This window comes from Nipponia nippon, unplaced genomic scaffold (genome assembly GCF_047370975.1).
Source record: "Nipponia nippon isolate SJK-2023a ecotype South Korea unplaced genomic scaffold, ASM4737097v1 scaffold_15, whole genome shotgun sequence".
NCBI lineage: Eukaryota > Metazoa > Chordata > Aves > Pelecaniformes > Threskiornithidae > Nipponia > Nipponia nippon.
This window is the reverse complement of record NW_028262331.1, coordinates 11,487,614-11,558,346: the sequence shown is the minus strand read 5'-3', so window position 1 is coordinate 11,558,346 and position 70,733 is coordinate 11,487,614. Positions and strand designations below refer to the sequence as shown.

General features: G+C 46.4%; 1 protein-coding gene and 1 long non-coding RNA gene across 5 annotated transcripts; one reads left to right on the top strand and one right to left on the bottom strand.

The window, feature by feature from the left end:
* Positions 1–22,972: 22,972 nt before the first annotated feature.
* On the bottom strand, positions 22,973–57,124 carry WSCD1 (WSC domain sialate O sulfotransferase 1). Of its 4 annotated transcripts, XM_087752100.1 has the most exons (10): positions 56,743–57,124; positions 56,453–56,497; positions 46,508–47,204; positions 41,436–41,550; positions 39,463–39,647; positions 36,162–36,283; positions 29,401–29,566; positions 27,739–27,903; positions 26,703–26,903; positions 22,973–24,753 (listed from the first exon to the last, which is right to left on the bottom strand). In XM_087752100.1, exons 3-10 carry the CDS (start codon positions 46,932–46,934, stop codon positions 24,401–24,403), a joined length of 1,734 nt encoding a protein of 577 aa, XP_087608226.1. In that variant the 5' UTR covers positions 46,935–47,204; positions 56,453–56,497; positions 56,743–57,124; the 3' UTR covers positions 22,973–24,400. The 4 variants fall into 4 exon arrangements, with proteins under 4 accessions (XP_087608226.1, XP_087608227.1, XP_009467300.1 ...); XM_087752101.1 differs by lacking the exon at positions 56,453–56,497; XM_009469025.2 differs by lacking the exon at positions 56,743–57,124 and having other exon boundaries at positions 56,453–56,642.
* Positions 57,125–63,702: 6,578 nt separating this feature from the next.
* LOC148056335 (uncharacterized) lies at positions 63,703–66,449 on the top strand. Its single transcript, XR_015703374.1, has 3 exons — positions 63,703–63,852; positions 65,024–65,119; positions 66,123–66,449. It is a non-coding gene; the product is annotated as an uncharacterized LOC148056335 (long non-coding RNA).
* Positions 66,450–70,733: the final 4,284 nt, after the last annotated feature.

The window sequence follows — 70,733 nt, the reverse complement described above, 5'->3', positions numbered from 1 at the left end:
TCAAGTGTTTTTTACAGTATCTCAGTGCTTTAGATTTTAATTTTTTATTTTTCCCTGGGAAAACAGGGTGCTCTTTTTACTTAAAACTCTAATAGAGTTTTAACAATATATTTGTATCTGTTTTTCCTGTGCATTTGTCATCAGTAAAACAACTAATACCAACATTTAAATTGTCATAATTGCATTGCGAAGTAAACATGCCCTTCTGATTAATAGAAGTGGTTTGTTTCTCTGGGAATTATTATTTTAGGCTTTGTCAGTCTGCAGACTGGATATAGCTGGCTTTCATTTGGAAGGTTTCTGAGAGCAATTTAAGAAAAAAAGGTTTGTTTTCATTTTAAAAGATAGATCTTATTTCTGGGAAGACCTCATGTGGCTGGAAGAATGGGCTACAAACTAAAATGCAAAGCCTCTGAATTTAAGTAATTGCACAACAATTTTCTGTACCTTTCAATTTATACAGCTTATTTAATGCTAGCTTTCTGCTTCACAGCCAGCACAACTTGAGATAAAAATCTCTGTTCAGTGGCACCAGAGGACAAATCTGCCTTCATTTGGGGTGAAGAGCCTGTAACCATCCATCATGGCACACCAGTCGCAGGACTCATCCCACAAGGTTTTGCTTATGCCAATGATGTCGTAGCTCTGGGACTGGGCCAAAGCTTTTCGCTCCTCTTGTTTATGACTCATAGAATGGTTTGAGTTGGAAGGGACCTTTCAGGGCCATCTAGTCCAACCCCCCTGCAATGAGCACCTAGATCAGGTTGCTCAGGGCCCTGTCCAACCTGATCCTGAATGGCTCCAGGGATAGGGCATCTACCACCTCTCCGGGCAACCTGTGCCAGTGTTTCACCATGCTGCACACATTAGTATAAAGATATTTCAAATGTGCTCCAGTGTACTCGGCACATCATGGAGCAGACCAAAGGACCTCTCTAGCACGTTGTCCCTCAAACATTGGTGTGTCACCCCCAAGCTCTAGTTTAAAGCTCTTTTGATGAGCCCTGCTAAGATCCTTTTCCCCCTTTGAGACAGGTGCGCTGTCTGTTGCCAGCAGGCCTGGTGTTGTGTAGACCAACCGGTGATCAAAAACCTCAAAGTTCTGTGGGTGGCACCAGCCCTGGAGCCTGGTATTGATCTGCTGGCTCTTCTTGTTTCTTCCCTCATCATTCCCTGCAACTGGAAAGGTAGAGAACACTATTTGTGCTCCTGATCCCTTAACCAGTCGCCCCAAGGCCCTGAAGTCTCTCTTGATCACCCTTGGACTTCTTAGTGCAACTTCATTGCTGCCTACGTGAAAAAGCAATACTGGACAATGATGTGAGGGCTGCGGACTGGCCACTGCCACTCCCCAGGGGTTTCTTTTACAGGTGGGGGGGCTCACTGCTGGTCTCCTGGCTGTGCCCCGGTCTCCTCAGCCACTGTCGCACCAGCTGTGGGCTCCTGGCGGGTCTCTCTGCTCCCCTGAGGTTCCCCCAGTTCAGGTACTGGAGCTGCTCGCCTCGGTGACTGAGGGCTAGTGTCGGTTACACCACGTCCAAATCTCCTGTCATCACTCCTGGTCCTGCCCAGGTCTCCTTGGCTGCTGACATCAACTGCGGAATTGCTTGCACTATAGTTTATTTAGATTGTTCTTTATCTGCCTGGTTTTATCTGAAATAGCGCACCCTTGTTGCCAGCAGAACAGCACTGAAGCAGTTGCTAACAAAGGAACCGGTGGCCCCATGCTATGCAGTGGCTGGTACAGGGTCATTTGGAAGCAGTGGCCCCTCAGCCCAGCCATGGGAGCCGGTGGCTTGAGCTGAGCTGGCTCTGCGTGGCCAAGACCCGGAGTGCGGGATGTGCAGTGCGGGACGGGGTCTGCTGGGCCCAGCAAGGGTGGATGTTTTCTGTCCACTGTCACAATGTCAAAAGCAAGGTGCAGGATTAGCAATAAGGCTCAGGAGAGCTGCTGTGATGGTAACACGGTATGCTTGGATTGAAAACATGAACGACAGGACAGAAAGGGCAGAGCCCTGACTGGAGGGTGCATGGGACGCGCATCTGTGCCGCTCAAACTGGCCTTGTCTGGCCAAAACAGGTTTGTGGCTTAGTAACAATGTTCTTGGCTTCTCTGGTGTCATCTGTACAAGGAGGTTCCCATAAACGGTGCTTCTGCCAAATCCATGGCTGATCTAGGTTAACTGGGAATTGGCCTTGAATTTGGCCCAGTCCAGCGGAACATATTGTTTGCCTCAGGACTGTGAGATCTCTTGACAGCCTTTGAACTTGCATGGCCTGGGATCAGCCATGGCCAGCCCGAGCCGTCTGGAGGTGCTGATGCCCATGGCTCCATGGAGCTTTTCAGTAGATGCTCCCTCTCCAGCCTCTGTTGCTCAGAGATCCTCTGGGCCCACACTCAGCCCAAAGCGTTGCAATATTTGCTTACTTCCTTTGGTGGGTTTTTTGTTTCTTGTGAAAGCCCAGCTTGTCGCTGTTAAGCTGACGATGCTGAGCTGTTTCATTGCTTCAGGTGCCAAGACCTTCTCACTCCTGTCACTCTGGCCAAAATACAAATATCAGGGTGACTTTGTGCTGAATATTAAAACAGCAGAATTATTGATACTTCCTTCTTCAAGGTGGTTACCGATTCTTCTTCCTGATGTCTGGTAGTTGTTTTGGCAGTTGTTATATTATTACTCCCAACAGAGACAGAAGCCTGTGGATATTAATAGACCTTAGTTTTATCATTTGAGGCTTTTCCATGTAAAGCTGCATCCCTGTTTTTGTCAACCTTTTGACAGCCCTGCTCAAACGTGAGGCTAACAGTACAGCATTTATTGATGGGGCTGGTGCCAAACAAGCTGGTGTCTGTACCGCAGAGCTGCGTTACGTGGTGCAGATGTGCACTCTGTCTTGGGGAGAACTGCCATTTATGAGACCAAATGCCAAGCACTTGTGAGGACCTTACTGTATGACAACATATTCATAAAAGCAGAAAGCCAGCTGTTTTCAGTGGTGTTCTCCTGTCACTGCTGCCGGTTTCTGACTCGGTGACTACTGACTGCAGGCCAGAAGGGGCGAGTGGTTCAGGCAGTTTGTTGGTATAAACTTATAAACTGAATGGGAACAGCAAATATTTACTCTGAAAAATGGTCACTTCAAAACACAAAGTCTGGAAAAGTGTAAGTGCTATCTTAAAGTAGATGTATAAGGTGCATCAAAGGCATTGTGCAGCAATGGTGCCCATTGCTCTTGACTGATGCAAAGGGTGCGTAGCTGTGAGGTTGAAAGGTGGGTGCCTGCGCTATAGATGTCTTGGTCCAGACAGACGAACCCAGCCCAGTTCTGCTAGCAGAAAACCAGGACTGTGTTCATCCAGAGCAGAGGAAGAAGGTGGGCTGATCCTGTACAATCCCTCAACATACCCGCGGAGAACCTTAACAGAAGCATGGGGAGCTTTTGAATTAATGCAAAACGCGGCTCACAGGACACCGACTATTTGTTTTGCAGTAACTTGGGTATTGCATGGTGCAAAGCTGTAAGCAGAAAAAATAGTCTAACATGTTGCTGCTTCTGGATATTCTTCTAAAGCTCAAGGAAAACAGCATCTTTGAACCTTGCCCGTTGCCAATACGCTAATCCTTGCAAAATGAAAGTCACCATCTGTGCCTCTGATCAGCGACTGGCTTTTGGGTCTAACTTCTCTGGTGGGTTTGGATGGGATATTGGACAAAGCACATGAATGCATGTTATTTCCATGAATATTTGGTTCATATTCCTCCATAACATCATTATGTATGACAGCTGGCATATATAATAATTTAACACAGCCTTTTTAATTCTCATTTGTTTCACATAAAGCCAACATGTAGGTCCTCCACTTCCTTCTGCTTGACCCTCCTGGAAGAGGCATTGACTATAATGACTGTGATACTGCGTTTCTCTTGCTAATCTCATTATCATGAAAATCTTCAGAAATCTATGCTACTTCAGTGCAGTGCTTTCCCCTCTATTTGCCCTTTTGTCTATCCAAAACCAAGTCACTTCATGACTCCCTTGTCTGTTTTATTGCACAAATAGCAATATAAAAATATCATTGAGGCATCTCTTCAGACTTACAACTTGCACTTAGAAATCTTTTTTAATGTTTCCTTGCATGGACTGTTTATCAGCTGTAATGGGTTTTTTAAACAACCTTTTTATTACCCTGAAATGGCTGAAGGAGATGATCCTCAGCAGTTGATAAACCAAAAGAAATCTCTTTGAAGTTGACAGAATGGTGCTAACTTTTACCAGCTCAAGAAATGGTCCTTGACAGCACTAGAACAGCAGGATGACTGACTCCTGAGCCATGTAACTTTATGGCAAAACGCAGGTGAATTCAGTGGGGGTGAGAGCAGAGGATGAGATGCTTTTTACCTGGTCTTTAAAGCAACAAAAGCTCTCCAAACTTATTGGCATGCTTCTTTAAAATCTGGTTTCTTTGAGCACCATTTGCTGATAACTTAAATACCCATTTTTTTGGTCTTGGCCTAAATGGAAAGGTTGCTCTGCTGTCCCTTTTGGGGTTTGGGTTCCATAGCCTGGTTGACAGGAGGAGTTTCTGGGAAGAGGGGTCTTTGAGGGCTCTGTGGTGCAGACGTACTCATCTTCCCAACAGAAATGGAGCAGAAGTTTTATCTTTTAACAGACCTGATCTTTGCCATAACAAATGTAGATTTGTCTTTCATAGCACCTTTAGTGGGGGGTATGAATGTGTGTGGATACCAGCCCTCCCAGTGCTCCGAGGGGGACCACTGCTTTCGAAGGAGATGTTCCCAGCAGCAGCATGGCTGCTTCCTCCCCCCTTCCCTTTCGCTACAAAGCCCATAAAGTAAAAGTACAATAAAAGGATGGAAATCCAAAACAAATGGTCCCATTTCAAAGGTTAAGAAAGTTGCTGTGTAATTTGCTTCCCTAGCATGTGATACTGTACTGTGGCTTGTGAGAGTCGCTCCTAGAGGCAGATTTAAAAAAAAAAAAAAAAAAGCAAAACACCTTTTTGGCCTGCAGAGGCTTTTGATTAAGACCTAATGCTGTCTGTTCCTTCAGGGATCCCCTGTATGTCACAGAGATGACAGCTCTCCTTGCAGTGAAAGCAAAGTGCTGCCAAAGCAATGACAGGTTGCGCAGGATAGGATTCCCCTCCACCGTTCTCCTCTCTCTTGCTGCTTGACTGGGGCTGGGAATAAAATGCTTGCTGAGCACTTCTGCCTCAAAGGTTGCTTGTCTCTGACAATTATGGTGACCTTCCTGCTTGTCACCGGCAATTGGACACTCGTTTCCCGAAGGAGAGCTGCAGGCAGAGCCGCTGCAGGCAGAGCCGCAGCAGGCGAGGGTGGCTGTGGGCAGTGCGGGGTTGCACCCCGTGCCCTGGCCCCCCGCTTTGGCAGCAGCAGTCAAGTCCCTGTGCCAGGACCAGAGCCCCTGGGGGCTGGCGTCCTTGAAGGCAGCCCGGGGAAGCGGCCTCTCTCTGCTACCTGTCGTCACCGATTTGGTGTGGTGCCCTTCGTGGGTGCTCGCCTGGCGGGGACTGAGCTCCTGGGGGCACGGCTGGAAAGAGGGCAGAAATGGGCAAGAAGGGAGCAGTGATGGCCCCTGCAGTCCCAGGGGCTGCGTGGGGAGCATCCAGTGTCCACGCAGTGGTCAGGGCTGTTTGTAAAACCTTATTTTTGTAGGTGAAAAGATTGCCCTTATTTCACTGACTGCGAAGTTAAGGGGCCGGCTTTCTAAACCCCTGCCAGCTTGGCGAATCCCAGCAGTGCTGTGCTGCTCTGTCTGCTACATTTTTGCTGCTTTGCAGAATCCCGGCACCTCTGGTTGCTCCTGGTCTCGTCCTGCAGCATCTTGCTGATGGGCAAATGCTCACAAGCTGGGGCAGGGGGGCTGGAGCCAGTGATCCCAGCCTGTGTGGCATCCTTTAGAAGTGTGGCATCCTGAGGGAAGTTCTGTCCCTCTTGCCCATAGACTTGCGGGATGAGACTGCAGCCCAGGTTCTGCAGTCTTTCAGCTTCTGTATCAAACTGTTCCTTTGCAGAAGTTGCTGTTAGGATTCATTGTGAAAACTGCGCTAGCATGTAAGGTGAAAGCCAAGTTTAAAATTGCCAGATGCAGAATCTGGGGGACAAAAAGCTTATAGAAGCTGAAGGGAAGCTAACAATGGGCTTTTAGTTTAAAATCGAATTCAGAGGAAACCAAAGAGACCATTTTTGGTCCCAAAAAAGTCATGTTGTGTTGTTGCTTCTTTGGTGTCGCCTCTTAATGGCTGTTAGGTTAGTTTAGTTCCATTAATGTCTCAGTGCAGCTCTTGAGCTGGAGACATTTTTCTCAGGACTATTCTTCAAATGTTTTTCAAAATGCCCCGTTTAGCCTTTAGCAATCATTGGCTGCACCCTTTCACATACCTGGGTGAATATGGAGTATATGGCACCTCCGTTTTACCTTTGGACTAACGGAGTCATCCTTTTGTAAGCTTTCTGGCTTCTTCCCAAGGGCGATTTGCAGATGCAGGATGCTCACAGTGCACGTGCCTGACTCGTAGGGAATCCAGCCTGATCATCTCCTGCGTTTGGAGTCTTCCCATGGTTACAACAAGATGGTTTTATTGATTGCTGGAGACATGCTCATGACTTTTAAGAACCATTTATGGCTTTTGTTAAAAATTATTTAATTCAGGTGTTGACAGGATGGCTCCTGGAAGTATTACCCCAAGCCTAAGCACTGTGCAGAGAGGGAATAATGGGCGCTTTGGTAATGAAAAGCATCCTGCGAAGGCTTGTGTGTGTGTATAACTCGCACGCTGTGAACAGTCCCTGCGCTTCTGTGTTGGTATTTAGCAGGAAAGTGAAGGAGATATAAATCTCCTGATTTTTATCAGGAGGGAGGCTCCCCCCCCTCCCCTGCCAGCACTACCGGGGACAGGGCGCGCGGGCAGCCGCCCCTGGCAGCAGCTTGCGGTGGTGACAGCCCTTCCTGCAGCCACCGCCTGCACGGGTTTTGGTCCCAGTTCTTGCCAAAAGAAAATACCAAATTGTCCTAAAACTGCTAACTGATGCGGAGAATAATTCGTAGCCCTTTTCACGTTGACAGAAAAATTAAGAGGTATAAAAATCAAGATTTCACAAAGGAAAAATATGATTTCTTTAAAGTGGCTTTCTCAACTATGTGGTTAATTATGGTTTCGAGATAAAAAGAAACATGATTATTTTTGAAGCTGAAGAAGACAAGCATGGCCTTTTTGGTACAGTCGTGTTTTCTTTATTTTAGTCAATAAACAGACACTTGGAAGATACAAAGCACTACTTTATGAAGAAAACAGCAGGGAGGGAATCTGAATGGGGCCTAGATATAGGGGATGAATGAATTACTAGCACAACAGAGAAATGCAAAGCATGTACCGATGCTGGCAAGAGACTGAACAGTCCCTTATCTTTAAGCTTGTCAGATAGCAGTGCGGTTATTTCTAGACTGACTTCTTAGAAAACATTGTGCAGTGACAAAAAAATTTAAAAGGCTGTTTCTAATTTGGAGAAAATGAGGTGGTATGAGAAAGCTCTGCTTGGCCTAATTAACTAAATTGATATGTTTTCTTTCCTGAGTCTGGGGCTCTATTTTGTTTACATTGCTGTTAAAACCAGGCTGAAACGGAAAGTTGTATTTTGGGTTCAGTCCCCAGGTCACCCGGGTCGTGGTGATTTTCACTGCGTGTGAGTTCCTGCACCAGCATGGAGCCGTTCCTCGCTCTCTTTCCCCGGCAGACCCCTGCGGCTCTGGCTCCCCCCGCGGCTAGCACCCTTCCCACCGGCACCCTGGATGTGCCCCATCCCTTGGGTGTCAACACGTGTCCCAGAATGTGTCTCCTTGCCCCTTGGCAGGACACATCATGGCTGTGGAGGTGGATAGAGAAAACAAAATGGAGCAATAAAAGTGCTTGAGCTACGACCTCCACAAGAGACCGTGGAATTGCCCCCACGCCGATGTTACCGGGGTTTGGTTTTCTGCTGAAATGCTAGCAGACTGGGTGGCTGTGCTTTGTTCGGGGGAAGCTTGCTGTAGCCATGGGTTTTCTTTCAGCCTTGGGGCTCACAGACCTCAGGACCAGGACTAAGCTTGGTGTTAGATCCTTCCGAAAAGGGCCACGCAGCCTTAACAAAGCACAGTATCAGCAAGAGTTATCCTTAGTAACACCATGCCGAAAAGTTCCCACTCCTGCCTTTAATCAGTCATCACAGGGAGGAAGTATTTCCCTTTCTCTTCCCCATCAGGATTAACCGATTTACTTTAGAAATGCTTCACCTGTCTTCTGGTACACCAGCTGTTTTTCAGAGGTGAGAATAAGACCAGTGGTCTTCACAGCTTGGGCAGGTCCCCTTCTCCTAGACGAGGTGCTGACTCCTTGGTCCTGCTGCCAAGGGGCCGGGCTGACCCTCAGGTGCTGTGAGGGCGGTGCTGATGGGGTGGAAGGAGATGATGGGGGACCAGGTGTGGGTCGCATGTGGCCGAGTGGGTCGTTTCACTGTTGATGGGGGACTTATGCTGCCGTGGCAGCTGCTGGTTTCTGCCCCTCTCTGGGCAGGGGCTCCTACTGGTGTTTTTGCTGTGCCCTGAGGCTCTTCTTGCCTGGACTGAGACAGAGAGTGGGCACTTTGATGAAGGAGCCTCCTGATGAAGTGGGAAATGCTGAAGAACCACAGGACTGCCGGCTGTTGTGGGTTTGTCGGGTCTCTGCTTGGCTCTGTAAGTAAAATGTTCTCGTTTCTTTGGTGCTCAGCTCCGGGAAAGCTTTCAGCCAGAGCAAAGGCTCAGATTCACTAGAACAGTGTAACAAACATTTCAATGACTTAGTTAAAAAATAATTAGTGTTTAGAAATTCAGCTCTCTGGGGGAACACTGTTACTGCACGTGCCGTGTTGGACAATTTCTTGGCTGTTGACTGTAGCTGCTGGGTTGGAGGGACACTGGTCCTTGCTAACGGTGTTGATGAGCTCAGTGTTGCTGGCTTTGGGGAAGCAGAGGGGTCCCTCGAGCTGGGTCCCGGCGGCCCCTCCTGCACGCCCCTCCCCAGGAGCTGCTCTGGCGTTACCGCCTTGTCCTGGCTTTACGTAAGAACGCACGCAAAGGCTCTGCTTAAACATGTTACAGATGGCCCTTCCAGAGAAAAATCTCTGCTTTTCACGTGTGTGTTGGTGTTAGTCCTGTTAATGGTGTTGTGTTGAAAGAACATGAAACGTATTTGTTTGGTTAATATTGCATGTTCTCTTTTGAAATGATGAACCAAACATGAGCAAGGCACTGTGCAGCTGGGGCATGCTAATGTTTAAATTGCTTCTCATGTTAATTGAAATATTTACTTCTGGGAAGGTGGAAGATAGAGGTGTTGCTTGCAAACCTTCATGGCGTTGACACAGCCATAGTGGGTGATAAATACCAACTTGCAGAAAAAATAAATATGTAGAAGCATTTTCTCTAGAGGTTCAGCAATGAGAAAATAGCGAGTTAAAATGTTTTTCTTATGTGTTGGAAAAATTAGCAGGAGCCTGCATTAATTGAAATTCAGTTCTTTATGTATATCAGTTCCTTATCCTTCTGGGATTCTTAGCAATAAGAAAGAGACAGAGCAACAGATTAAGCTAAATGTTGGCAACGACAGAGATAAATTGAGGGTTTAAAGCCTGCGTTGAGACAAATTACTACTAAAAACCTGCTTGCTCTTTTTTCTGGACTTCTTATAAGACCAAATACTTAGTAATACAACAGACCTGCTGTTTGTAAGTCTGGCTATGGCAGGTACAAAGGGGAATTTAAGCTTTGTGGATGTGATCGCGTTAAAGTTTTCTTCCATGACTTGAAAGTGGATACTGCGGCACCCTTCCACTGTCACTTCTCAACGGCTGCCCTCAAATTTCTGCTTTGCCACATTATCTTCTACAAACCGAGACCTGATGGCGTGGTGGGAGCCAGCAGGCAGAGACGGCTGCCCCTGCCTGTCCTGGGCTGCCCCTGCCTGTCCCGGCCAGCTCTTCCAGCCTGGGTGGCCGCTGCCGGCACAGACACCGTCCTCTCATTGCCCGTGCAGTGCAATGGGGCTGTGACTCGGAGTGTGGCTCCGGTGCTGCTGTGGTGTTCAGATTTAACAGCTAGGTTGAAATTGGGAGAAAGTTTTTTGTCCTCTTTGGGTCAAAAAGAAGCCAGTCTTAAGGTCTTTGTGGTGTGTTTGAAACAAAATGTGTGTTTTATGTGCAGCTCATGTAGAATAAGCCAATTTGGTATTTTGTGGTATTGTTCTATTAATTTCTACCTTGCAAGTACTTGTTTAATTTAAAAGTCTGCAGTCAGGCTTGGTAATGTTAGTAAATTTTAAATCATCATAAATAATACAGAAATTAAAACCTAAGAAAGTAGGACTGATTTGAACATGCGTGCTATCAGAGAGGCTTTAGCTGCCTCCCGAGCTTTCTGTGTGTTGCTGACACATTGGAAATTATTTATAGAGCATGTGCGTGCTATTGTTTCTAATTTCAATATGTGCAGTGACTGTTTTAAGGCCTGGAGGCAGCCCCGCTGGAAGCAGGAAGGCTGCTCTGTGCTCTTGGTAATACTGATCAAAGCGGACATGTAGACCAAATCGTGCTGTTGTGGCAAAGGACAGTTCTCCAGGGTCAGGACTGAAGTGTTTCATGTCGCACACTGAGAAGCAAGTGGAATTTTTTCTCTTGCTGTGTGTGATATTTTTTTTTTTCCCAGCAAGCTGGTTGAAAATTGTTTTATTGAATTAGGATAATCAAAATCTTACAGCCCTGAGACTTTGGCACCGGTTAAGTTGTAGCTGTGGAATCCAGAAACTGAAGTCCAAGGTGCAGTGGATTCAACAGCCACAAATGGAGGGTAACGAATCTCTGGATATTGTCATTATTTCTGTATGTTTCTTTGATATCAGCTTGGTATCGTCTCAGTTCTCGGTGGATCAGCATCTGTACGTAGCGAGCTGTTTGTGAATCTCTTATTAAATCCATGACAAAGCAAACACAAGGTCTGGGTCCGCTCCCGTCTCTGTGCTTGGCCGCCTGGGCACTGCGGAGGGGAAGGAGCTGCGGGGCAAGACCCCGAGGGGGATGAGGGCAAGGAGCGCGGCGGGGGCCGGGTACCCTGGGAAGGGATGCTGTGCCCTGGATGCCAGCCCTGCTTCTCAGCATACTTGCCTCTGTGGGGCTGAATAATTGACTAAAACACCACCTGGTAGAACAAGGGTTCAGATGATGTGTTTTAGGAAAGGTTGGGCCAAGTCATGCATTTGCACAGTGAAAAACTGCCTGGGATTAACTAATCACAGGTCTAACCGCTTAGACCTGTGGTTGCACTGGGCCCTCTTTGCCAGTATCTAGAACTTGCCTGTAGACTCATTTCAAATTAAGCAATAAACATCTGCGTTTGTAAGTAAACAGTTGTTAAATTTGCTCAAATATTCAATTTGTTCCATCCCAAGGATTTCCAATCAATATTGCATTCTAGCAGAAAAATAATGTAATAAGCCATTATTAGAATAATGTGTTCCTTTGTTGATGCTTGCAACTGACAGCAAATCTTTATTTTAATTAATTCTTAGATTAGTTAAATAAAAGCCATTCTCATTTTTCATTCTGCTTTTTTTAAGTTTTATTGTGCTCCTTGTACAGATAAAATTGGCAGGATTGACCAGAATTTTATGTTCTGATACCATGTAACTTTTATTTGTCAACACACTTGATGCAGGCCTGTTTTTACTTTTGGAAATTAGTTGAGTACAAATAGCAATATCAGTTTTCATAAAATGGTGTGGAAACAAGTTGTTTTGGAACTTCCACTCTGCATGGTTCTGATTAAAGGTATTTTGCATATATGCTAATGCTTTAGCAATTTCCAACTTGGCTATGTTTACACTTAGCATATATCTTGCACGGTGTGATAAAATGAAGCATTTTCGCTTTTCTAACTTGAAAGAAGTGCGCTGATAGCGGGTTGTGGTTATCCTATAAACCTAGACTCTTCCGCACGCAACTCCCGAGAATATCAGCATGTGGTTCGCATCTTCTGTTCTAGTTATGCCTGGCCATGTATTTACAGCCATAGCAAATAAAACATTATTAACAATCCTCAGTCAAATAATGCAGAAGGTACATTGAAGATAATTTTGTTGTGCCGACTGTACCTGGAGAGCAGATAGAGGTTGTATAAGCATTTGTAATAAACCTCTGTTTAAAAAAGCTCAGAACTTAATTTTAATGCTGCTGTAGATATGAGCAGAAGATTTTGTTTCCCATCCCAGAAGAAATTTGAGATTTCAATTTATTTACCCTCTTTACTCTCTCATATTGCTACCACTTTAAAAGAGAGACGGAAGGACAACTTGTGTGTGCATAAATGTCATTAGTCTGAGGAAGAAAACAGGCCCAGAAAGGATGTTGCTTCACCTTCAATCGCTTAAAAAACAACCAACCATAAACTGAAATTGTAAAGCTAATGTACTTTGAACTAAAACAAATCTTTTTCAATGAATACTGCTTTGGCAGTTGTAATTTTTTTTTTTTTTTTCCAAGTCTGTTTTCTTAATTTGGGATGCTTTGAACATGGCCTTTTTCTGTAAGCAGTTTGAGAGAGCAGGAAGAGGATGCAGGACGTTCTCGTCAGCATCGACGATTTGGTACCTTACCCCACCCCTCGTGCGCCTAAGTGACCTGGAGACCTGAAGAGTCCATGAAATTCATTGATCTTTCTTAGCAATGTAATTAACTTGTGTACTAGTTACGGACATCAACACAAAACTCAAAGGCAGACTAAACAAAGCACTAGATAATAACCTAGAAGCCCAGGGGATATCCTGAGCTATCAAATTGCTGGGCTGGATGGCCTAACAGGATTTCTGTCCCTGGCAATTAGGATTAATCCTGTTCACAGCTGGTAAAGAGTTGTCAAAGGCAGAAGTTCTTGTCTCTCTCCTTTCTGAACAAACTTTAGAAGAAATTAATGCATGCTTAAAGCTCAGGCTTGTTTCATCCTTCAATAAGGAAGTCTAATCATGAGAGTGGTGGGTGAAATGATATCTTTGACATTGCCCAAAGAGCACAGAATTTGCGAGGTATTTTGGGTTTAGAATAGTTTTTAGTTGGTATCTCGAGGTATGAAGAGGACTGATTTACCCTGATGAGTTTCTTTTTTTTTGGTTTGTTTGCTACAATCACATTGGAGAATGCCATTTATTTTAGTTTCCATGAACTTTTGGTGACTCTTTCCCCACTGCATAGCTATTTAGCATTGGGGATTGCTCCATCCGCCTCCACGCCAGAGTCTTCGGGGACTCAGTGAGTTGTGCGGCCTGTCATCATTACCTTGTTCTTCTCTCTGTCTCCTGGTTTGCTTGTGTATGGCAGAAAACACGGACTCTCGCATTCAGCACTTTCATATGTATTCTCCCTTGCAGACCGTGAAGGTTTTAATAGCAAGCTGCTGCTGTCTCTTTTGCATGCTTCGCATGCTTTTCTTGTGCGCATTTGGAGACAGCCAGGTGAGAACCAAGCTGCTATAGACAAAATGGGTTAGAAAATGCCCATTAAATTTCATACTGGAACTTGAAAATTAGTTGTGCTTAATTTTCATGTAATCTCACAGTAAGCTCTTCTAGCTGATGCGATTACAAGCGAGTACCTTCACAGAAACCTCCTCCTCCCCCTGTGCGTGTCACACTGCTAATGCTCCAAGGCGTCTTCTGCTGCGTGAGTTACTACAGGGGCCTCTGGTTTCACTGCGAGCGGCTGAACGGAGAGGAGCTGACGCTGGGTTAAGTAAATCCACGTAGGCTAAGGTGGGCTGTCCTGACCGCTGTACGAGTGCGTGCAGCAAACCTGCCCGATACTGTACCCGTTAGTGCTGATCTGCCATGATGGGCTCGGTGGTACTGGAGGGCGCTGTGAGCAGCGCTGTGCGGCTCCAATCCTGCAGCGCAGGAGAAACTTGCTCTAGCAGCCTCGAGGTAAAAGCGTTAGACAGAGGCTACTCTGAGAAGGTAAGGTAGCAAGGCATGTCCGGTACATCTCCCTCCCTTAAGTATCAAAGCTGGGAAAGGAAAGCAGATGTGCTATTACCTCGTACATCTCCTGCCCCTTCCTTTCAGGAGATGTTTTACTTGCAAATTTGAAGTGTTGTGCAGACTAAACTCCACTCGTGATGGTGTTTCTCCTTCTCTTCCCTAATGCAGTAGACACAGATAATTTGAGCTGTTGTTGAAATATCTTTTGCAGGTGAGGTGCTGTGGGAGAGGATCTCTTGTGCTGAGGATCCTGACGTTATGGGAGAAACTCAGTCTTGCAAATGGATTTTTATTGGCCTTCTGAACCAATACAGCTCAATTTAAACATTCAAAATTGACCTTAGCGGACTGGAAAATGAAAGAGCTGGTGCTGCCATTTGGTTTGAAAGTGAATTTCGTCCTTTAAAGTTAACTTTCCCGGTATCTTGAATAGGAAAGACAATTTTTTCTAATTTATACCACGTTGACCTTCTTAATAGCAAATGCACTAAAAAACAAGTAATGTAGTGGTCTGTCTACAATCCATATTTTTTTCAGGAATAATATATATAATGCCCTGGGTGGATTGAAAATACGATGCGAGTATCACTATAACAGTTACTGTTCCCTGATGTAAAACTCGTTAAACCTGGTACAGTCTCCAGAAAGGGGAGTGGGTCTCCTGTGGTTTGGCTGAGCTCGGTGGTGTTTTGCAGAGCGCTCGCTCGCCTCTGGGCTTAGAGGAGCACAATGAACTCGAAAGGGTGATTAAATGACATGCTCGTTTGCGAGGGCCTGTCAAAAGGTGCGACCTCTTCTCTCACTCTCTTTATTCGGGTTACTCAGCTGACTTCTGCAGTTATTCTGGTTTATGCGAGCATGAGCAGACAGAGAATCAGGACCTAGCTTTCAAGACTTCTCACAAACCAGAGGAGTCAGTGTGATCCAACAGCCATTGAAGTAAGTGAATAATTAAGACCGTCCCTTTTTTGGAGAAGGTCCTTTATATGCAGGAAATGTTTGTGTTTGCCACATCTCTCTCTGCTTGTAGCATAATCTGTTTCAAATAAATAATGTACGTTGCTGCTCTATCAGTTACTATGCTTTCTGCAAAGAGTGGGGATGCTAACCTGAACCCTCTGCCTCCAGCCACCGCTGCTGGAGCACAGTTTCCAACACTATATCCAGCAAGATGTAGCATTTTGAGTAATAAGGACTGTGCCCTTGGCTGTGTTGCTTGCTGTGCAGAAGCTGTCCCTCAGCACAGCATCAGGATACGTGCCGGTGGCGTGACTTACAGCCATCGCGCAGCATTGCTGCGCTCTGCGTGGCTGCTCACAACAACCCTGGACAGCGGATCAGTGCGCGGGGGTAGCGGGTCGTGGCTTTGGGCTGCCGTGCCAGTGGTCTGCAGAGCCGTGAGTCCCCTGGGGGTGTGGGGACAGGCTGGCATCCCACCAGCCCTGCCTGTCTCTGCTGCTCCCTCCCTCCAGCCTGGCACCAGCGGGTGCACGGGCCGGGGAGCATCCCCCTGGTCCTCCTACCCCTCCTTGCAGTGTGCTGGGGCCATGGGGCAAGCTGGACGGGGATTACTGACACCAGAAGAGTGTTCTAGGAGGGGACGGGAAAAAAAAGACCCAAAATGTGGGGGTCTTTTATAAGAAGACTCAATAATCATTAAAAAAAGATTACTCCATCAGCTGAACTGCTCCCTGAGACAAGTATTTTGTCTAAACTTCACAGCATCTCCAGGTTTTCCTGTGGTACATAATTGTATGCAAGTTCTGCGGTACCGAAGGACACAGGCTTAAATTATTCCAGACTCGTGTATACTAGGTACACTCCAGGTGCATCCTATTTATTGTCATAGTAATCAAGTACAAACCCTTAATTTATCTTCTAATTGGGGCTAAATTGTCATTATTATTCCTGAAAACTGAAATAATACTGCTTCTTGATCCCCCAAGACTATTACTATGCCAGGAAAATCCTTGCAAATAGACACTTTGACAGACTACGTACTTAGTCAACGGCAAACTGGCAGCTACACAGTTTTATGCATACAATGCTTAGTTCTTCCCTCCTTTTTGGAAACCCTTATGCACACTTGTAGTCTGCCAGTTTTCTGAGCAATGTGTAGGTGTTCCATACTGAGGAGAAAAGTACGCGCTCCTTTTCGGTCACTCTTTTCCCCTATCTGCTGTTTAATATTAATGATGTAAGTTGCTGTGTCAAAATATTAAATAATTGTAACCTGTATAGGAAAGGACTTTTATTTTACCTTTGAAAACTGTATTTACATGTTTTAGTATATATGAATAATACATAAAGTTAGGCGCTAAGGTTATTTTCAAAGTCAGTCATTTCAGGATCAAGCTGTAGAAAACAATAAAAGAGTGGTTTCTTTTCTCTTGCTCTCCCCCTTTCTTTAATTTCCCAGGATTCAGGAAATAGCATTGAAGTCTTATGCCACTGGGATTTCTCACTAAACTTCAAAGCTCAATTTAGTCTCTGCTGGAATGAGGAGAGGCATAAAACAGGCACAGTGGAATCCATTTAAATGAGTGACTGCAAAAGAAATACAGTTTCTAAGAAAACAAATGCTCTGCACAGTCTTTTAACAAAAAATACCCCATTGGAGCGCGGTGGCTGAAACGCAGCCGTCGCCCCATCCTCCGCGGCGGTGGGTGCTCCGCACGGCGCTGCCCGAGCCGTGCCCTCCCCGGCACGGGGCGGCGGAGCCTGGCTGGGGAGGCAGGGTGGGGGTCCCGGGGTGGCACCGGGGGACTCGAGGCAGGGACAAACCTCCTGGTCCCTTCACAAAGGACGCGGGACCGGCTGCCCGTGCAGTCACACGTGCACGTACTTGCATGCATTTGACAATTTTCCAGAACATCATTTTAGTAGGGTAAGTCAGCACGGAAGATTTGGTTTATTTTCCAGCGTATTTGATGCTTCATGAAGGATGCAGTTTTACTTCAGACCGCTCCTTTATAACCCTACTCGTCAAAGAAATGTGCTTGTCATTAGCAAGGTGTTTCCTTTAAATCATTTCCCTATCTGTATTTTTTTATCCATTGTGACATGAATTTTCTTCTACGAAATGAGCTGTATAATTTTGCTAAGGCAGTGGTAAGTGCTTTATTTTAGAAGCATTATAGGTTAATGCAGACTTTCGACACATCTTAAAAAACCAAAGGCTATGATCGTTTGTTCTGCCTCTGCAGTGGTTTTATGATAATTGCTTGTAATCCAGTCAATGCGTATCTGCAGGAACTGCTCCAGCTACACAGTATTTCTTCTGACCCACCCCACTGATGCAGAACTGACCTTGAAAGATCTCTCCACTATGGTCCACACGAGAAAATTAGTCTCCTTTTCAATAATTGTAAGAGCTTGCGATTACATAGCATCTCCAGTCTGCAGACCTCGGTGCCTTATGTTTGGCACCGCTGAAAGGCAGCAGCAGTAACCAGGTGGGCAGCCAGGTGTTATTCCTTGCACTGGGGCAGGACCCAAAGGAGCTCTAGCCAAGGCTTTGGTGAGCCTCGAACCTCAGAAGAATCCCTTCTGGTGTCCCCAGGGTGGGCAGGAGCCAAACTGGTGCCTGCGGACCACCCTCCCCTGGGCAGGAAGGGGACGAGCAGGCTCCAAAAACAGGGGAGAGAGACAGCTCTGTGGGAAAGGGCAGGGGGGAGAGACCGGCTTGACGAAATGAGATTGCATTAATTAGTACTGATTTGATTTTAAAATCTTTGGGCCTACCACACCATCTTAACTATTGCATAAAACATTTCATTTTAATAATGCACTTTAATTGTATTTCTTTTCATTTATGGGAGTGCTTGACACCATTTCATGTGACTAAGAGCAGCCATTCTTCTCTTTGCTCTTAAAGATAGCTTGGTCAAAAATATGCATCTGTTAACGATGACCGTGCCCCGTGTGTAGAAATGACATACCTTCTGATATGTTTCTTGCATTTTCTTGGACACGCATGTGAGTTGCTGTATTTGTAAGAAAAACAGTGTTTCGGTGTCACTTGAGAGGCCTGCAGATTGAAACTGGACCACAGTGTTTGGGTGGTAGGCTGAGTACTGCAACAGGAAAAACTTCTGACCTGAGAACCACTAATTGAAGGTAAATAGATGCTGTAAGGAACAAGAACAAATGCTGAGAGAGAGAGATGTTTGCTGGGTTGAGTATGAAGAAGGCTAAAAAATGCCTTCCTGTGAGACATCGTGGTTCAAAGGGCAAGAGCTGATTTACGGTCCATTATAATTTGTACATCTGGAAATTTGTTAGAGTAATTAAATGCTAATATAAAAAGGATATTCAAAAGGATAGCTTCCTTAAAGATTACTCTCAACTACCCAGGGTCAGAAGTAAATTATAAGTAATGCAGTTGAGAAGTTGGGTCTTTCTGGCTGAATAAATGTCACAACTGAGAAAAGCGGTAACTCAACTTTCTATATTTGAACATTTCATTATATTCTAGGCCATTGAAAGACACATTAGGTTCCAGAGAGGTGACACGTAAGGTCTCATGCTGATAATCCATCCTTTAATTATTTTATGGAGGTTAATGTTGCTGTAGTACAGTAGTAGCTTGGTCTTAGCAGTGAATAATAGGTTTTAGTAGAAATGAATTTAATGGAAAATTAATAAAGCAGTGCAGAATGGCTGAACTGCATGTGAGGGCTGGTGATGACGTTCATGCTTTTTTCATATTGATTTAAAGGCTTTATTTTGCAGTTGGCTTCCAGGCAGCAAAACCATTTTTCTCTCCTATTATGTCCTCTGTTCCTAGTAAGGTTTACCTCCCCACCTCCCTTTCCCCCCTGCCCCGTCCGTCCCTGCTGTCCCCCTCTATAGAAGAGTGCAAGTGCGCTTGAGGAATAAGTAGATCTCTAATTGAGATACCGACCCAGTCTCTCTCTCTAGAGAGGTTGTCTCCCACCTACATGGAGAAGTTTTCCAGGACCTCAGCTTTGACAGGGAGAGAAGGGCTCACTGTTCCTGTCTTCAGGCCAAGTCTGGCAAAACTTGGTTTTCATTCTGTGCCGTTACAGCACATGTCTGTAGTAAGCTTACGTGCATATGGTGGTTTCATACCTGGCCTGGTTTGTAGGGAAGGTGTCCACCTGTGTTGTTACTGCTTGTTGTCTTTGGGGATGTTAGCATTGAGCTGCCGGGCTTTTCGGTATTGGAGCACCCGGGGACTGTTGCTCGTTGACACGATGGACCTTGCGCAGGTTGCAGAGTGGTGGGGAAGCTGTCTGCAAATGTTTTATCCTGCAGGTCCTGGCAGTGGCTATTCTGGAAAGAGAGGAGAAATGCAAAGTGTGAGCAACTTCTTTCTTTAAGAGGAAAGCTGGTCGAGCTTGCTGGTGTGGCTGGAGGTTGGCTTTGAGCTCTTGAGTCAACAGGAGAGTGGGCAGCATAACCCGCATCCAGATGTGCAGCAGGACAAGATGTAGCTGCAATTTAATGGAGAATCTTGATTCCAACTTGTTTATTGTGATAGTTGTTCACTTTGAAAAATTCAAGTGTTAAACTCTTCTCCTTTTTCAAGTGCAGCATCTCTGTTTTGTTCTAGTTGCCTGCTTATGACTCATCATAGCCTTAACTTCCTGAAGAAAACTGAAAGCTTGAGGGAATTGCATGCATGTTTCTATTTCTAATATGCTACTACTGAATACAAAATAAGAAGGAAAATGTACATGGAGGGAACATCAACGTGGCTTTTAATGGCATGATAGCTTTTTTTTTTTTTACTAAAACATCCTGTTTAATTAAAGCTCAGTGTGATAAACATAGAGCTTGTTGAATGTAGGAAAACCTGCCTTGCAGGGAAATTGCTTGGGTTTTTTTTTTTTTAGTAGCTTTCTTCATCTGCCCCTATGTTTCATTAAAACGGATGCAGGGGGAGAAATAATTCAATAAAACCTAACATTCACCAAGAGGCTTCTACTGCATGCCAGTCCCAAATGCAACTTAATTTGGCTGATTTTAGTAGGTTTATTGCTAGTGTCACTCCCTGACCTGGCATGAAGCAGAGGAGTCCCAGTAAAATTTGGTCCGAAATCTGTACTGGATACAACAATCTGCTGCTTCAGAGCCTTCTGTCCTCCTGATCCTGGTGGCAGGTTTTGGACTCTGACAATTGCTTCACCTGCCCAGATACATGGAGAGGTTTACCTGGGCAGGTTGCAATGTATGAGGCTCTAAAATGTTATGTTGCTTTGGGATAGTCTGTATTTAGTGATAACCTGATGGAGAGTAGGAGGGATGAGCAATCTCTAAACCAAGTTCTAGGGAAAATGGGACAAATATAGCTACTTGAGTCAAGTTCTGTGGGTCTTAATCTGTCAGAAGCCCTCTGTGGTCAGAGGGAGGTGGCCTTCCAGGAGAGGAAAGACAAAAGCTTTCCTCTCTGACCTGGACAGCCCTATCACACGCGGTGGTTCACTCTTCCTTCTTTTGCGCGTCCGACCAGAGTGCGTGCTCCCAGCGGCGACAGAAGTGAAACTCGCACGCTGCTGTTGTAAGAAACGCATATTTTCACATGCCACGAATGGGTACAATATCTGTGCAGAATTTGTACAGTGCAGTGCAGCATGCCAACATCAGTGCCTGCTGCGCCAGCCTGCTGCGCTGCTTAGGGCAGCTGGGGCAGAGCGCCTTGCCTTTCCATTGCTACTGCATTGCTGACTTAGCATACAAGGCTAAAGCAACACAGATTATTTGCCCTTGCAAGATGGAGCTTGAGAGAGGATATGATCCATGTCTGTGAGCACATCTGGAGGCAAATAAAACTGGCTACTTCAACTGAAAGATAATGCTGGCAAAAAAAAAAAAAGGGGGGGAGGGCAGTGTGAGCTACGTGTTCAAGCTGTCAGTTTGGAGATGGTTCCTACCCATTAGAGGAAAAAGATTCTGCAACCTTCTTCCTAGGAGAGTAAGGGGTAAAAATACTGCAGTTGTTTTTAAGATAGAAGTCACGCAAAGATATTGATCTTTGTGTGAATAACTTGCATGCGGGCATGCAGGCAGTAGCAGGGATTGTGTGCGATGGCCCAAGAAGTCCTTGTCTATTCCCACAGTCTTAACTGAACCCTTGCAGAACATACAGCAAGCTGATATGCACGTGTGTGTGTATACGTGTATCTGTATAATGTATATAACCTGTGTATATATATTTATATTTTATATATATATATATAAATAAAGAGGCAGTCCCTGTACCTCATCTATTAAAAACCGGTTAGCTACAATTTCTTTTTTTAAATGAGCTGATTTTTGGAATGCACAGAGCTAATGAATATTCATAATTTTTGCCAGTTCTAATTTTAGCCACCTAGAGTCTTCATTACAGGACATGCACGTAATTAAATAGCCTTCTTGAGAGTTCACAAACTGTCCTTACTCTCACCATTTAAAGGTTTGAAATGATCAAAATATTTTTTAAATGATCCTATAAAGCTATACCAGGCTAGAAAGGCAATATAATAAAATGTCATTCTCATAATCTTAACGTTTTGTGGTGGGCCCAAATTCTGGCCTGTGGTCTCATGCATGCGATTCAGCGAGGCCGAGAGCAACTTCTTTCTGTGAAGTATTTGTGCACCTTGCATAGGCTGGGCTCAAATTCCAGGGGGACGTGACCCACATCCACAACAGCAACCGCTGCTCAAATGGATCTTCAAAGTGTTTTAATGCCTACTTTCAAAAAGAATCTGCTCTTTACTAAGTCACAGTAAAGATGATGATAGTCCTGTTTTGTAGCATCCTAATTTACCCACTACATGTGTATGTTTCTGTACCTGTGTGTTCATGTACTACCTGTGGTGTTTGCTACACCTCTCTAGCACAATATTATTTGGTTTTGAGGCTAGTAGGGGACCTGTGGGGACAATATTAAAAACAGACGAATGCGCACAGCAGGGTAGCAGTCCCAGGCCAAACAAGCCTGGGTGTTTGGCATCTCCCCCCCAGCAGGTGCTCTAATGGCTGTATTTGCACCCCTGACTCCCTGATCCCCAGCCCAGGCTGCTGGGAAGCCATGCTCCTGTGGGGGGGGGGGGTGTGGGGGGGGTGTGTGTGTGGGGGTGGGGGTGTGAGCGTGTGTGTGAGCGAGCGAGCTAGCCGTGCTCCTGTGGGACGCGTCCGTGTGAGCTGTGCTCCTGCGTGGGGGCCATGCAGCGTCCCGGGGAGGGCTGCGCCCCGTGCCGGCACCGCAGGGTCTCTGGCATGCGGCCTCGTGCACACTGCACCCCGACGCCCACCCATGCCCCCCCTCAAGCACACGCAAACAGTGGTCAAGTGCAAGGGCAGGGAAGGCTCCACCTCACTGAAATTGGGATTTGCTGATTTGAAGGCAACGTACAGTGCAGTGCGTGTATTGTTTTAGAAATATGACCATTTTTGCTCTTTAAAGCAAGTACTTTTTAAAAATTCTTCTCACTTGCCTTTATGTGGAATTGCAGCATCCTATCTTAGTTGCTTTTCTTGCCTAGAAAGGTTGGACCAGATGATCCTTGAGGTCCCTTCTAACCTGGGATTCTATGATTCTATGCTTTTCTTCAAGCTGCGCCACTTGCATAAACAAAAGGGGATTTCAGCTTTCCTTGTGAACCAGCTCAGTCAACCACAATCCTGCACCGCTTCCCTGCAGCCCCTTGGGTCTTTGCTGCCGGGGGAGGAACCGGGGATTGGAGATGGGGGCACGAGAGCCCCGCAGCGAGGCCTGCGCCAGCCGGGTGGTCCGGAGCGCAAAGATGAGCTGCGTGCAGAGCGCTAACGGCGAGAGACTCAGGCCAAAGTGTGCTCCCTGTCCTGTGTTTTTTTTAAAGCACCAATGATACACACACAGAGGAAGTCCAGCTCCCTTTATATAAACTTCTTGTTTTATTAAAACTAGTATTTTCAGTCAAGTTTTTAAGGAGTCCTTTATTTCACGTGAACAAAAGCCTCTCGCAGTAGGGCAGCCCCTTGGGCTGTGCGGTTTAACCATCTCTGAGCTGCTCCGGTGGCTCCTGCCCACAGGCAGGACCATGAGGCCGGCCACCCATGCGCCACACCACGCTCCCTCCGCACAGCACGTGCGGCCCAGCGCGGGATGAAACAGACCCCAGGGAGCTGTTGTGAGTTAGAAATAAACCACGCATCTCTGCTGGGGGTGGCTCCAGAGAGCAGCATTAAGTAGTTCAACGTTTTTCAGGTTGGACTGCCTTGGTCTTCCTCCAGGGATGAGAGGGGAGGTGGGATCCTGCCCGTGCTGGGGCCAGCAGGGCTGGGGCTCGTCCCCTTTGCCCCTGCTCCCCCAGGTGGTCCTGGCTTACATCAGTGCTGCCCGGCTGCAGCCACTTCTAGCACCAAGTGCACTGAGTGCGGTGACATTTGGTCCCATCGTTTCTCCGGACCCACCGTGACCTCCGGGCACAGGGACGGAGGCGCAGAACCCTGTGCCGAGCCCCTGGCGTGGGCAGCAGCCCTTCCTCTCCCACCCCTCTGGGGCCTCCTCCATGGCCCTGGGGCCAGGTCTTGGGTCTGGTTGGAACTGGTGATGCCCAGGGATTTCCACCTTTCTCCTACAGGTCCCCAGCCATGCACCTCACTGTGGGGGAATGCTGTGGCCGCCTACCTCCCTGCAGGGCTCATGTGGCCCCAGGCCATGCCGTTCCTGCAGGGGAGCCTAGGGTTGGTCCTGAAGCACCTCTCAGCCCAGCATGAGGCTCACCTTCGCCTGCTGGTGCTTTTCTCCCCCTGTACCTCTGATGCCGCTGTGGCAGGCGACCTGACCAGCAAACCTGGGAGAAGGAAGCTAGTGGGCTCTACAAAGAAGAAAGCAACTGATTTTCTTAAATGCTCAGATGAAAATTTTTGATCAGTGTTAAGACTTTTTTTCCTTTTCCCCCTGCCCCTTTACGTATGTCCGTTTCCAACGCAGTCGCTGTGAAACCCCGAGCAGCCCCGGCAGGTCTGTGATGGCAGCGGGGGCGAGAAGGCAGGGTGCCCGCCGCAGAAGCAGGGGTGCTCTGCTGTGAAGTTCTGAGCCGCTTGTGCAGGGAGGGGCACACACAGGTAGACACTAACAGCTTTTGCCTTGGTTTATAACCCAATTTCCATCCTTCATTGCTTGCCTTCTGGAGCACTTAGTGCCCTGAAGAACACCCAAGAGTGGAGAGAATTTGCACTGCTCAGCAGACTCCACAAGTATCTTTGCTTTAACTGCTATAAAGCTCTGGGGTTTTTTTTCTTTTTTTTTCTTGTTCTTTTTTTCTTTTTTTTTAGAAAAAATTATTTTATTTTTAAACACAGCAGAGTGCTACCAGGCTATCATCTTGGCACATACTCTCTGGGCAGCCCTGTGAAGTTTCTTCCCCTCAGGGCTTCATCCACTGTCAGGATGTATCTGTTGATAAGATCTTTCATTTCCTGGGTGAATGGCTCAAAATCCTTTTGCTTGGCACCAGACCGCTTGAAATTCCCATCTCTGTTGTTCTCGACGCAAAGCAGACGGTCCTCTGTCACTGTCACATTCAGAAACTCCACCATTTCCCTCAGCTTGGGGATGAGGCTCTGCTTCAGGTCCTCGTAGTGGACGACGAGCAGGCGCTTCCCGTACTTGAGCCAGTCCAGGACGTGGGAGGCCCACCAGGACGCATAGCTGTTCACAAAGTCAGGCCACTCTAGAGGACCAGAAAACCAGGAAAATGAGACAATGTTAGCCATTCTGTGTTCAACAGTTTTCTAAATGTTATATTGTGCAACAAGAGTGGAGTTGCTGGGCATGGTCTGGCGTTGCTGGATGGGCACACGCTGGAGAAGCCAGCACGGCTGGCTGCTTGGGGTATGGCAGCTCGGCTTTGCAGCTCCTGCCACGGAGACAGATGATGCCGAACCCTGCTGCCACCCCGTCAGCAGGACTGCGCAGGCTTCGTGGCCCCTAACAGGGCTGGAAGCGTCACCGAGCTGCCTAGGAGGGCAGGGGACAGGGCACGGCAGTGGCCGGGTGGGCAGAGCTGCAACTTTGCATCTTTACTCTGCCTTATTTGTAGGAGTTGAGCTCTCCGCACACCAGCGGTGTGAGCACTGGGCAGGCGGCTCCGCGCAGGGGCTGGGGGAGGACGGAGTGTCCTGGGGATGAGTTCGACTGAACGCTGGTGAAGGGGTATGAGCAGGGAAGGCAGTGGGTCCTGCTCGGATGGTGGCTTAAGCAAGGCTTTCCCCTGTAACTTCAAGCAGATTCTTTTACTTCTGTGGTTTTCCTACCCTTTTACCTCCATTTCAAATGTAGACTGAGAAAGAGACAGGTTTATTTTTTAATATATATATATATAAACAAATAATGATATAGTAATGTTTTTATTATGTAAATGCAGCATCAAGGCACTGATTTTGGATGGGGCCCAAGATGTTCCTGACTTCCAAATCTGTCAAATAACATATCTTCCTGCATGCTTTCCAGCCTGCTTCTGGGGAGACTGGGTAAGGAAACAGGATTAATAGGGAAGATTCTTCTGTTGTGGCACATGGGAGGGATTTAGGGTCACCTGCCAGGATCAGTGGGACAAAATTTACTGAATTATTTTCCCACCTTTGCCTTGGCTGTTAGTAGCATCTCAATCTCTATTTGCCGTCTGTGATAACTTAATTTTCCAAGGGTCAAGATAGTCCTAGCTAAAGCTTTTGGGCTGGATAAAGAGCGTTTGTGGCTGAAATGTAACAATTTGTAGTTTGCAGTACAGGATAGCCATTCCTTCAAGACTTTTTCTCTTTTCTAAGGGCTATTTTGTCTGTTTTTTGATTACTAGGTCTTGAGTTGTGACTGATGAAAGGTGATACATGAACTTGGGAAAGAAATATGCTGTGACGGAGGACGCTTCCTCCAGCCCCCCAGCCCTGTGCTGCGTGGTTTGCCAAGCCGCAGCTGCGGTGCCTAAAACACGCACGAGGAGAAATGCAAGCCGAATCTCTTCTCTGCTGCGGAGTCTGAATGCAGCAGTGTCTTCAGTGGGGAAAATGTAGTCATACCATCCAGCTTGCCAGTCAAATGCATGAAGCATGGCAGGCATATTCTGAAGTCTTTTCACGTGTTCAAGGAACGCTGCATCTCAAGTCCCCTTATTGCTATTATCCTTATTTATCTGCAGTGCAGTAGAACCTGTGCAGTGCTGTAAAATTTCCTTCAGGAAATGTCATGCTCCACTGAATCCTTCAAATCTTAAATTAGATTTCTCACGGTTATTACATGCTGCAGGGGCAAATTTTCTTCACCTCGCATAGCTTCGCAAATGGGCTGTATGCAGGGGTGTTGTACCTGGACATGTTTTCTCTGCCAAACAGCGTGATGGCAGCAGTGCTGCTGCATGCCTGTGGCCACAGCACTGGTGCTGCACAACCCTCCTCTCCGTGGCAGTGGATGTACCGCAAGACCACAACTGCTCCCAAAGTGCAGGTCTGAGTGCTTTTGGGACTGATCTTGGCTGCGGTGGGACGCAGGTCCCACTGAATTTGTTTGCAGTCCTGACTCAGGTCCCGGTGCGTTACCCCCTCCCCAGCATGCCAAGAAGATAAGTTTCAAACTGTGTCCGAAGCGGCAGCAGGGCCCCCAGCCCGCGCAGGGGCAGCACGTTACCTTTGCTCTTCCAGTTGCGGTCGGTGGCGTACCCCAGGTGCCCGGCATATTTCCTGTTGAACTCCGCCATCAGCGACTTGTACGGGTTCCTTATCAACAGGATCGCCGAGTCGAACATTTCGATCTCTGTCTTGCCGCTTTCATGTGTTTTCACACAGATGGTCCTTCTACTTCTCCAGTGGTCTTTTTCTCCTTTAAAACCTGTTTTAGAAGACAGGATTGTTCGCTTTTTTGCTCGGTTATACGTCTGTGCCTTTTCATGCTCTAAATCTTTCCCTGCAGTAGTGCAAAACTGTTGTGAAAGCACCAGTCAATTAAACCCAGGACCTGGGACCAGGGCTGAATTTTATTCCTGGCCTGCCACTGGCCTGCAAGGCTTATTGGCTTTGTTTGGTTGGGAACCATCTTCTTGTGTGCTTCTCCATGCCTGCTGTAAGGAGGACCCGGTCCCTGGCTGGAGCCCCAGCCGCTGAGCGGGGCGTGCGCTGGGAGCCAGGCTTTGCTCTGCTGGGGAGGACCTCATCGGCACCTCGCTGTAAAAGGGCTGTTTTTCACAGGGCCAGTGTTTGGCGCTTGCGAATATGGTGCCCCCCTCAGGATACTGTCCTCCAAGAATAATTAGTAACATTTAAACATTCACCCCTTGTGTTTCATCTGACCCTACTGAAGGGTCTTACCCACAGGGTTTAGTCAATTTTTTTCAGTCAACTAGTCTTTTGGACCAGTCTGTTAGATGGGAGCTGCACACGTGCATGTACATGGCAGCACCAATGCAGGCGACATGCAAATTTTGCAAGTCGAGAGCCTGGCTGTTGTCTGTGAAAGCAGCCGCCTGTCAGGCTCAGCGCTGCTGGAGCAGTCCCTGCTGCTGTCTGCACCACGTGAGACCGCTCGTTCCAGGCATGTGTTTAAATTTTACCAAACGTGCTGACAGTGCCAGCCTTTGCTGGCTCAAAGCAGAAGGTTGCCAGAGCGAGTAAGTAAAGCTTCGTGCCTCGGAAGGGCTTTGTGTGTCCCATCCCTCTGGATACGGTACCTTTGTTGTAGAGGGCTCCATCGAAGTAATAGCTTCCCGTGTAGTATCCTGTGGCGTGCTCTATCAAATGGCGAGCCCACGTATTCCCAGCCCCAGGAAAGCTCGACAAAGCAACGAACACTTTGGATTTGGTGGTTAAGAATTTCCTGTCTGTGCAGCGGGTGTCTGTGAGTACAGAAGATATTTCATTGTTAGCATTGTGGCTTTTTAATAATTCCACTGACAGCTCTTGATTACAGGGTTTATTGCTTCTTTCTTCTCTCTGTTACGAATATAGGATATCAATTTGAGTCCAGTTGTGAGTCGGCTACTTCCCAAAATTAATTCAGCCATGAGAGGCCAAAGAGATTATCCTCAGAAGAGGTTTTTGCTGGTTTTGTGTTAGACAACGCTTTTTTGATAGAGCTGTGGCAAACCATTGTACTTGCCAGCAAGTTGTGATAAAAGCCCCTTGATGCCTGTTTGCTAACGGCTATTTGCCTGGCAGGTTGGCTCTTCAATGAAACCCGAAATGTGCCATTACACCTGGAAATTGTGAGTTTTATAATGCAGGAGAACCCCGCCTACTGAAAGGACCTGGTGTTCAATTAAACCCCCAGGCCGTCATTCCTCTCCGAAGGGCCCAAGGCAGCCACAAGCCCATGTGGCGGTAATCTCCCATTGGGGCTAGGCACCTTGTTTCTATACATGCTTTTGTAAATCCTAACCTTATTCTTAGTGTGCCAATAAAAGCAAGGATAGGATGAGAACCAATCTTGACCCTCTGTGATGATTCAACTGGAAGCCAGGAAATAAATTAGAAATTACTCTCTTCATTCTTCAAAGCAGCCTCTAGATGAAGCCATGGCTAGAAATGCCAGTGCAGTCCAGAGGAGGCTGCTACTACTGATCTACACAGATGTGGGAAGTACTAGCAATTTCATGAAAGCAAGCATTCTTCTTGTATGATCTTTTCGTGTGCTGGTGTCTGCAGTCTACCTCTGAACTGGGAGATGGAGGAAAAAAAAGGGTGTCAGGTTAAAAAAAGCCCAGCACCAATCCAGAAAAGTACTTAATTTGCTTAATTTTAAGTTTGTGAGAAGTTTCACTGAATTCGGTGCAAGTCATTGCATGGATAAAGTTGCCGGTGCCACCTAAATGGTTCGCTGGATTGGAGCCCTTACTCTCTGCTTTATTTTCCAGCTTTGAAACATGTATGAAAATGAATATTTTAGAGGAAGATGGGGAGAGCAAAATTAGAATCTGCAGAGCTGCCTCGGTGGCTGCGTAATCTGGGGGCTGGGTGTGCATTTAATGAGCAGGACTGGAAGCAGAGTATGGGGTCCTTGTCCCCAGCTGCCCGGGGTGCTGCATGGCTTGGGGTCTGCCTTCCCCAGGCTCTGCCTTGTTCTCTCCACCTGCAAAATAATTATATTTTTCCAGGGCAAGGAGAGGCTGTGCTGCTTAATGAAAGAATGGAAAGATGCATATTTACCAGTGTGATTGCAAGGGGGGGGATTTAGATAAGGACCGTTTCCTAAATTCCTGCCTGTACTGTGATACCAACCATTGTGGCTAAGCCTGCTGTGAACTCCATCACTCTTATCCACTGCAGAAGGGGCGCAGGGGCTATTTCCAGCAGTGGTGGGTCTGGCCCTGGCACAACAAGGCTGGAGCTCATACCTTGCACGGGTGTCTGATAAACCAGGCAGTATTTTCCCTCGGCGGCGCTGCTGGCGTTGTGCATCCCACTGCAGAGCAGCCCGTCCGCGCCGTCGTGCAGCGAGAAGTGCCCGGTGGGGTAGCCGCAGTAGCACTCCTGCCCTCGGATGACTGCCAAGGGAAACTCCTACGGAAGAGAGAAAATAGATCAGTGCGTAAATGCCGTGGCATCAACAGCCCGCGGGGAATGCTGCTGCTATACAAAGAAAAATAAATCTTCACAAGGCCACTGTGAAGATCAAAGCAGTGTTTGATATATCATTGTAAAGCTCATGCTTCTTATACTACTACTGTCTTTCATATGGCAATTTCTTAAAAATTGTTTTTCAGACACAAGCCATGTAAAGCTTGAAAATTCACAATACTCTGTTTTTTTCATTATTCATAAAAATTACTTTATAATATTCCAGCAGCACCTGGTATGAAATTCCACCTGCAAAACATCAGTGTGGGAAAAGTTGTTCTTATTTACCTCCAAAATGAGCATTTTGAATTGGATCATCTTTTAAACTTCCATTTATATTCCCCCAAACTGAGGAGTCAGCTGTTAAAAGGCTTGCCTTTTACCAGAGCTTGTGTGGAGGAAACTTGCCCTTAAACTTAAAGAATTTAAGTGAAGAAGGAAATTTAGACCCACTAACTGCTGCAATCATGTTTAAAAATAGAAAGAAAAAAGTCAAGCCATAAAAGTATGCATCTTAGTCTGACTTCTTCACAGTTTGCAAAAAATTATGGGGCATAGAGGGGCTGATACAGAGTTTGAGAGCTACTGCGTATATTTTTGGAAAAACTCTTTAGAAATACGATACCAAGTAATTTTTGGTACATCTATTCAGAGGGACTGCGCTGACGGCGAACACGGGACTGCACCAGAAAGGGCAGAGGGGCACCTGCAGCGCCCGAGTGCAGCCGTAGCGGTGCCTGGGGCTGGGAGTGAGCTCAGGCTGAGCACGCAGGGTTAGCACCGCTGGCGCCTGGGCTGTCTTCAGCCACGGACACTTCTTGGTTTGTGCTACCTTGCCTCTACATAGGGAAGCCTCATGTGGAATCCAGACTGACCGCTGCAAATGACAGGTATCTCAGCAGGGTGTAAAATGTGCAAATACAAGAAAATTATAGGGAGTGTTCATTGCAAGGAAACAATTCTCAAGGAAAATTTCTGGCTGTAAGAGATTTCTTTTCAATGGATTTGATGAAAAGTAATACAGGTTTTGGTGTACCAGTCTTACTCAAAACAGGCTGCAAAGCAGCGTTGCTATGTGGTGGCAGAGCAGTGAGGCTGGGCTGATATGCATGAGAATTAAGTGAAGTTTGAGGGAAACATGCTAATTATTTGCTGAAGAAATTAGCGGTTGCTTATGTGCTCAACAGGAAAGGCACACTTACTACTTTGCTGAAACTGGCCCTAAAATTCAGTCTTTCTCCTCTTTACCAGGAGGACTGGGGTTGCTTTTCCTTGGGTTTCCGAAGTCCCCCGATGGCTCGCTCAGCAGCGCGGGGGTGCGTTGGCGTGCAGGGATGGGCTCGGTGCCGCCGCAGAATGGCTGAAGGAAGCTGAGGGGTTATTCGAGTGCAGAGCATTCAGTTCCACCTATTTCATATCGACACTTTTTGCCTTTTGAAAAGTCTTTTGGAGTCTAGGAGTGCCTGACAGGACTGCTGAGCAGCTTATCTCTCGCTTTTCCCCATGCGTTCATCCTCTGATAAGGAGTCAAATACAACACATGTGCCATCTGTGCCCAAACAGCCAACATTTGCTTAGCGAATGAGATATGACATTGTCAAAAACTATTTACAGATTTGATCCAAGGGCAAAATAGTTCTGTTTCTGCCTGCAAACAGAAATTTTTCCTTTACAATGAGGCAGTGTTTCTCAGTTTGAGAAATTAGTAAGTGTCCTGGCCGTCAAACATAGCTTGGAATAAAAATGTTCCTTGTACCTCGTGCCAAGCGGTACCCACAAGTGATTGACTTTTCTGGAAGGCTGGAGGTTTTGTGAAGAGACCTAAGCAAACGCTTCTCCACACTTCTGCGTCCGCAGAGGCACTGGTCAGTACGGTGCTGCCCTGCAGCTGCTCCGCATGCGGTGCAGGGTACCGGGGGTGCGGGGTGCCCGGGCCCTTCCCCAGCTGTTGGGCTGCCCCACGCCCGGGCAGCCTTCCTGCTGCTCTGGCAGCAAGTGGTTGGAGGAAGGGGAGAAATGGGGAGCGGGCTTCACAAGTGAAAGTTTCAAAGTTTCAGTGATGGCAGCGCATGCACTGGAAGAAGCACGGCAGTAGCGCTGGGAATCGCACCAGGATCCACAGCGTCGGTGCAAAGCGCTGAAATCAGCCAGCTGATTATTCGGACCGTGCGTCTACCTGATGCAGTGCATGAAGTGATTGCAAAGTAACGTATTCAGTCTTGACTTTCCATCAGCATTTAATCAAAACTACAAGCCATCCGCTTTGCTCACCTGTGTATTTAATGTAAGCCCCAAGCTGTGGTTACGGCTTTAAGCAACCATGTAACTTTTAAGTGCAGGACTAGTCCTCAAGCTCAGTGCGCACAAATCTGTGATGCTTCACTTTGGTTAAATGCAAATGTATCGCCAGAGAAATCTGCAGGTCTATGAATAAGCATTTTTCTGCACTGAGCTTTAGAGCATGCATTGCCAGGCTCAGGTGTCCATCCTGCAAGCTGTAATTCAGTGAGAGCTGATGTCAATGGAATATTTACATAAGAATTTGTTAGATGAACCCTCAACAGGTAGTTTAAGTGCTGTAAGGAAAGCAATCATTCTCCAATAGCAATGCAGATGATGTGATGATTCAATCACTGACTGTTTTTTGTTAGATTGTATCCAAATTAAGAATTATGAATAGATTAAAAATACACTTATCTGGTTCTACTCTGATTACTTTGCTAAATTCCTTTCTTTGCCAACTTCCTATACTGACTATCCTATCTGATGCAGTTAAAATTTTTCTCTCAATCTACCGAAAAAAATAAGAGATGGGGGGCTAATCATGGAAAGAAATTTGTCTCCCAAGTAAAAATGATGGGTTTGGTTTATTTAAAAATGGGCATGTTCATTTTGCAACAAACCTAGAAGTCATTCTTCAAGTTTTCATTGAACTGGATATTCTAAGAGCAAAGAATAAATACCATAAAGCCAATCACGCCCTCATTTTACACTGTGATCTGCTGAGGCCAGGGGACAATTCCTCAGTGCACTGTTATACCCGGTGTGACCCTGATTTGAAATATTTCTCTCTCGCTGCTGCAATAAAGTCAGTGAGGCTGTGGTTATCTGCACCAGTTGAGGTTCTGGCCTACTTATCTTTGTTTTCTTGTGTTTTTTAAAAAAAAATCTAAATGAAGGCATGAAAACACTGTATGAATTCTACAACGGGTTTTGGATCAAAATCCCAGGAGTCTTTTGTTTATGGGTAAATAATGGCATGTAGCTACATCTGAAATCCAAAATAGCAGGCCTCTTTTTGAAATTAGAAGATTGCTATATTCTGTATATTGTTGTATAAAGAAAAGAAAAAGCATCTTAGAGCTAGTAGCGTTCAAGTGTGCAAGCTTGCTGGCATGGCTTTTGGATGCATTGAGATGCTGGGGTTCTCTCCTCAATACTTTGTGTTCTTCCAGATTTTATTTGTGTTATCATATATAACTGCATACAGCAGCTGAGAGGTAAAAGGACTGTTTATTTTAAAATATAAATTCAAATGGAGACGGCTCATTTAGTATGCAGGTTGGCTTATACAAGAGCAGATATGAAAATTATGGCTTCTAGCCAAGGGACCTAGCACAGAAACATATTCATGGATCTGTGTTGTGGGGTGATAATGGGTTGCTATTAAGCCATGTCATCACTCTGTTAATTAAGAAAGAAACTGATAATTAAGGGTACTTAGCAGGTTTCATCTGGAGTTGTTACCTCAAATTCATATCTCAAATGCTTCCAAGGGCTGGAGCTACCATTTCAGTTGCACAAAGCAATTTGCAAGGCTAACAAATAAATATGGTATGCCTCAATTTGCTTTTCTTCTAAGTCCCAAAGAGCAAGAGACTTATTCATGTGTTTAACTTCAAGCATCCGACTCGTTCCTTTTAAAAGTTTTTTTCAGGATACATAGAAATTGGTGGGATAATTCCTTTCAGCATAACAGGCTGGACTAAAATGCCGGTGCCTTCCTGATTTCAGGAGGGCTAAGTTGTTGCTATCAGCTAGGAAGTTGTCTGTCCTATTTTGAAAGGAAAGGAACCAAAGTTGGGACAAATGTTTGTAATGTCAGAATAGGACTTCGTTTGGTATCTAGAGTTAAAGCGCAAATCAGTGTGTAACAACTGGACTTGTGGATATGCAAGTGCTGCTGCTTAAGTGGAGGGAGACCTTGCCAGTCTTTTTGTAGGCAAATGTTCTCTAACAGTCTCTTTCCAAAGGGTAGCATGGTGCCTAGCAGGGCTAAAGCAGAGGGGGAAGGATAAGCAAGTTGTTACCTGCCCCATTTTAGGGAAGGAATAAATGGGAGAGGTACCAAACCTTTTCTTTGCCTGCCTTCAGTACCTTTTCCTCTTAACGTTACCCTTTCTGCAGTCCTCTCCATGCCCTCTGTGCAGAAAGCGTCTGTTTAGATAATCCTTTACATTATCTGGTTTGCTGATGGCTTTCTCACACAAGCTTCAACAAGCAAATATGCATTGACTCTAACTCTGGAGAGGCACCGGCTGTTCTGCAGAGATGGACAGTTTCCTCCGTCCCGCTGCTCTCCTCTGTCCTAGTCCTGTTCGAATGTCACGCTAACGTGGTACATTTTTGGTTGTTTTTTGTTTTGCTATCCTTCTCGGTCACCAGTAATTTCAGATGCTTCCAGTTATTTTGGCTGCGTGGCCAGAAAACCTTGAAGGAACTACACTTCTGAAAATGCACTTATTTAGAAAAGTCATTTCCCAAAACCAGAATGGCATGACTCTGCTTAAAAACATTGACCTCATGTTTGAGCACATCTGAAAACAACTTCTCCAGATACTTCATACTGTTCTCCCAGATAGAGAAGCAATAATTAATTGCACTTCATCAGTAAATATTAATACAATGATGCTACATGTGGGTAAACTGACACAGAAAGATCAAGATTTTTCTTTCCACCATTAAACAATATATTAATGACAGAGCTTGGAAAGAATTGCTCACGAAGTCCTGCTTTACTGAATATTTATATGCATAGAGGATGTGAGAGCGTGTTTGTATGCATGTTTGTAAGGTGCTATATACAGGGTATGTGGGTGATTCACTGCAATTCGCTGCACGAAGTTAACTCCATGATGCATTCTTAAAACACTGATGAGCTGGTATAGAGGATATGTTGACTGGGAAAAGCTTTCCCACTCTGCCTAGTAATTAAGAAGATTTGTTGTTCATGCCTTAATAGTTTTAATCAATTTTGTGATGCTAGAAAACGAAGTAATTGAATGTTCAGTTTAGTGCATGAGGCTGAATGTGGCTGCAGGCTAAATCTGACCACACAGTGAACCCTCCTCTGTCCAAAAACATAAGCCCCATCGGAGTGGGGAGGAAGGGAGGGAACGAATCGCAGCAACAGCCACTAAAGCAAGGGTTGCCCTGGCCAAATGTTCCCTCCTGTGAGGACACCCGAGTCCATCAAAGTCAAACTCCTTCAGTTCTTAAATCCATGGTCTTACTCTGTGATAAGTGTGGAGGATGAGCAAAGGTGATGCTTCAGGCCAAGAGTGTGCACCAGGACAGCAGATGTTAGCATGTCCTTCTCACCTTCTCTCCAAAAGCCAATAAGCACACAACTGACTTTGTTTGTTGCTTTCTTGTAGTCTTGATATATCGGCATGAAGTAGTGCAATGATTCCATTTTAAATTAAAATAAACTAGATTTAAATTACATAGGTTATAATGAAAGTGGTATAAATTCTTCTGGTGTGGAAAGAGACACATTTGTGTAAAAGTACCAGGAAAGTCCACCTGCTTTCAGTGTGCTTATCTGCTAAAATTTTTCTCTGGCAGCTTTTTTTTTTTATATATATTTAAGATTGTATCACATTCCTAGCTAACACAGTTACACACTGGTGTAAAAATTGTGTGTAGCTACCTCAGCATTACATCCTCTTGTTCGCTACGGCAATGCCCGCTGCTGCACCGTCAAGGAGCCCGAGACCAAAGGGACCACCTTGGAGGGGAGCACCCAGGGCTGCGCAAAGTGGAGGGTGCTGGGGATCGCTTCTCCCTGCCCTGCCCACGCGTGGCTCCCCGAGATCTGAGTGGGGACCAGCTCCCCGGAGGGCACTGGAGCCACGTTTCAGGTGCTGCCAGCGCACATCCACCCTCTGGCAGCGTGTCTCCCCATGAGCTGCATCCACCGAGACCTCCCCCGGGTCAGATCTGGCTCTGGCCTTGGTTTGAATGTGACACGGGAATGGTATCGATTTCCTCAGGGTCGATACTTGTCACTTAGAAGGGCTTTTCTGTGCATCACATTTAGTGGCATCACTCTGACGGCTTTCCCTCCCGCCTTCCCCACTCGAGAGAGCGGAGGGACCAGATGCATCACTGGGTATTTACTCTGATGAGTTTTGCCCTTTAGAAACTCATTTACAAATTCAAAGCTCTAAGGCACTAATCTCTGCTATTTCCTTAGTAGATTAAAATTTAAAATAACAAAAAAGAAGAAAGGATGTGAAATGAGAACTGTTCTTACTTTCTTGGAGCAAAATTCAGAGCACATCTCCACCGTCAAATTGGGCTGTATCAAAGAGGCTGGAAAGGTGTCTGTTAAATTTTCTGGAGCTCTAAAACATCCTCGATAGATAACATTCCTCCCTGCAGGGATATGAAATAGGTTTCTCTTGAGAAAACAATGTCCGTAGTATCCTGCCTCTTTCACAAAGAACAATATTAGGTTCAGAAGCTAAAAATAATAAAATAGATTTTATATTCCAAATGCTGTAGAAATAAGAGAAACCATGATATACGCTAGAAAAAATGTGTTGCAAATGCTGTGGTATTGAAAGAAGCACATGCCTTTAGCTTTGTACTAACCACTGAAAGTAGGCCTGCAGCAAAGAGTTTAAATTAAATTCCACCAGTGGAGGGCATTGCTATTGTTTGCAAGTCCCAGTTTTCTTTTGAAGACATGCTTTCCCCTGAAAGACTTAAAAGCCCCGATAAAGATCTACAAAGCTTCCCGTGATCTGCACCAGAAAAGGAAAGGAATTTAAATGAATCCTGAAAGCCCCCACAGGGACCCACCTTCCTGCACATCTGCTCAGCTGCTGAGCTATCCCTCTCCTCTTCCCACTCTTTTCTTTTCAGGGCAAGGGAGTTTGCTGCAGCCTTCGCCATCTAAACTAGGCTTTTGTAGGCTGTTCAGGGAGAACAGCTTTCTTCAAGCCTTGAGCATCAGCCTCTGATCTCACCTGCTCCTGTATAAATGCCACAGAGTTTGGCAGGATTGCTCCATTTTTTGCATCACTGTGACTGAAGTCAGGATTTGGCCCAAATACTTGTTACAAGCAGCAATACATTTTTCCCTCCTGCTTAAGAGAGAAATATCCCCTGTCAGACCCAAACAAAAACCCAAAGCTCTCATGGAAACTCACTGCCCCAGGTGAGGCCATGCATTTGCACAGATGAACTAATGGTAATGAAGAAAATAGCATTGTGTGGCTGGTTAGAAAAAGAAAAAAGGCTGCATGTTGTATGGCACTTCTGTAATTCTTAGGATTTTGTGGGCTTTACAAAGGTGGAAAATGCGTTTACTTCATTGCTGCATACTCTCTATTGACAGAATTTGCCTAGCATGACTCAGTAGGAAGAAAGGTGGATTTGGGAATGAATTTGGGTCGTCTGAGTCCTGGTTCGCACCCACTGGCTACCTTAAACAATACTCAGCAGAACTGATGTGGGAAATGTATGGGATGACAGGAGAGATGCAGTGCAGTTTTGAAGGAAATATTTGGTTCTGCATGGATTTCCTGGCAGAAGGGCCCAGCTTCTCCAGCACGAGCCAAGAGCAATCTAAGGAGTGGCTGCTTAAATATTGTTCTAATAACTGTTCAAACCAGTTACTAGAAGCAATGCTATATCTTTCGGATCACTCAGGAGATATGAAAATATAATAACTCTACGCAAGTTTGGGGGAAACGGGAGTCTCCCTGAGACCAGATCACTGCAAGCACAGCACCAAAGAATAAAGGAGCAGAAGTTTTTTGGCTTCTCGGAATGCTCATGAAAGACTTCCTACTAAATCTCACACTAATAGTTAATTCCTGAAACAAAATGTTTATGAACACGTTTAGAGTTCTCTCAGCAGGTCAGGAAGAAAGCTTGAACTGCCCACACCGGCTCTGGGGAGGGAGCAGGGTTTGCAGAGGAACCCTGGGTCACACTGGAAATGTGCTGTATTTACGTCGTCTGCCCGCTTTCTGGGGAAGGATGGCTGAATCCTGCCCCGAGGAAAACGGCGCTCTGTGCCCCAGTGATCCCCGGGCTGCAATAGCTGCAGACTTTGAGCTTCTTTGCGTTTAATGCAACGTGGGGGCATGAGTCCTGCGGCGCAGGAGCTGCGCAGCTCACGGAGCCCGGGGTGCCAGGGTGGGAAAGGGGAGGAATGGAGAGGGGAGCCGGCAGCCAGCGAACCCTCTGTCTAGGAAGGTTTAAATGGAGGTGCCGCTGGATCTGCTCTGCATAAGGAGAAGCCTTACGCGAGGTCTGTTCACTGTATTGCATAGTGTAAATCATGGACGCTGTTACAGTTTCAGAGTTACTTTCCAATATACTTGTTCATCGTGATTAATACTTCTGTCGGCCCCTCAGCTAGCTTGTGTCAGTGGGATTCTTCAAATAGTCAAATATCAGGTATTACTAAGGGCAAACAAAATACAAATCTAGCTCCAGGCTAGACTAGTTTGATGACTAATTCATTAATACTTAAGAAAAAAATAAATGCCGCCTTTTCCTGTGAAATATGTATATATATTTTATACTGAAGATTTAAACAGTGATGCATGTCCCGGGAAACCTGCCAATGTGCCTGTCAGCCTGACACTAGCAATTTAGGTCTGAGTACCTTTGATATATAATTTATATGTAGCTGGGTGGATTATTGTACAAACCTTGACTTGTCTTTAAGAAGAAATGAAGTACCATCAATACTGGCACAACCTAAGGTCTTGGTGCTTCTTCTCAGCAAATAACATCCGTTAAGGTCTTGTGAGCTTGCCAAAAGTAAAGATTGCTCAGCTGTTTAGATATTATATGTGCTTTGTGTTGCCCCAAAGGTTTATCTATTGTATCTCCCGTGGTAGCTAATTGAATGACAAGTAGAGTAAGTGTTGTCGTCTAAAGATGAAAGAAAAATCCCAGCCGCCACTAGAACAGAAGTCCTTGGAAGAACAAAACTACGTGGTCTCATTTCTCTCACTTAGGAGAGAGATGGGTGTACCTCTCTCTCTGGCCTCTACTTATTCTCCTGCTGCAGTCACATCGCAATTATTTTGCTTAGGATAATTTCTGAGCTTGGGGTGGCATTGATACGAGTGCTTTTCTGCCCTTCCCTTGTAAGGCACCCGCTTCCAGGATTGTTTCTTAAACACGTGTGGGTTTCTCCCTCTGCAATGGTTGCAAAAGGGAGTAGCTTTTCAGCTGAAGTTCTGCTGCTGTTGCAATTGCTCTGCACTGTATTTTGTTTCTTCCCCGGTGACACTAACTTTCTATGTGGCAGCCCTGAGGCAGCCGCGCCAGGCACATCTCGCCGCTCTGAGGCAGTGAGCAGAGCTGCTGTTTCAGGGAGGGAGCCGGGGACAGGACCAGCAGCAAATGGACACTGTGCCCCACGGGCACCTTTGTCCTTTGCTGTTTCAAACTCTGGTGACAAACGGAGCGAGAGAGCAGCAGAGACAGCCCACACGCTCAGCCCAGCCATGGCATCTCTTCCCCCGTGGGGCGAGCATCGCTCCTGGGGAGAGCAGCCTCCTCTGTCCCATCACACAGCCACTTACGTCGTCTCGCTCCTGCCCGCAGCTCCTCCACCCTGTAGACAGAGAGCCGGTTCACCCCTCCGCAGACAGAGCCCTTTTCCCCCTTGCACTCGCTGTTGCACTCCTCAGGCTTCGAGGCGGTCGCTGGGAGCTTGTTCCCACAGTAGCACTCTGCTCCGTACGCCAGGCCCGCGTAGGTGTAAGCCCTGTGGGGAACAAAACCAGGCACTGTCAGTACCGGCACCCCGTCTATTCCCGAGTTTATACCTAATGAAGGCAGGAGCCTGTCCCCCTGTACAGCGTACGCTTCTGCTGCCCTGCTCCAGGGACGCGGCTGGCCCTGGGGACCAGCATGGCCTCTTCGAGGTGGGCAGCCACCTCATACCGCAGGCGACGGCAGTGGTGGTCAGAGTCAGCCCGGCACAGCCTGCCCGGGCCCGGGGCAGTCCTCAGGAGAGCGAGGTGGGCTTTGCCTCCTGATGTGGGTGTCTGAGCAACAGCCCCATTGCCAGCTGTGCGGACATGCTTGTGCTGTTCCCGCGGGAGCACAGCTCGCCTTCACCCGCCTGGTGCTGCGGACATGATGGCCTTGCTGCTGGGGGTGATGCTGCCCCCACCCAGAGCTACCACTTCAGGTTTTGATCAGAAATATTTAGGATGGTTTAGAGTAACAGAGAAGAAAAGCCCCTTTCAGGGGTTCTGTTAACTGGCATTTAGAATTGGGCATTTTGGATCCAGTCAGGCAATTTTCAAACACTCAAACCAAGGCGAGGCCATTGCTCGAACAGCGGGCCCAGGGCTCACTGCCTCTCCCGAGGTGCCCAAGCCATGGCCTGCTGCCCGCCACTGTGCTGGCTCCAGGAACGGTCACTGCAGGCTGCCAACACCTCCCACGCCATGTGAAACCATGGTCTCGTCTGGGTGAGCTCACGGCGTGGGAGCCGGCGCTTGCATGGAGGCGGCAGCCTGCAGTCACGGTGTGTGGACCCTTGGGTCCCCTTTGCAGGGCGAAGCGCTCCCTTGGGCCTCTCACACCAAAGGCAAGCGTGCGTCATGCCCGCGCAGGGTGCGTGAGGGTCCCTCTGGCCAGACCCCACAGCTGACCCCTCTCCTGGCTGCACCAAGCCAGGGCCTGGCTCCGTGTCCTCCAAAAAGTGTCTGATGAGGCCTGACGGTCTGTCCGTCTCGGAAGGGGGTACCATTTCCTCCACCAAAGGGACAGCTCCGCCTCAAGCATCTTTGTGTGGCTGCAGGGGACTGGGTTGGAATGGGAGGGTCTGAAAGCCAGCGACATGAGGTTAAGCTGCGGTTCGGGCACCCCTAAAGCAAAGGGCTCCATGCGTACTGCATTGCCCTACGGACCAAAGGAAGGAAATGTCACAGGAATAGCTCTAAATTACATTGTTTCTTCTGCTTTCTCTTGTGCTTGGGAGCAACACGAAGTCTTTTTCATAAATACTTTCATATAGCCCTGCCCCAGGTACTCATGATTGTCCCTGGCCCGCGCCCTGCCGTGGCTGACCAGGGCAGACAGCGTGGTGGCAGGAGCTGCACCTGCCTATTCCCCGATGACCGGCAGCTCCTGGGCTGCACTGGAACAGCCCCGCTCCCTGCCACGCACCCAGCATCTTGCTCTCTCCTGGTTCTGGGAGTGCTAGTTTGTTCGTAGTTTTTTTAATATTTTAGATCAAAGATTTGGGCTAGAGGGCAATATCTATGAAATATCTAACAAAGGTTATCTAACAAAACAGTAATTTTTGACCAGAACAACAGAAAATATATTGTACGTAGCCATGCTATAATAAAGAGGATAGGCAGCAGTGAAATAGTCCGCTTTAAGCAAGGTAGCAGAGCTACACCATGCCTGAAGGTATGAGATAATCATAGTTTTCAGAGATGCTGTATGTTTAACATATGCATGCTTTTCCCATTTCAAATTCAGTTCCACTTACTGTCAGAAAAGAGAAAACTTGCAGTGAAAAAATACCACTCACCTCTCAGCACAAGCTTCCTGGCAGTGAGATACTGTCATTTTTCTTAAGTCATAGAACACAGCTCCCTTCAGTGTCCTCTCCCTCGAGTCATCGCTGAAGCATCCCATGTAGGTGCCTGTGTGCATGCAAGACCAGAGTTAGGCAGCGCGCACACGATGGAGACGGGGGAGAGGGAAAAACCCATCCAGCAGTAATTCAGTGCCCTAAGTTGTAAGCAGGGCTGTATTCGATCAAGTCACAACCTGTCCGGGGTCCTGCCTGCTCTGCAGACCTGTGTGCTGGTACCGAACCTTTGGGGGAACTATTGAAGGGGTAAGCTCAGATGGCCAGTGGAAAAGAACAGAAGGGAAATTAGACTCTTGCCTTACCCAGGTTACTTTAAGCAGGCCTGCCTTTGCAGACCCAGTGTCTGCAACCGCCCTGGCGCCGCGGTTCCCATGGGCAGCTGCTGCCTGCTCAACTCCCTCCCTTCGGTGAGAAAACATGGCGAATTTCTAAAGTAAAGGAGAAGGTGGGCTTCAAAATGGTATAAGCTTTGAGAAATCTTGTTGGATTTCTCCCAAGTTTTCTTGAAAATCTCTAGTTGAGAATAAGATGGTGCAAGAGAAATATTAAGAAAATCAATTTTCTTTGGGTACATGGAGTATATTAAAGCTATAATGGAAAGATAACTTCGGTCTTAACTAGGCAGCACTGTCTAGCTATCGCATTGAACTATCTCTTTTTCTCTGGCGCGAATGACTTTTAAAATACGTCTTGCTTTACTTAGCATATGAAAGATAAATATTTCTCTTAGACTGCATCCTATGTTAAGCCTCTTTTTTGTTGTCAGAAACAAAATACTATAAAAATCCAGTCTATGTTTTAATATATGATTGGAAGGATGATGTAGAGTCACACTATTATACAATGGTTTTGTGTATATAAGTACATTTTATCCTTAAAATATGAAGGAAAAAAGGAAATTTGATTTTAGAATGAGCAGTATTGACATGATAACACAAGGAAATTAAATAACATGAGCTGTGGATAGGAAGAGAACATATGATGAAAAATGAAACTAAAAAGCATTATATTAACAATAAAATAGTCCACAAGAAAAAGAAAGTTCAGGCCACTCTAACAGAGATTTTGGAGCTAGGAATAATAAATCAAACATTTGAATATTGCAAACACAACAGCAGATTCCAAGACCTGCACATTGGTAATTTGCAAACATGCAATTAGAAAATTCCCAAGCTGTTAACGAGATGGGCGTCACACACCTGCAATGAGGATGTTCTACATTTTACTGGAGACTTTTGACTTGGGTGCTTTGCTTCAAACGAGCAGCAGCAGAAAACTCAGTGTGTGGGGCCAAAGAGCCCGAGTCGGGAGGCACGGGCAGGCCAGTCGACACAGGCAGCGTCTGCCCTCCTCCCTGCCTCCCTCCCATGCTGCCGCCAGCCCGGCAGCGAGATCTCATTCACATCCTCCTATGAATGAGTCACGGAGAGACTCCGCGGTCTTAGAGCCGAATGGCACGTCAGCGATCCAATCCCTGTCACCTCTGCATCCTGTGCAATGGCGTAACCGGGCCAGGAGAAACAGTACACATCCCATCAGTACACACAACAGTACGCACACAACACCCAACAGTACACACACCCCAGGGAAACTGTGAAACACCCCATCCACTGGAAGTGTTCATAACAGAAAACTTTCATTTTTTAGCTAGCACATTCCTGTTTTCATTTGTTGCACTAATAGTATTTGCCAGTCTCCCTGGCAGGATAAGATGTGGTCCCTGCCCTGAGCCGCTTGCAATGTGAGCAGGCAAGATAGCTTGATGTGGAGACGAAAAAAAAAGGACTTGAATTTTCTCACCCAAGGCCACACGATCCTGGGTGGACACAGAGCAAGGCAAAGCAAGCTGGGAGGTGTTCACAATACACTGGAGCAGATTGCCATCATTTTTGTCTCAGGTTAAGGGTCTGCCCTGGCGAAGCCCACTGAGGGCTGGCTTGCAATGCCTGTGTGTGAGCAGGGGCAGAGCGGCCGAGCCGCGTTGGGAAGCACAGGCGTTGTTAGGATGGCACCGATGAGGAATGTGCAAATACAGCCTCCGCAGCAAGGCAAGGTGCCGCTTTACTGAGCGGGAACCACAGGGCAATGCTGAAACTTTAACAAGCATTACAACCATGGAGGAGTTCATTATATCTTGGAAGGGATCCATAATGAAATAACAAGCCTGCAAGTTTACTAGGAGAAGGGGGGGGGAAGATAAAATGCCCTACATAGGTAGTTAAATTTTTAATTGATAATAATTTCCAAAGGCATTTCAATGCTTGTTAACAATACTGTTATTAATAATGTCACTTCATGTTCAGTCAGATATTCAAATGATGCCTATTTGAATCAATATAATTCAGTGGGATGTAGCAATAAATAGTCCTTCTGGCTCCTCTGGGTCAGCAGTTAGAACTTGAGCAAGGCACTAGCTTAATGGCTGATACGGGCAGTAGCCTTAACTAACTTGATGGATAATTTTCAAAATTAACCTTTTTGGTTTTAATTGAAGTTTTTAAAGGGCAGGTTCGTACTCTACCTGGTATTAAAGTAGCTCATAAAGACTCACCACATTTCTCTACTTTTTATCTATTCTTTCATTCATCGAGGCAGGGGGGAAATCACCAAACACAGGGGGAACTGGAGCAGCCCAGGCAGCTGCAGTCTGTGAAGGGAGAACCAGGCGTGCTGCCTTCACACCGGCAGGGCTGGGGAAGAGGCAAAGCCAAAGGGCTCGTGGGCACTCGACACGTTCAGCGAGCCAGGTTTACTTCATGGAACCCACCGAAACCACCTGTGCTGCCAGAGCACGTGCAGCGTGGAAGTACAAATCACAGGGCATCCGGAGCAAGTGAATGTAACGTGCCCTATTTTATCGTATTGCTTTCTCTCCTCCCCGGCCCCCTCAAATCTCCCGGCATGGAAGAGCAAGCCTGCCCAGGCAGCACCCTGCCTGCGTCCCTCCTGGGTACATCGTCAGCTTCTACTAAGCAGCTGAGACCAGGGTGTCTGCTGCTTGCAAAAGAGTGAAAAGGTAATACTTTGTGAATGTTAAATACTGGTTTTATGCGGTACAGGTAGAAAAGCGGTAGCTTGGAGGGTTCATGTGATTCTTTTCTACAACTGTCTATGAAAAGCATATTAAAGTGGGCAGCAACCAATGTCAGCAAAAGACGTGTTTGCTGAGGGTGAAGGTGCGTCTTCCCCCCGCAGAGAGCCAGCGGTGTCTGTGTCCAGCCCCTGGGGACAGGGCCCCTCCTCAAAGCTTTCCCCTCCCCTGCGCCAGGCTTGGTCACTGGTGCGCAGGATGGAGTAGCTGCAACCTCGTGTTTCGTGCTAGTCCAGGGGCTGTCGTTAGGCTCTGAGCACCCAGGCTACGTGCTCGGGGCAAGTCATGAAAGGCAGTGGCATTCTGTGGGAGACATCTGTGCTTTGCAGCCTCTCTTCTCTGCTACCAAAACCTGCTAGCAACGGGGTGTTATGAAGCGCCTGTGGAGCACTCTTGGAAGCTCCAGCGTGCTGCTTCAGGTAGCTCCAGCAGTTACAGTTTGCCTGACTGGCGCTGTGTGACTCATCTCCCATACACCATTACTGTCACCTTCTTGTTCCCATTTCTAACAATTCACTCAGTAGGAGTCATGAGGTGGCACCCATTTTGTGGGATTTTTGCAGAAGGTGCCCCTTTGTTTGGGTAAATTTATTCAGCAAACTAAAGAGCAGTTTAGTAATGTGGTGTCTAGTCATCCAGATCCCGTTCCTTTTTTTATTATCAGTGAAACATCTTCAAGAACAACTAGTTCTTCTAAAAGACAATGGATCAAAGATTGCAAATGATAAGTTGATGCTGTAGCCTTGAGAGCATGGTCAGTCACCTAGCTCGAATCCTGATGCTTTCTGTGTTGGGCTCCTCAAGGGGCCACTCGGCCTTCAGAGGTGACTGCAGAGCTCGGGCTCCAGCTCTGGCTGGGCACCCAGCTTTGTGCACCTCCCTGGAGCGCGTCGCGGGCCCGGCGAGGGGCTGCCGTCCCAAACTCGCCTGGGATGATGCAGCTCTCTGTGGTGGGTCATAAAGCTATAAAGCCATGCAGAAAATGTGAACATCTACAGATTCCTGTTTTTCTTCTTTGCATGGTCTGGATAATTGTTTCTTAAAAGCTTTCCTACTGAACAAACGAAAGCAGTCCATGCGTGTATTTATCAGCAGCAGTTAGGGCAGCAGAATCAGCCTCACAGTGAAGTGACCTCAGATTTCTGTCAAACCTGAATGAATGGCTTTCCATTTGCATTGGAAAACGTACAGTTTTGTAGGCTGTGCTCTGGCCGCTGATGGACTGCACCCGTGCAGCGATGTGAATTCCCCTTGCGTTCCCCTTGGCCTGTGGCAAATTTCCAGCAAACTTGCCAAACACCAGGAGTTTGTCTCCAATCCAGGAGTTCTCGTTTCATTGTGGTGGTGGTTTGGCACTCAGTAAGGGAAGAAAGGTTGTACAGCCCACGTCTGGTCCCCTTAAGTACAGTGTGTTTCCAGAGATGGTCACAGAGGGCAGGTCAGAAGCAGCAAATGTGTTTGCAATAGCAGAATTTAGTATATGCTAGAAAGCTGTGGCAGCAAGGAGGCACTTCTAGACTTAAGGTATTCTGTGGTTTTGGATAGTTAATTTAATAAAACCTGCTTTTAAAGTGTTCCCTGTTCTGAGAAAGAAAATCAATTAAACAGTGTTCATCTCTACCTGCTGGAAGAGAAAATAATTTAAATTAGGGAAGCATATTTCACTGTCTGGGCTTCCATTCAATCAATAAAAATACATTTTAGGAAGAAGTTACAGCTCACGACCAGGGACATCAGGATCATACTTTGGCCTGTCCATACGCTTAAGAACTGGTTTGAAAGTGGTGACGAGCCAGGAGGAAGGCGTTTCTGCAGGCAGACTTTGTGATGCTTGCCAGTCTCTGCCCGGGATGGTCCTAGGAGGAGGTGCAGTTTATGTGCGTGCCAGAAAATGGGGCAGGGGTACATCCCTTACCTTTGTGTTCAGCAGCGTGCTTCATCGCTTTAAGTCCTGCTGTTTGCATGGGCTCCGGGTCGCTGATGAACCTGTGAAACCACCTTCTTCTCAACTGCCTGAGCTCCGAGTTGCGGGACACAAGCCACCGCGGGCTGTGCCGCTGGTCCAGGGCCGGCTCCTGCAGCGCGTCCATGCCCACCAGCAGCCTGGGACCAGGGCGGGGGTTTTGCAGCATCCTAGGGTCTATGATCCCAACCCCAGCCATCCCGTCTGGCCCCGGCAGGGCCTGATTAGTGGAGGTCCCACGTGAACCTTGCTGGATAACCAAGCGGGTCCGCTGCAGCAGCAGGAGGCTGCCAGCCATCAGGTAAGCTGCTGTGAGGAAGAAGAGCAGAAACTGGGTCCGACGGAGAAACTTCTGTAGGCTGAAGAAAGCTTTGGCCATGCCCTTACTGGAACAGGGCCCTTCACGCCTCCCGACGGGCCCCTGAATCTCCACCTGGCCAGGCGCTGGTTCCTCCCATAAGTTCAGCCCATCACTTCGGTGCCTTCTCCTGATGAAAAGCCTTCTCCCCAGTCGGCCGTGGCAGAGAGAGCAGCCTGGCGCGGCACAGCCACCGGCCTCAGGCGTCCGGCTGGCCGAGGGGCTTCGTGTGCACCCGGGGTGACGCCATCGTCGTGCTCTGCTGAGCTGCCTAACGGCCGATGCTAAAACCTGAAATACCAAGGTGGGAAGGTTGGTCCACATCCAAAAAGAAAATACCCATCATCAGGGTGACTTTCCCCCGCCCACCCCTTTTTTTTTTTTTCAGCCGAGCATTTCTCCATCTGTTGTTTATAATTACGTACTTTAAAAACTATAATCCAACGAGAATGATTGATTAAGCAGAAGCTACTTTCAGATCTTCAGCCTTACATCTTTTCTTTTTTTTTTTTTTTTTGCTTTTAACCTGGAATGCACAAGAAATACCTTTATGATGAGGTTATTTCTCTTGGGATCTTTGGAAAAAAAGTTCTTTATTTTCTTTTGTCAATAGCTAACATCTCTATTCTTTGTCACTGGCTGGAACAGGCAGCCACAGTATAGGCATCTTTTTAGGAAGGTATTATCAAATTCCTTCCTTTCAGCAAAACAGTAGCTAAGCTACAAGTGCAGATCAGAAGGAAACAGCAGTGTGGGTGTGTGGGGAAAAAAAGAAGTTGCATCAGCTCACAAAAGATAATAATTATTAATCTCTTTGCAGCACAATAAAGTCAGGCTTTATGCTGGAAGGATCTCTGGGGGTTCTGTACATGCCGAGCTGCGTGAGTTGCTGTGCATGTCTCTTTAAAAGAAACCAGAGATCTTGCTATTTTTTAAGTAGATTTCTATTGCCAAATATTGACGTGTGGATGCATGGACAAAAACTAGTGAATGTTTGAAAAAAACTCATTTCAAGTTTCACCAGATATCTCTTGACTGCTTCTGAGCTTTGCAGGCTTTAGTTGTGCTGATGTATAGCATGATGGGATTGTCTGGGCAAGAAAAGCTCCTTTGTGCTCTAGGGAACCTTTAACCTCCCGTAGCAAATAAAAGCTGGCATCTCCCCATAAGTTCCTGTTTTCCCAGTCAATCACTTCTCTGTGGAGCCAGGCGAGTGTTGAGAAAAGATGCAGTGTTTTCCAGAAAAGAAAATATTATGGCTTTTGCTTAACTTGCATTTGGGGCACACTCTTGAAATCCACAGTCATGGCAAAGAAACATCAGTTCACTGTATTTCTTGTTTCTGTGTTTGATTTATAGTTTTGTGAATATTCACTTATGCCTCTTTCTTAAATAGATGCTACCAATCAAGTCTCCACCCATTTCCTTTTTCATTTAGTTCTGCAACTTCTTTCTACCCTAAGCAGCAATCAAAAACAAAACCCAAAAACTTCTAGGCCAAAAATATATTAAAGCTCAGAGGAATCTTTAGAATCATAGAATCGTTAAGGTTGGGAAAGACCCTTAAGATAATCAAGTCCAACCATTAACCTATCACTGCCAAGTCCGCCACTAAACCATGTTCTTGACCACCACGTCTAGCTGTCTTTTAAATACCTCCAGGGATGGGGACTCAACCCCTGCCCTGGGCAGCCTGGGCCAGGGCCTGAACAATGCCTTTCGTCAACTGAGACTGAATTCCTTTTGTGTGACCTTTCAGCCTCAACTGCTAAACGGGGTTGGCACAAGGCAGGAGTCCCTGTCTTCTAATCTTACAAGTCGAGTGGTCTTGAGGACCTGATTTAGATGGGTTTTTAAGATTTTTTTGTTAAAGTTCATGTATTCTGGTCTGAATTGTATAAGGCTGAATAATATCAAAAAATATTCTGTGTGTTTACCTCTATACTTTCTCCAGGAGCTCAGTCTGGCAAGGACTTACTACTCCCTTTCCACCAGTACCTGTGGATCTGTTAGCAGCCAGTGAACTCGAGAGAGCGAGCAGGTGCAAAGGGCTACGAGGCTGTAACGTGCTGTAGTAAATTAAGAACACTCTCTCCACTGTAAAAGTTACCACAACTCCCTTCTGATCAGCTCCAAAGCCAAAGGAAATGCATTGATTTACACCAGCTGAAGAGCTGACCCTTAAAGTTAAATTATTGAAAATCTCTGATCAATGTTGTGAGTGCTCAAGAATTACAGTAAAAGGGTCAGAAGGACCCAGAGAGATGAACAGGAAATTAGCCATAATTAGATACTGCAGATTGTTACCGTGCTAATTTATCTGAAGAAATACTCTCCATCAGCATAGGTATGATTTGATTCACTAGTTGTTCCTAATATGGGGCTACTGGAAACTCGAGCTATTCACAAAAGAGGCTGTCTAATCTAAAAGAAAGATGCGTGCATATATTAGCCATGCGAGATTCTGACTGGGAAATTACCATGCTCCTTACGGCACAGAGGATTTTGAGGTAAGGCTTGGCCAGCGGAGGAGGCAGCCGCACGCCATGGTGGCTGGTGGCTGAGCAGACAGCGCACTGTTCGAGTTGTCATCTCTAATGCAAAGGGATGGCCCTTCTTAATAAAATGGTGCTGCAAAGCCTCATCGGTGAGATGGTAATGGCTGCAATCACATATGTATTCAAAAGGTTTAAGATTTTTTTTCTCCCTAGCAGCAAGATGAGGCTAGATAAATTTATCAGACTTGCAATTGTTCTTGCCCAACTGTAATTCAGGGTTGCATAGCTCTTTTGGTTTACTCACAAAGTGATCAAGTTACAATATCAAGAAATGGTTTGAGCCAAAGTTCTCAAGTGTGTCCAAGTCATTTGCATTGGAAAGGCAGTGCTGGCAGCCGGGAACCTTTAGGCGTTGCTGATGAGCGATGCGGAGAGTGGCACCTTGGCCGGAGAAGGACCACTGAAGCCAGGTAGCGGAGGTTGGGCGTGTTATGCTTGAAACTGCATCAGTGGCCCAAGTTAGTCCTTTTTAATGCCACTGTGCTTGAATCTTTCAGTGGATTTCAGCTGATTTTCTCCATGTTTGCAGTGATGTAGAGTGGGGCAGCTGGAAGCTGCATCATCCCCACGACGAGAAGATCTGCCGCTTGCTTGGGCAGCAGGCAGTGATGCCTCCTTGTGCCAGGGGAGACGGGTCCGGCCACCGCCCGCCCAGGCAACGCCTGTGCGGGGTGCGATAGCTGCCTCCCACGTTAGCAGGGTGAAAAGCCTACTTTGCATCAGCAGAACTAGGGTAGCTGCCCAAGACATCAGACCTAATTTAAGTATGCAGCAAGCTCTGCATTCAAACACCAAGAAACGTTTGGCACTGCTCCTGTTGCTCTGCCTAGTTTGTTTGTTTGTTTGTTTATTTATTTACTAAGGAGAAGCTGCTTCTGGGTCTCAAAAGGCTAACTTTGCCTTTGCCCAGTGGTTGAAAAAGTTTAAATTGTACAAGCCAATTTTACTGCAGTCAATATGACATATATAAATTACCTCCAGATGCATTCGCCCTCAGTATAGTTGCCATGACAGTACATTGTAGTAAAAACCAACCAAATAAATAAGCAGACTCTCCGCCCACAGCAACTGCTGCAAATGTGCAACTCAAAAATTAAATGTTGCTTTTTAGTGGGGAAGTAGCAGAGAGTGCTGCTGACATAAAAAAAAAGTCATTTGATTTTTCCATAAACTGCATAATGCAATATCATCAAAGTATGCCTGAAAGAATTGAAGTGCATCACTTTTGATGATGATATTAAAAAGGAAAGAGTAAGGAGGATATGAACTGGTATCTGGTAATAGAAAATGTATCATTTGTCTTTTTCATACATGTTTCACTTAAAATGAACAAAGTGAAATGGAAGAAAAGTAGTCTTTTGTTCCTATTTATCGGTTCTCACAACCAAAGGGGTTTTAGGACCATATTAATTGAGAGTTGAGTTAGTCAGTAAAATCATAAAATGATAATTGAAAGGACTTTGAGATGGGCAATGAGAACTGTTAAACAGCAGAGAAGCCCTCCAGGTGAAGAGAACAATGAAAGGGTTAACGCTGCAACAAGAAAAAGGGAAATAACTGGCACTGGCAAGGATCAGCTTTGGAGATGGTGAGGGGTAGCACAGAAGATCCGCTGGGTGCTGTGCCTCCAGCAAGGAAAGGGTCCCTTGCACCACCAAGAAGGTGGCGCGTCTGGTGGCTGTGGTTTTCTAAAATGGATAATTATCTGGTTATTGAGGGCAAGAATTTGATGGGGTTCAGAAGAGCATTAAGTGATCTTATTTTATAAACCATGAATTTATTCTCTTTATTAGTGACAGGTGAATTTTTAACTATTCAGAAGTCAGACAAGCGTTTGGTTGTTTGAACAGCATTTTTAGCTGTTTGTGCCTGAGATTTTTTTGTCTGGAAATGTCATTAGTAAAAATAGTTTGAGGGTTTTTTTTTTCTGTAAGACCTCTATATATACCAGAGGACTGAATGCAGAGCTGAAAAATGCATCTTCCCTGAAATCCCAGAATCTCAAAACATGAATCTGTTCCGATCTGTTTCCCAAAATGGGCAATGCTGCAATTCTTCTTACTCTTTCTGGGAAAGCCAACATCTTAAAAGAAAGATTCCTCTAAATCTGGCATGACTTGATCACCAGTGGATTTGCTGTCTGGTAGCCAAGTTTTCGGACCCCTGTCCCAGTGCTGGACAATCCTCCTGAGCGCTCCTGCAGGTGGGTTACTTGTTTATTCAGGTGCCATCCGGCTTCAGAGTGCGTGGTGCTGGGTGCCAGCTGTAGGAGATGCTCTCCCAAAGGTTTTGCACGAATCTGCAGTGCTCGGACAAGGCATGGTCCTACCAGCACCCACAGAAAAGCTGCTTTGCTTTTCTGCAACTTTCCTGCAAGTCACATTGCTCAGAGCCTGCTCCTGTGGCATCTTGCCATTGCCCAGAAGAGCGGGGTGGCAGAGGTGGCAGTCCTCAAGGGGACTTTAGTGGCATCCTCCGAAATGAGCTCTGGCAGCCACATAGCACCCGGCTCCTCTGAATGTGTCCGTCAGCAGGCAGCCGGCCGTTTTGTGGGGATGCGAGCCCCCTGGTTGAACTCACTGCAGACGCTAGCAACAGCCACTGTGTCTGGTCAAGGATATTGTATCTGTCCAGAGCTCTATCAATATTTCATAAAAATGATGTGGTTAACAGGTAGGGGAACACCTGCACCACTGACATGACTGTAGAGAGCTCTTTTCGGAAGGAGGCAGGGAAGGGAGTTGTCCGCGTGTGCTACACTTTTCACACCCATCTGGAAACGTGCCCCTCCCTTGGTGTCTTTGCAATGCTGCGAGGTTATGCACCATGTTGAGAAATGCCAGAGCACAGATTGTGAACTCAGCACGTTCCAACGGGACTAAGCACGGGACCCGAGGCGTTTCCAATTTAAAGCCCTGGTTTTCTTTTAATCCTTATTTTTCTTTCATTAGACATATAATACCAGATTTATAACTGCCATTAAAAAGTTGCTATAAGGAAAAGCAGGACAGTACCCTGCTTCCACAATGATCTCGCAAAGCGTGACAAAAGATGTCACGCTAGGCAGCTGCTTTAATATATTTGTAAAGAGAAACAGAACAAAAATTGTGAAGTTCTTGGCAATTCTACTCTCCTAGCTAAAGGAGTAGTTACAGAATTTTTAAGGGAAGACTGAATACTTTCAGTGATGATGTGAAAGCCGGTAAAGGCTGAAGATGCTAAAGAACAGCCCCAGGCTTGGAGGTGAAGAGTTGCTCAGTTCAGGGCTGTCCCTTAATAGATTGCTCAATGCAGAAACTTAGGTCAGTTCTGCATTGACGGCTGCAGCTCATCAATAGTTGATCTTGTCTAAAGACCAGCAGGATTTTGCAAATTCAGAGCTCTTGGCAAGGAAGCAAGACTATGTTTTCTATTGTAAACTGAAGGGGATTGGACTCATGAATGCTATTTTTAGAAAAATCCATCCCTCTTCCACGTTTCTCCTCTCTTTTGTCAGCTTTATTTGAGGACAAATGTAGTCAGTTAGGACCTAGCTGAAGGATTCTGGCTCACAGCCTTTCTTTTAGATACACATTGCCATTTTTTTGAGGCTCTTTGGAAGGTCAAGGCCAACATCATACTGCGTGAATGCACGTAGGAAGAAAAACTCTCGAGAAGCCACAAATTTAATGTTGGGATCCTGTCAAGTATTTGCAGTTCCCTTTATTCCGACAGCTAAAAGCACCCTGAGATCTCCCAATGTCGGTCCTGAGGCGGCCAACAGCAAGTGCTTCTTGCAGCTGTACTTTCATACGTGGCCAGAGCCATCTCTTTTGAGTTTTGAGAAAGGGGTTAAAAAGATGACAAAGCTGAGCTGTCCGAGCTCTCCCCTCATGCCTTGAGTGGAATCAACAGAGAAATTCCACATTATCCCCGTTTCCAAATCATGGGATAAGAGAGAAGAATGAAACCGTGGATCACATTTGTGTGGAAAGCAGCACATGCTAAAAGTAAAGCTTAGAAGAAACATCCTGGTACTCCACTGTCTTAAGCCGAAACCCACTCAGATCAAGATATAGGTTGATGCTGATGGATTGTGGCTCAGGTCCATTGTTACTTTTTCTAGCTCCTTAAGAAAGTGTCACGTGGAATCGTCTCACTAACTTAACAATGTAATTTAGGAATTTATGCAAAGGAAAGAAAAAGAGGCGATTTCATAATTCCATCACATTTCCTAGGATATTCTTTCACCAAAAAGTAAGGAAATTTTCAATGAAGAGTTACTGTAATATTCATTTCCTTCACCAACTTAAACATGTACTTTTCTGTGAGATAAGGTCTATGGGATATAACCTGATCGTTGACCTTTCTGGCAGTTACAATGCAATGCTCAAACAAGACCCATCTGGAATCCAGCAACCTGGCCTTCCCAGAGCACGTGGCTTCAGACGGAGAGGCAGAAACACCCTCCAACTCTGGCCCTGGGCAGGCATTCCCCCCGCGCTCTTCCGATAACCCTGCAGATGAGGCTTTTATCACAGGTCCTGGAGCAACCGCAGCCACCGTCCCAGCAGCACGAGCTGTCCTGCATGGGCAGGCCCAGGAGACAGCACCGGCGCAGCTCACGCCGCAACATGCCATGCGGCTCTAGCAGCCGCTGCAGCTCACGCCCGTTCTGTTGCTTTCCAGTTTTCTCATCCCTGCCCTTCCTGCAAGGCAAGCGGAAAACTCAAGTTGCTTTTCTTCTTTCTTCCAAGGCAGGATGTCTAGCTCAGGCACGCAAGGCTGAGGATGAGTTAGTGCCCGTGCTTTGCTCGTGCCCATCCTGCATTGCCCTCCGTGTGAAACACACCACATCATTCAAGTTCTGCTGCTGCAGAACTGGCTGAGGGTTTGTATTTGAATATAATAAAAGGGTTTCTTCCCCATCTCTTCCCAAGTCACCTCCAATTGTTTGATTTAGAGAGTAATTTGGCTTGTAAATATTTCTAGAAACTAACTCTTCCACCCCCTTCCCATCAAAGTGAAGCTTGTCGTCTAGGGATTTTCAGTAATGAGGTGCCCAATGAGACATAAGTGAAGGGACCTTCAGCCTGTTCAACCATTGAACCTCCCATGTGTCACGCCAGCTTCCCTACCAAAAGATCTGGCCTTACTATCTGGGCTCTCAGAAGCAATAAGCACTTCAACTCACAAAGTTCTACTTGCTAGAGGATGGATCTGTGCTGACACTACGCACCTGCCCCCTTGTGTGTAACTCTTTCCTGACACGATGCTGCTTTGGGTGTTACTTTAAGCACAACATAAGGTCTGTCAACAAACTAGAAATGAGGCAGGGGCAGCACAATTTCTGCACACGCTGGAGTGGCAAATGATGCAGCCCGAGAGGGCTTTCTAGCAAGTTTACCATTTCCTCCCTTCCCTGTCCTCCCTTCCCACACTGTGCTAGGTGCACTTGCTACAAGAGGTAATCAGATTGCAAAGTTATCTTTGATGCTGGTATCATGTTAAAACTCTTAAATAATGATGAGCTGTGATAAATAAAGCAGAAAAAAATCTTTATGCAGAGATAGCAGGAAGATGGAGGAAAACTACGTAGTCCATAAACTAGTTAAATCAAGTTGAAAATACACAAGTTAAAATATATATGACATCCACTGCATACAATATGGGAGGTGTTTTACAGTTGGCAGATAATTCAGCTTTGGAAGTGAAAGGCGATGTCACAGAACAGAGCTGCAGCCTAAGGCTGGAGAGCCAGTGCTAACTTGTGCAAATTTGGTCGCAGCAGCTCTTTCACTAGATATTCCACTTTTTTGAGACTGATTTTCTAGCATAGGTGGGTGTAAATCTAGGCAATAATTTTGTTGGTGAATGCAACAGCCTATGGTGAAGGATGCAGGAGAGCCTGCAGGAGGCAGCTGGTCCAGGAAGGCTTGTTGTGAGACAGAGTGCTGACTTGGAAAGTGTTCCAGTGACAGCTTGTAACAGAAAGCACACCATGGCGATATGGCATTTTTTTCCATTAATCCAATACTTTTTACCTCGCTCAGTGATAAAGTAATAATCAGGAGGACTGCTTCGGTGCCAGTATGGAAAAGATGCAGACATATACATACCCACATTTCAGATGCATTCATACGCACACATACATCTGCATGTGTGTATGCATTCTGTACACACAGGGATGTGTACTGAAAAGATAACACACAATCTGCTGTCACCATTCACCGATACACTGAGACCTATCAGCAAACAGTATTCTTGAACCTAGAAAGTATTTTGGTCAATAATAAACCATTCATGCATAATGTACATCCCTTTGATATTAAGAACTCAAGCACCCAGCAAATGATGCTTTATCTGCAATTTCCAAAACCCCAATATGGTTCTGTGGCTACAGGCTGAAGTTTTGCAAGAGATTGTTGTAAAAAATGTACTATGTATTGATTTTTGCCTCAGCCCACAGTAGCTAGAGATGAGATCTTTTCCTGTGTGCAAGGAAATCTACTGGAATTAAAATAAGATGCAGATCTGTAACTAAATCACAGGTATTTAAAAAGTGTCTTTCATAAACCCCTCAACATCCAAATTCCTGCAACATCCACCTACTAAAAATTGTTGGTCTATTTATTTAGCACAATGATGCTTCAGAAACTGTTTAGAGACGCTGAGCATTCGAGCCTGCCTCACCAGGCTATGTGACACAAACACACACTCGCATTATCTATGCCTACTTTTCGAGTAGAATGTTTCGTGGATGCTCAGAGAAGGGCATCTCGAGAGCAAACTGCAATCTTTATAAATAATGCAGCTAAGCCTCGTGGACTTAGATGCCATGGATAAATTTAATAAATCAAACAGCCATTCAGACTGCAATGAATGTTAATACCTCAGCCTCTGCAAAAAGTTGTCTGGTTATTACTTGTCTCAAGGCCAGCTGACAAACAGCTTGCAGGAGCAGATAACGCAACTGTATAAGAAAAAGAGAGAAAAACTCACCTTTCTTTTATGGTCGAGGAACTCCTGTTGTAGCCAGGCAAAGTCCTAGACAATCCAGTGAAATATTATAAAAAGCTGTAATGCATATCTGAAAAGCTGATAAATCCTGCTCCCTCTGCCCTTCCCCGCTAATCCTTCTCCTGCCTCCCGCTTCCAGCGCACAGAGCCGTAATCCTCCCGAGCACCCCTCCGCGCCCTGCCTGTGTCTGCGCGGTGCTCCGGTTGCTCCAGCTGTTTATAGCAGTAACTAACCCAGCCGCCACGCAGCCCCGCACATGCTCCCTGCTCACCGCTGCCCGTCGCGGTCCCTCGCTGGGGTCCCTGCGGCTCAGCGGGCCGGGGCGCTGGGGTCCTGCGCCGTGCAGGGGCTGGCGGGAGAGAAACGCTCCATGGCCTCCTGCGCCAACAGGCAGGATCGAAGCAGCCTCAACGCTGCGCTGCCAAAATCCTCAGCCACAGTCGGTACACTCGTGTTTCATAACGCTCCCCCTGTTCGGGGAAACAGAGCCTCTCCTTTACGTCTGCTTCACAGAAGAGCTCTGCAGCCTTCCGCAGCTACAGACGTTTCCAGACCTACCCATACACTCTATCTGCCTATATATTTGTCTAAATGCACAGATGGCTGCATAGGCAGATATCTAAGTGGCAGCAGCAGCAGCGTGAAGACCTAATGCGATCGGCTGAACGGATGCTCCTGTGTTTGTTTCTCAGTGCCTCTTCCCACTAGGGGCAGATCCCTCTGGAGACCCAGACCCCTTCCCAACAGGTCCAGAGGGTCCCGGGAAAGCGAGTCCCTGGCAGCCTCCCAGCACCGGCTCAGAAATTTCAGGCAGCAAATTATTATTCTGGGCACAGGTGGATAGAAGTAAATTATTTATAAATGTGAGAGCTGAAAGGCAGTTTGCTCGGTGTCCTTAGGACTGCCTGCCCTGCTCTGCTGTCTTCGCTGCACGTACGGACTCCTTTCTGCTACTGGTCCACATGGAGATTGATCAGTTTATAATTATTCTTAAAGCATCTGCATTTAAATGGGAGTAGGCTGCACACTTGTAACCGTGTGTGGTTTTGGAGCACCCCATAGTCTTTGCATATTTAAATCAAGCCTGTGGAGATTTGTCTCTTGGAGCCAAAATCGGATGCGGTTGTGGGGACCCTCATTTACTTCCCATGCTGAGGAGTGCGGGTCGGTCACATCAGACCGGGCACCTGCCTGGCTGTGAGAAAGCAGCGCTCAGGGGTTTTCTTGGATCTGAGAGGGAAGAGGGAATTCGGATGCCACATGGGGACTGATCCTGTGTCACTTCTGTATGCTGCGCAGTACTTAGTGCCGGGGGTTTCAGTGATGCTGTGTGCGTGGATCTCTCTCCATACAGCACACCCCGTGAGTGGGATCTGAACTGCCAACGCGATGCTAACGCTACTTAAATTACACTTGGCTTTCCCATCTCCACACAGTTTAGGAGAAGAAGGACGTGGCTCTTCCTTTCAGTTCTCTGCACACATGCTAGCTAATTTCAAACTACTCTAATTGGGAAGCAGACCTGGATTAGAAATGCACACAAAGACGGGAGCTATAGACTACAAAGACGGGAGCCATAGACTAATCTGTTGTCCACCACCTTGCAAAAAATAGCGCAGTGATGCTGGAAAGGTTCAATCTTTAGTTGGTGCCAGCATCAAGGGATGAATTTTGCCACCTTTGTGTTTGCATTGCCTTAGTTATATGTGTGTTTCTTGTCTTAGCCTTATGTAAGCAAACCATGCTGGGCCTGGCCACTGGAGTTTGTCAGTTTACTTTTTCTTTCTTTTTTTGAAGGCTGTTTTGCCTTAAAAGCAAACAAATGCAGGAACTTCTGTTTCTGGCTACAGAACATGGGAAATAATTTGCAGTCATGGCAGACCAAAAAGGACTTTGCATTTCTGCTCATTGCCTTTAAAGGGCCGGATCCTTGACTCCCTCAAAACCCTCTTTGCAAGCAGCTTTGGCCGGGCGGTGGTCGGGAAGCCTCGGCTGGGCGGGCGGCAGAACCCCCTCGCCTCGGCAGCGAGCCCGTGAAGGCACTGTGCAGCGGGAGCAGAGCCCAGGCTGCTCCCACCGGCACCCAGCACCTGGCACTTTGTGTCTGGCCCCTTCGCGTCTGGCATTTCCAGTCCTCTGTGCGTTTCCAAGGGGCGAGGGGAGCGGGCGAGGCAGGCACCGGCGCCGGGGCGGACGGCTGGGACATGGGGGTCTCCCTCCAGCTCTGCCCATCAGGTCCCAGCGACCACGTGTGAGCTGTGCACCTCCCAGCTCCGCGCACCTCGTCCTGCTCTTTGCGTCCCTCGCCACGTCCGGCTACGCGCTGCAGTGCTGTGAGCGTGTACTCTGGGTTTTGTGATAGAATTTAAAAATATAAAATCATAATGATAATTGCAAATCCATTTAGCCACAAGATATGCCTATCTTTGCCTATGAGAAAAAAATTGCAGTTGCTGGCAGAAGATCCTGATATGAACAAATTTGCAATAGTTGCAAATAGTTTTGAGATACAGAAATCCAGGAAGGATTTCAAGCTGTTATGGCATTCACATAAATCTGACAATCCTTCAGACCCGGTAAGATGTGAAAATGAACAGCTAAAATACTTTTGCTCTTAACAAATGTTTTCTGGGACCTAATGTATTGATAGGGCTGCAATTGTACGATGATTTTGTGTATTTTGATTAACGGAGAACCCTGAGACTTAGCAATGTAACATTCAAGTTTTAAAATACTGATGGCTGGAGATGTATTCTCACCCTGAGAAGTTGTGCGTCTGTGAGATTGCAACCCATCCAACCTTTATGTGTGTGTACAGCTTTAAGGCTGCAGAAGTCTGAAATTAATTTAATTTTACTGAAATTAAATTAATCTAATGCTTAATATAATGACATTTTTAAATGTTATGCTGGGTTGGGGCCTAAATCAATAGAATTACAGGAATCTGCCCAGGTGAAGCAGTGGCAGGAAATAAAGTTCAGCATTATCAGCGAGAAAAACGATGTTGAAAATGTACCAAACTCCCGATTTGCACTACAGCGTATCAGCAGCAGGCCACGTGCAGCCGTGGCGTTGCATTGTGCGGCGCTGTAGCCACGAAAGCGAACCTCCCCTCCCCCACACCTGCACCAGCGAAGGAGCCCTCTCCCTGATGTACCAGTATGAGCCGAGGGGGTGGCTGAACTCTGCCGGGAGTGACCTGGTGCTGGCGGGAGCCGAGGCTGCGCCGGAGCGCTTCCCCAAGCAGGCACGCCGGCGGCGCAGGCGGCGCGGGCCTCTGAAGGTGCGTGCAGGTGGGAATGGCCACTCGGGACCTTGGCTGGAAGAGTGAGCGCCAGCTCAGGTCTGCACACGTCTGGCATGCTTCTGAAGGCGTTGGCAAGACCTGCTTGGCATTACAAGTGTATCCCAGGGACGTGCTATCACTTTGACGTACGATCTGTTTTCACAGATTTGACATGAAAACAACCACTATCGTTTGGGGGTCTTGCAGCTGCTCTGCCTTGATTTCTGAATTCAGGCAAAGCCCAGACAAACTGCCAGGTTTTATAAAACATCAGCCCCGCTGCACTGAGCCCAGCCGTTTCCAGGATTTTGTGTACAAAATACCATGTGGGGATGGGATTTGGTGCAGCTGTGGGCAAGACCCCTACTGCCACAGGGTGACCCGACCGAGGGGGTTACGGGCTGCCAACAGCAGCATCGTGTCACTGTGTTCAGGGCTCAAACCAGCACCATTTTTGGGGCATCAGCAAGGAAAATAAAGGAAGGGTAGGGTCATATCCCAGGGGAGATGTCAACACTCCTCTCTCCTGAAATATTGCAGTGGAGTATTTCGGGGTGGGGGCAGGAGATACTCTGTGTCCCCTGCTGATGCTGCGTCACACTGTACGTGGCAACCGTGGGAGCGTGGCATCGGGGGGCACGGCTGCCCCGGCCCCTCGGAGCGGGCACGGGCAGCGGCAGCACCAGTGTGCACGGTGCTCTCCTCCGCTTGGGCAGACCGCCTTGCGTGGCTAGGCATCTAGAGTTTTTCTGTACACAAAGTCTCATTGATTTAATTTAACTTAGTTAAAGCATGCAAAAGACAGTTTTAAAGCTTGCTTTATTATTATTTCAGTTTAGTTTGTCTAGTGAGACTAGATAAGAAGTCGGTAAACCGTTTGGACAGGGTGATGTTAATAATCACGGGGAGCTATGAAATCTCAGTTCTGTGAAGAGGGGAATTATAATGTAGTTTCAGTAAACAAAACAAGGCATTCATAAATTGAAGTAAGGTTGTCCACATAAGGTTTGCAAAGGCTTAATTAAGCCAGCTGAATTAAATGGATGTATACTTTTACAAGGCCACCAGATTAGATGCCATAGTAAAGTGCTTTCCTGTCACCATACTCAGCACTTGTAAAACCTGCATCACACTGAACAGTTTCTTTTTTTTAAAAAAGAGGATGTACTAGTCTGTGATTAGATAATTAACAAAACTCTAGTAGTACCATCTGGCAACTGACATTAATTCTGCTCTCTTCTTACCCAAGGGTAACAAATAGGGATTAAATCCATGGTAGCTTTGGGGAGGCCATTTTAGCAAGTATGCTTTGCATCTTGTACAAAATATCTATATATCGAATCTGCGAGGTCTCCTCTACCTTTTGGTGTGCTGGTACTTCATTTTTTTGTACGTTGCAATTATCTTTCATTCCACAGTGGTCATGTCATCTCTGTTTTGTTACTAATATGCTATTACATGGAAAAAATAATAATCAATAGAGTGTTCCCGTTGAGAAAATAGGAGGCCAAATTCTGCTTTTCCTGCATCCTGATGTAAATCTGAAGTGATTCCCATAAAGGTAGTGGGAACCACTCCAGATCTGCCCCTCTGTAAATGAGAGCAGGACCCTGCCTGGTGAACCTGGGAACATGGAAGTAGATGGCAAAAAACATGACGCTGTTAAAAAAAAAATAATCAGAAGGTTAAATGTAATGAAAGCTTCTGTGAAAATGCCACATTTTTTTGGTAAATGGAAAGGCAGCTGAGATAATCGACCCCTATATGGAAACTGTGATGTGAAAACTAGAGGTGGTCGTAGGAATCTGAAGGTGTTTTGCAAGTGCTCATCAGCAGCACTTTGGTTTTTCTAATCCAAGAATATGCAGGATACCAATTCACCAACATCTGGATTTCAATTAAATCCTAGGAGGCAGTACTGTTTTTAGCATCTTATCCTGCCTGCGCATCTAGCTGAGTACTTTATTTCACATGGCTTTAATAAAAGGTAAGAGAAGACTTTCTAGGGGGACTAGAGCTCCGACCAGAGAAAAAGAATGGTAGAAACCCTCTGTACCAGGAAAAGCATTTGAATTTTGATGAGGCAGCTGACGGAGGGGGGCCCGTTTCTGCCGTGGGCTATGCCAAATTCTACTCTCAAACATGGATGAAATAGAGAAGAACGGCATTTTGTCTAAGACAGTGGCCATTAACTTGAGGGACCTGGGCTCAGTTCCTAGGTTTGCCACGCACTCATCGTGCAGTCTTAAGATATGGGTCTAAAAGCCTTGACAGGGAGACTTCTGGTGCGTTTTACAGATTTCAAAGAGAGATGGAAGCCTAAATGCCCTTCACAGTCCTGGCCATAATCTCTCCACTCCCCCATTTCCCATCTGGTTAATAATACTATTTTTCTCCCATTCCCTGGGGAACTTTTCCATCCCTCACAAGGAGCACAGGCTGATCTTGCAGCGCACACTCTGCCTCAAAGCTGCGAGATGATCACCTCTGCTTAATCCAGCCTGACTGGAGGGGGTGCTTGTTTTAATATTTTGTGCACAGTTGTGGTTTAAATGCCTTAAAGAGAAACACCTGGTCTGTGTTTGAAGTGCTAACACAGTCCTGAGTATGGCAAAGCAAAGCCATCACTCCGAAGGGTGAGCACTGAAAAGGCCACCTGAAAAGCTTTAAGGTGATTGGGAATAATGGGCCCTCAGCACCCATCTTGTGCCACCACCTTCCGCTCCCTCAAATGGGACAGCTGAGGATGCCTACTGTTTGGAAGGAGGGGTTAAAAATATGATGTGCTGTATGGGAAGAGGCATGAGTGGTGTTTATTGCGAAGAACGACGTGTGAGATTGTTTCATATGTTTTCAGACTCAGACCTACAGGACATTATTCTTGTTTTACTCGTGCTATTTTCTCATCTGTGTCATGCCATTTTCTACAGAGAAGTCGTACCTTGACAAGACCCATGTAAGTACCTGTTGCGGTTCCCATCAAATTAAGAGGGAAATGGATCAGATTGTAAATTCAAAGGACGATCTGATGTTTTACGTGGTAGAAGTAGTGTAAGAATGAGCAAGGAAAAGGAAAACCAGGTAAAAATCTGAGCAGGATGCAGATGTGGAAAAATGATATCTAATGACACTAAGAGAAAAGGGGCAAAACTAGGAAAATAAAGCATCTATGCATTATGGTCATGTTGTAAAATCAGTCATTTGATGAAATGAGTGGCATTTGGAGGCACTATGTATCAGAGTAAAATCCTAAGCACTTTCTTTCTCTGCTTGATGGTTCTGCTCGGTTGTTGCACAAAATACAGCGCAGAAATTACAAAATGAGTGGCATTACTTTTAGAATCCTGTTGTGGGAGCAGTTCTTGTGCTAAATGACTCAAACTTTCAGTCACTTCAGAAAATAGGCTCAATTGTAAAAGTAAAGATCGGTTGAGGAAAGTGACAGTTTTTGCTAGTGTGGTTTCAAGAAGAAACATCCAAAAGACTGTGTGGTTTCATAAATGAATGTAATGTAGCAAATAGTTTTCCGATTCTTTTTATTTAATAATCCTAAAAACTCAGGGATTAGGCATTGCATGTAATGCCTACCTACAATTTTCAGTTATTTCATGAAATGACTGAGCAAAACATCTGTTTAGTGCAGTGGTTGACATTGTCATTCTTTTTCCAGAACGACTGGTTTCATAACATAAATGCTATATTACGTCTAACATAGGGACAACTATCAGGTCTAATACAATTATTGGCAAAGCTCCCAATGATTTCAGAGCACTCAATATGTCACAGAGCATTGTTGAAGATTGTGCAGATCAGCGCAGAATCTTACGTTCCTCAGACATCTCTCAGAATTTGCTTCAGCCGTGAAAAGAAAGGCAGATGCTAAAACGGTGCTAATCTGTATAACAACACTGTGTGTTTTAAAACAAATGCCGCTGCAGCGTAGGGTGTTACGCCGTTGCATCTGATTCAGACAACGATGGAGCATGGATCAAAATGGCGGGAAGAGCTGCTGGAAGGCGCAGCACAAATCAGCCCATCTGGGTCTGGGACCTCCAGCTCCAAAGTTTCTTCTTTCCCGCTGGCATTGCTGCTAAGGTGGGTCATCGTTTTGGAAGCAGCTGATACCGCTTTGCACTTTTGGGGGTCTGAAAGGACAGATGCTGTTCCAATAACAAGTGCTTGAAGAAACAACCCCTTAAAAGATAAATGAACAAAACAAAAAGGATAACATAGATGAGGGTCTCAAACATGTTCCTAGTGCCTAAGTGGAGGTGAAATAACATTTGAAAATATAAGAGCTGTAATAAAGGAAAGCCAAGTTAATTTCCAAATTCAGGAGGGATTTGAAAGGTGAAGGTAGACTTTCAGCATAAATAAGGGTTGCTGTAACTGTAGTTGTTCCTGTTGCTCAACTTCCAGTTTGTTAAAGACCGAAGTACGCTGTGAAAAAGGAACAGGTAAATTTGATGAGTTTTGGTCAGGACATTGCTGGCCTAAAGGTCGTTAAGATTTTCTTTCTCATCTTTAACATAGCATCACATAAAATGGTGAGAGGAAGCTTCAAAATAACAAAAAGCGGTGGTGGTTCTGTGCACTCTGTGCAATTAAGCTGTGCAGCTCCTTACTGCTTCAGTAACGATCACCTAGCACTAGCACAGAGATGTGGGACTGGTTTGATTCAACTGAAGATGGAAAAGGTTTGTGGAAAGGAGCCACCGTGTGCACATTTTGGGAACCGGCTCGCTTTGAAGCGAGCGGGTGTGGAGGGATTTCTAGCAAACTGGGGGGGCGGGGGGGATTGTGTAGCACTTTTGCAGGTTTTTTTTCCCATTGCGAACTTGTTGATGTTCCCTTACTCCAGGCGCACATTATGTTGTGTTACGGTTTTTGTCATGTTTCATTTACACTCTTATAAGTTCCACAGATATTTAAATATTTTTTGAAGAAGTGCCAACTGCACAGATGGCAATTGCACATACTCCTGCACAAGAAAGTGTTGGTGGTGTGGTTCGCATCCCATTCCCATGGGAAAAGAAATGGAACTGGTGGAACAAAAATTAGATGACGACATGGCTTTTCTGTACTAGTGATGAAGAACAAGACAGCTAGGTGTTGGCAGTGGACAGGAGAGGATTCAAGGGAATCAGCTGCGGGCACCGAGCAGAGTAGATAGGCATGTGAACATGAGTTCTGGGGTAGAATTTATTGTTAGTTTTGCAGTAAAAATCAACATTTTGCTGATCTCTGCTGGTCTCTCTGCTTGCAGCTTCATGGAAAAACAACTAAGTTGAGGGTATCGTTTGACCTGACCATTAAGAGATGACGGTGATGCAAAGGAATTGTTTCTAAGTGGCTGTTAAAGGTAAATTTACTAAAAGCACCACTCAAAGATTCAGACCCAAAGAACATAGTAGCACTTCTGGTTGGTAATGTATTGAGCATATTGCAATATGTGTGTAGAAACAGTTTTATATACCTGTAATCTTTGAGGTGATTTGGTTATGATTTGAGGAATAACAACCTTAGTCATAAGAGATGGTCTCTGGTATAGCACGACCACAGGACACAGCTATGATGCAAGTTACTGGGCATTTAATGGTCTGTATTCTATAGGAAGCTGGGCTAAATGGTCTTCGTTCTTTTTGACCTCAAAATCCGTGCAACACTTCTGGTCACATCTCCTGTAGTCCTCTCTGTTCTGCCCACGTGCTTCTGTTGGTTCGTGATGTCCACCTTCCCTTGCCTCAGTAGAAGTACTTTAACCTGCTGGGGTGGCCATGTGTCGGGGGACCTAGGGGTGCAGACAAGCTGCAACCCCTGCCCCATTTGTTCTGTGGTGTCTCTCCACCAGGGCCAGCAGTGCCGGCCTGCTCGAGCCCGGCAGGACCCACCACTGCTCCGTGGTGTGTGTCCGGGCCCCGGCCATGCTGCATCTCTGTGCTCGGCCCGCTGGTCCCGCCGTGGCCTGAGGAACGGAGCAGGGAGCAATGGCAAAATGTGGAGCTTGGCTCATTGGGCGTCCTGGTCTTGAGTGCGTAAACACAAAGGTTTGTGAAGGTACACAGACTAGAAGAAAACGGCGTATTTGCAATCACGCCACATGAAGCATAGTGCTTCCTGCTATTCAAGTGCCTTGAAATGTAACTCAAATGTGTATTGCTTCCTGGTATTGTGTGTCTACCTGTGGGATCCCTTTGTGCTGAGCTCAAGGGAGATGGACAGTCCTTGGCCAAATCAGCTTCCTATCTTTGTCCTTCCTATTTGAGTGTTTTTCAGCCACAGAAAACACATTTATCTTAAAGTACTGGTGTTTTTCTGAGTGGTGCCTTTTGATGTTCTTGACTGGTATTATCTTTTAAACGCAGCTGTTTGTTGAACAGAAGAAAGGCCAAAGTACCTGCAGTTTCACCAGCACCTTGCATCACTGCAGTCTTAGGTACGCAGTGGGTCCTGCACCACACCAAGCTCTTGAGATGTTGCCTCCCCTGCTCCTATTCAGACCCACAGCTGGATTTCAAGGTGTGCTTTATTGGAGCTGCTCAGCCAGGCCCCCTGAAGGAATAATGTGGCTGATAAGACCTTGCATTACAGTAATCACAAAGCAACACCAGCTAAAGTCTTCAATCAAATAAGTCTGCTTTTGTTTTCTGCTTGAAGGCTTGGTCTTTTGACAAGTGTAAATAATGTCTTGTTCTTTATTTTTAGTGGACCGTAATAAACCTGAGTAGATAGAAAGTTACCTGAGCCATAAACATCTTAATGTCTCCAATGTCTGCCCATTTCATAAAATAGCAGCACCAGTGCCTCTCAGAAACCTTCGTAGCCTCCCTTTCAGATTCTGTAGAGAAAAGTGATGTTGTCAGAGCATTAGATCAGGGGGTTCGTCCCATGCTGGCTCAATCATTCATTATCAGGAACTGACAGCAACAATTAGTGAGCCCTGAACACCCAGCACAACGAAGATCACACTGATTCAGAGTTTGAATGAGAGTCAGTACACCATACAGTGCTCTTTGCAAGCTGGCCTTGCAGTTAACACTCACCACCTTTTCCTGGCTTTGAAAGGAGAAATAGTTGAGTCATGGCAATTAGTCTGCTGTCTTCGGTGCCCATGAATTAGGTTATTGTCTGGCAGCACTATCGAGTTGGCCAATTAGGTTTTCTATGGCAAAAGCTGCCCCCTCCCTCCAGTTTTAAGTCAGGGATCACGAAGGAAGGACAAGGGCAGCATTGCAGAGAAAGGTAGGAAGACAAATGACAGAGAAACAGTGAACTGGAGGTGCTAAGTTCATTTCTCTCATAACATCGGAACAAGCAGGTGTTCAGCAATGCTCCAAGTGAGTTTCAAGACTTAAACAACCTGTTTGCACATTTGCCTGATGGCACACAGAGTGTGAAATATATCTATGTAAGAAAATAATAACAGTCCCATTAGTGATAGTTAACTGAATGGAATAGAGGAGTACAGCAAAACCTTTCTTTTCTCAGTTATCCACAACACAATTTTCTTGTGCACTCAGAAAGTCTGTGCAAGTAGTCGACATCAGTGACAGGATGCCGAATTGCGTGGACGACTGGTTTATGTCCGCAGTCCTAATGTTTTACGTGATGAACAGAGCAGATGTAGTTGGGCATTTTTGGTATTGGCGTCCTCAGCAGTCTCGTATAACGTTTAATCACTGTCTTTCTGCTAATATTTCAAGCTGAGACGTTTGAACCCAGACCTCAGCTCCAGACGGCTCGGAGGGTTTGGGGATGCATGCTGCCAGGGAGATGTTTGGAGCAGTGTGAGGCTGTGAAATTTCGGGGCCAGTTCTCTTCACCAAATGGATGGAAATAAAACCCCTCAGGTCTTTGTACGGCTTGGATATAAGCTTCGATTTTTGCCAGCTCAACTCATAGCCTAAATTAAGCACATGTTGTGTCTAATTCTCATTTAGAACAGTAATGGAGGTAACAAAACAGCTCGTGGATTAGATAAGTGTAATGATATCCTTGTCTGGGGTTACTGGCATGAAACACTGTAAGCTCTGGACCCAGCCGGAGTCATGGGTTTTCAGCTGCTCACAGAACCAGCCTTGAGACGCTGGGTCCCAGGAGGATCTTTTCTTCTTTCCATTGTTAGATCCCTGAGCCGTACAAAATCCTGCCAAACGCTTCGGTGTGTCCAGTGCATGCGAGAACTGTTAACTCTAATCTAGAGTTTTGTTTGCTGTTTCCCTTAGTTTTAGTAATATACCTCAAATGATGCCCATAGCTACACCCACATAGAACTAGAGCTCTTCTTCTGCAGTTACTGGCTTTATTTCAGGTTTTCCTCTTTTCCCTGGTCCTCCATCAGACTCTGTCAAGTGAAATGCATCAGTCGGTTTTCCATCCCCGTTAGGTTCAAAGCTCAGGTTTGTTTCTGGAGCAGGGGCTGGGCTGCGGCCGGTCCCTGCGGAGGATCCTCGGCCCCGTGCAGGGCAGCGTGTGCCTTCTCTCCGGAGGGCCCGGCTGCACGAGCTCCCCTGGGGCCGTTTCCAGCATCGGGGGGTACAGCTGTGGGGTTTGCCCCCCGCCCTTCCCTCCCCGAATTCGGAGGCGCTGCTGGCAGCGGAGCAGGGGCTCAGCTGTTGCTTGGTAACCGCAGCCGCATTTCAAAAATGTACCCTTTTACAGCCAGCCTCCCAAACTAATGGCTTTGAAAGGAACAGTTGTTCTTTCAGGATCATTTTCATTTTGTTCTTTCTTAAAAAAAATAAAAAAAGAGCCTTTCAGCTCCAGCTTTGCTTTTCTTCTCTGCTCTCTTTCCTCGCATCTGGTCCCACAAAGGGGAGTCGTGTCACATGCCTGGGAGCGAAGCCCTTTCATCCTCCTCTCCTTAGGGTTTAGTCGTTGTCATTTCTGAATTTCAGTCTGAGCGGAAGGGAACTGCGAGCGCTTCTCATAACGTCTGCATTTGTCTTACTTCTGCTCTTCGCTGAGCATAGTTTTCTTCACTGAGTTATACGTTTCACCCTCTCCAGGGAGGATGGGTTGGTGTGGTAGGTAGGACCGGTGCCATAGAAGTGTTCAGTGTCTGTTCTTGGCTCTCATCGTGGTTTGCTGGATGTCCCTCTTGGGCAAGTCACTTGCTCCTTCACGCTTTACTCTACCATCTGCAGACCAGACTCCTTGATCCTCACGCAGCGCCCTGTGCTCTGCAGGCGGCCAAGCTCCGGGTAGCTCAGCCGTGGCATTTCCATCATGAACGTGGGGTGAGGTTGTCAGGTCCTGCTGGGGTTATACCTGGAAGAGTTGCATCAGTTGTAGACCACAGGCAAACTAAAAGCTTAACTGCCCTGAAACTAAACTGCTGCTGTTCACCTCATGGCAGCCTTCTGTTCCTCTTTAGCCTAACGGAGAGCCATCTCAGCCCTGCGGGACGCGTCTGTGTAAGTCACTGCATCATTGACTGAGGTCAGCAGAATTACACGTAAACCTCCACAGGCATGTTGGCTTGGCTTTAATCTTCATGTTCCTGCCCATGTAGCACCTCGGTCATGGATGATGCAAGGGCTTTGATCTAGTGGGAAGCTGAACAGCCATCGTATGTCACTCACATTGCAATTATTCCCAAAGATGCTGTACAGAACTGTTGTTAGTCATTAGTTTCTATTCAATCTTAAGTTTTTGCATGGCATCAATATCGGGACATCTTCCACATCGTTACTTTTACAATGCTGGTAATAAATACCAGGAAGATGATCACTCTATTCTGATCCCTTGATTAGCAAATCAGAAACTTTGCAAATTGTACACACAAGGGCACAAATTCTCACACCCGTTAAATTGCTGGGGATGGAGGAGTGGCTCTGCAAAATAATCAGAGTTCAGTGGTGTAATGAAATATAAACCTTTATCATCAAGCAGTGAGAAGGTCTGCTTGGTATTTTGATGCCAAGGCAGGTTTTTCAGGTTTTAATGATAGTTCCACAAGCTGTAATGTTCCTCGGCTGTCCAAATGGCACTCTTCCTACCTCTGAAAACATCAAAGGCTGTTGCTGTTGTTTTGAATTTCAGTCCAGCCTTTAGAACAGGATGTCACAGAGCAGCAGATGAGAAGGCCAGCCACATTACCAGCAAAAGAAAGTAGTAGTGAGGTATCTTCCTGTGCTGCTGGCAGAATAGCTTCTAATTGCCTTGGCCAAATTCAAAGAGAGACAAAGCAGGTTGTAAGCATCCTGATGACCTGCAACTTGCCGCAGTACTCTGTGATGAAGGTGTTAGCCATGCAATCATATGGTTGCTGCAGACTCTCAAACACCAGTGGGTGAGCCCACGTAGGGATGGGTCAGGTTCTTCATGCAGATTCAGTGCTGGGTGAGTGGTGGTCTGAGGAGGCTGGTGGAAGAGCCTAAGGTCATTCCTTGTGTACAGGACCATGCACTGTGCCAAGAAGTACAAGTAGCAGCGGTTCCAGGGTCAGCACTGTGCACCTGAGAGGGCTCCTGAGAGCAGCTGCACAACCCCTTTCCAGCAGTACCCAGATTGCTGACTGACTAGCAGCAGCAGCAGTGGTATGAAACCTTAGGTCATCTCTGGTGTTTTTAGCAACAGTCCTACGTCTTGGGCTCAGAGGTCAGTTCCACCAATGATGCTAAAGCCATTTAGTGCATCTGAAGAGCTGCATTCAATTTGTGCCAACTCCATCTGTTTAAAAATTGAAATGACAGTGTCTTAACAACACTGGACATGGACTGTCACTTTTATTTCACCACTGCTGTCCCATCACTGAGAAACACACACAGCTGCAAAAGAAGCAATGGCTACCAGTGCAGAGAACACATCTCTGAGCCACAGCCCAAATTTGTAGTATCACAATAAACGCAACAAGCCAGGCACCAAGATTAATTTTGGTGCTGGAGCCAGGGATGCCTTCCTTCATGAGTTCAGCCCACTTCTGGAACCGGAGATAAGGCTGACTTCAGATGTTTCTGTGCTTTCTGAATCTA

Bases quoted from the DNA above. Each gene is read 5' to 3' on its own strand.
- WSCD1 (XM_087752100.1), bottom strand. From the start codon at position 46,934: ATGGCCAAAGCTTTCTTCAGCCTACAGAAGTTTCTCCGTCGGACCCAG. The intron at 29,567-36,161 runs GTAAGAACAGTT...TCTCTTCCGTAG, and splicing joins CTGAATTTTGCTCCAAGAAA to GAGTTTCCCTTGGCAGTCAT. The intron at 24,754-26,702 runs GTAACGTGCTGC...CTGGTCCTCTAG, and splicing joins CCGCAACTGGAAGAGCAAAG to AGTGGCCTGACTTTGTGAAC.